The sequence below is a fragment of the Scyliorhinus canicula genome, chromosome 7, assembly GCF_902713615.1.
Source record: "Scyliorhinus canicula chromosome 7, sScyCan1.1, whole genome shotgun sequence".
NCBI classification, from domain to species: domain Eukaryota; kingdom Metazoa; phylum Chordata; class Chondrichthyes; order Carcharhiniformes; family Scyliorhinidae; genus Scyliorhinus; species Scyliorhinus canicula.
Window position 1 is genome coordinate 37,889,819 of NC_052152.1, and position 60,948 is coordinate 37,950,766.

General features: G+C 45.0%; 1 protein-coding gene across 2 annotated transcripts; it reads right to left on the reverse strand.

Annotated features, from left to right (window-relative positions):
• Positions 1–14,713: 14,713 nt before the first annotated feature.
• zbtb11 (zinc finger and BTB domain containing 11) lies at positions 14,714–60,324 on the reverse strand. Of its 2 annotated transcripts, none has more exons than XM_038801811.1 (11): positions 59,795–60,324; positions 43,625–43,863; positions 41,679–41,910; positions 39,052–39,965; positions 35,684–35,860; positions 34,555–34,761; positions 32,660–32,804; positions 29,840–29,957; positions 27,904–28,062; positions 18,878–19,053; positions 14,714–16,788 (listed from the first exon to the last, which is right to left on the reverse strand). In XM_038801811.1, the coding sequence occupies exons 1-11, from the start codon at positions 60,102–60,104 to the stop codon at positions 16,109–16,111; spliced, it is 3,357 nt and encodes a 1,118-aa protein (XP_038657739.1). In that variant the 5' UTR covers positions 60,105–60,324; the 3' UTR covers positions 14,714–16,108. The 2 variants fall into 2 exon arrangements, with proteins under 2 accessions (XP_038657739.1, XP_038657740.1); XM_038801812.1 differs by lacking the exon at positions 59,795–60,324 and adding an exon at positions 59,498–59,673.
• Between the last annotated feature and the right edge of the window lie 624 nt (positions 60,325–60,948).

The following is a 60,948-nucleotide window of genomic DNA, read 5'->3' on the forward strand; positions in this document are numbered from 1 at the left end:
CCTGGTTTTAGAGCAGATTCCATGCTTTACTTCGGCAGCTTCTTAAGTGTATTAAATTGATGGAACCATCAATTCAGCGAACACGTGTAGTTGGATCTGAACAGAGGCTTTAATACACTTACAATAGAGCCAGCCTATTCGTCGTTGAACTTCAGGTGAACTGGCAGGCTGGCTCTAAGGCACTGATCTTTATACATCGGTCCCAGGGGGAGGAGTCCTGGGCGGAGCCAAGGGAGGAGCCCAGTACAAACTCTCGCGTACTCCCAGAGCAACTCCCCCCCGGTGGTCGGATAGTGCAACTGCACTTACAATGGTTAGATAACGAACATATATACATGGTGTGATATTGGCAACTATATATTGTGTGAATCACATTCACCACATGCCGAGTACTCAGTATCCAACACCCCCGGTATTAGTGCCCTGCTCAGAACAAAAAAGTCAATGCGGGTGTATACCTTGTGGACATGTGAGAACAAAGAAAACTCCTTTGCCCTTGGCCATGGAAACCTCCATGGGTCTACTCCCCCATCTGTTCCATAAACCCCTTCAATTCCTTTGCCAAGGCTGACCTCCTCCCTGTCCTGGATTTTGACCGGTCCAATTTCTGATCAATGACTGTTAAAATCTCCTCCCATAATAAGGTTATGTGACTCTAAATCTGGGATCCTACCTAACACCGGCCTCATAAATTCCATATAGTCCCAATTCGGAGCATATATGTTCACGAGTACCACCCGCACCCCCTTCAGCTTCCCACTCACCATTATGTACCTACACCCCCTTGTCTGACACGATTCTCCCTGCCTTGAATGCCACTCGTTTGCTGATCAAGATCGCTACTCCCCTGGTCTTTGAGTCCAGCCCTGAGTGGAATACGTGGCCACCCTCCCCTTTCTCAATCTCGTCTGGTTTATAACCTTTAGGTGTGTCTCTTGTAGCATTGCCATGTCCGCCTTCAGCCCCCTCAAATGCGCAAACATGCGAGCCCCCTTGACTGGCCCATTCAGCCCTCTGATGTTCCATGTAATCAGCCTGGTTGGGGGTCTTTCCCTCCCCCACTTCGCCGACCAGCCATCACCCTTTTTAGGCCAGCCTCCAGCTCGTGCCCTCCGCCTCCTCGAGCACCTCCTCGGGCATTTGCCGTTCCCGACCTCCCATTTGTCTCCTAGTAACAGTTCCTCCCCTGTCAGCAAAGCAGCTCCCCCATCTCCCTCCCCCCCCTAGCAACAGCACTAGAAACCCAACGCCCCAAGTCAAGCTCTAGCTTAACACCTGCTCACCCCACACTGTGCTTCCGTGAGTCAGCTGACCCAAGCTAACTTGATAGCGCCCACCCATGGCACCAAGCATTCTGTCTCCCCATTGTTCTCTCCCCTCTCCCCCCACTTGGACAAACATATTCAAAGCATCACATTCCCCCAGTAAACAAACATCAGAAGAAACAGCCACTTTAGAAAAAAAGACCACCCCCCCAACCTGCTCCCTGCAAGACAAAGTTAACTTTTAGCCATCACAACAGTCCCTTATTACATATAACACTACTTATACTTATATTATCCAGCCCAGCACAACAAATCACCACCACAGTACTCTCCAAGGTTTCAGTGTCTTTTAGTTTGCCTCCAGCCTCTTTTCTTTAATAAAAGTCCATACTTCGTCTGGTGTTTCGAAGTAGAAGTCCCGTTCCTCCTGTGTGACCCACAGACGGGCTGGGTACAACATCCCGAACTTCACCCCCTTCTTAAAGAGGGCCGTTTTTGCCCAATTAAACCCAGCGCACCTCTTGGCCAAATCCGCGCCCAGGTCCTGATAAATGCGCAGCTCACAATTCTCCCACTTACTGCTCCGTTCCTTCTTGGCCTACCGCAGAATGTGTTCCTTGTCCAGGAATTGATGAAAGCGTACCACCATCACCCTCGACTGCTTGTTAGCTCAGGACTTCTTCGTGAGGGCTCTGTGCGCTTTATCCACTTCCAGGGGCAGAGGGAACGCCTCAGCCCCCATCTACTTCTCCAACATATCCGTCACATAAGCCCTCGCATCCGATCCCTCACTGCCTTCAGGGAAGCCGACAATTCTAAGATTCTGCCTCCTGGACCTGTTCGCCAGGTCCTCCAGCTTCTCCTGCATTCTTTCCTGGTAATTGTTCATTATCTCCACCTTGGTCTCCAGCACGGTTATGTATTCCTCGTTCTCGGACATCTTTTTCTCCACCTCCTGGATTGCTCTTCCATGGGTCTCTTGATTCTGCACAACTTGATCAATTGAAGCCTTAATGGGATCCAGCGTGTCCTTCTTCAGCTTGGCAAAGCAATCTTCGAAAAACTTCACCAGCTGCTCCGTTGACCACTGTGCCTTTTCCCACAGTCTTTGCTCTCTGCCATGCTGTCCCGTGTTACCAGATCTGCTCGCGTCTTCCTTATGGGCCTCTGTCTTCTCGCACGGCCACTTCTGATCAAATTCTCCATGCACCGGAGGGGGATTTCTCCTCACTGACACACTCTTCACCGATTTATCCCATAAAATCCAGGGAAAAACGGGGAAAAAGGTCCAAACGTCCGTCACAGAGGGGAGCTATCAAATGTGCGACCTACTCCTACATGGCCACCACTGGAAGTCGCCACCTGAGGCAATTTATAATCAAAAGGTGAAACATCTGCCGTTAAAACTGTCAAATGTGATCCTAAGTGCGGTGATATGCGTTCATGCATATCTGTATTTAACTGTACAAATGTATAAAGCCATTTATCCATGTATGTCATCATGGATATGACCTCCTGCAGGTGGGTGTCGCCAGATATGCATCATGTGACTGACACAACTAGGCAGTTGGTGGTGGCAAGGATAGTAGGCCATCTGCACTTAGAGTAGCTCCCTGGAGACTTCAATAACTTTGTACATAGATCTGTTAGTTATCTTCCCAGTTAACAATAAACAATTGTTTTAGTTAAACAAATTCATGTTCTGTATGTATTTTCATCATTGGGGGAATGTCATGTGAGAGTACCTTTAAGAAATGGAAGTTTAAGCAATGTATCTTTAAGAAATGGAGCAGTTCATATTACTGAAGTGATGTCAGAGGATGGGTGAGCTGAGCTGAACTCACTTCTGTTTTTTAGTTTTCAGTTTTGAGGAAAAGAGCTTGGGTGTGTCTGTTTGCAGTGAGCTGGATCTGCTGTGATCTCTGCCATGAAAGACTATCTCTGAATCATTTGGGTGATTTAAACTCATAATAGAAATGTCTTTAACCTGATGTGTTTCTGTTTAAAGGTGTTAAGTCTCTTGGATGTTTAAAGGAACAACTAAAGGATTATTTAGTGTTGTATTATTTTCGGGGTTATCTTTGAAGTAAGGAGTGTTAAGTGATCCAATGTTTATTTAAAAGGTTAAGTTGAGTTAATGGAATAAACATTGTTTTGTGTTTAAAAACCCACGTGTCCATAATTGTAATACCACACCTGAAGAACAAGCCGTGTGCTTCAAAAGCAACAATACATTAAAGGGGGAAGTTGGTTGAACTCCATGGTACATTTCGGGGTTCTGAAAACGCCTCTCTCATAACAACTGGGGGCTCGAGGGGGATAAAAGTCTTTCTATTGGATTGGCTTTTGTGAACTTAAAGACAGTGAAGGATAGTTGCTTTTCCGTTGTGGTGTTTTAGTTTAAGTGTGTTGTGGACAATGGCTCTTTCAGAGGCTCAGATGTTTTTGGGGGTGGAGAATGTTACACGCAGTACCTTACGGACAGAGACGAAAAGCAGACTGTTAGGTTTGGCAAAAACATTGCAGTTAACATTACCTGACAAAATGGGAAAAGATGAGGTAATTATGGTGGCGGTTAAGCATTTAAAGTTGCCTGAGATAGAGTCTGACTCATTGGAAATGGCAAAAATTCAGTTGCAAATTAAACAAATGGAACATGAGAAAGAATTAAAGCGGCTTGAATATGAAAGAGAGAGAGAGGAAAAAGAAAAGGAGAGAGAAGAAAGGAGAAAAGAAAGAATAGCCCTAGCTGAACAAAAAGAAAATGAAAGGGAGATACAGATCAGGGAAAAAGATAAAGTGAGGGAGTTTGAACTTCACAAAATGTCCATGAAACATGACAGTCAATTAAAATTGGCAGACGTAAAGGGAAACGTACAGTTGGATGATAGTGATGAGGATAGTGAGAAAGAGCGTCATAGTCGAAGGCTTGGTGGGAATCTATTTAAATATGTCCAAGCATTGCCAAAGTTTGGCAAGAAGGAGGTGGAAGCCTTTTTCATTTCATTTGAGAAGGTAGCTAAACAAATGAAATGGCCACAGGACATGTGGGTATTACTGATTCAAACAAAGCTGGTAGGTAGAGCTAGTGTAGTGTTTGCATCACTACCGGAGGAGGTATCTGGAACATATGAGGAGGTGAGGAAATCCATCTTCGGTGCATATGAGCTCGTGCCTGAAGCTTACAGACAAAGGTTTAGAACATTAAGGAAAGAATTTGGTCAAACATACATGGAGTTTGAAAGGCTCAAACAGAGTAATTTTGATAGGTGGATAAGGACTTTGAAAATAGACCAAACATATGAAGCTCTCAGAGAAATTATACTTTTGGAGGTGTTTAAAAATTCAATTCCTGATGTAGTGAGAACTCATGTGGAATAACATAGGGTTAAAACTGCAAGATTAGCAGCAGAAATGGAGATGATTATGAATTAGTTCATAAATCAAAGATTGGTTTCCGACATCAGTTTCAGCCGGTGAGGGATAAACACTGGGGACATGAGAAATACTCAAGTGGTAAAGGTAAAGGTGATCTGATGGGAGACAATAAAGAGAGTGTACCTCAGATTAAAAAAGAAATCCAGGAGGGTGGAAAAGAAATGAAAAGTTTCAAAAGTTTTCACTGTAATAAACTAGGCCATGTGAAGTCACAATGTTGGTGGTTGAAGAAAAGCACTGAAAAGGCTGATGTGGTAAAACAGGATAAGACAATGGGATTTGTTAGAGTGGTAAAGGAAAGCCCAAGGGAAGCGAAGGAGGTGCAAACGATTGCACAGCCTGTTCAAGAAGTAATTGTTAAGAAGGTGCCAGATGTCTTTAAAGAATTTACTTATGTGGGTAAAGTCTACTCATGTGCATCAGGAGGAGCAGGTAAAGAAGTCACAATTTTAAGAGATACGGCAGCTAGTCAATCTTTAATGGTAAGAGATGAGGAATTATGTAGTTTGGGAAGAATGTTGCCAGAAAAGGTGGTGATATGTGGAATTCAGGGTGAGAGGAGTAGCATTCCATTATATAAGGTAAGGTTGGAAAGTCCAGTGAAGACTGGTGAGGTGGTAGTAGGAGTAATAGATAAACTATCTTGTCCAGGAATACAGTTTATCTTGGGTAATGATATAGCTGGATCGCAGGTGGGAGTGATGTCTACTGTGGTTGATAAGCCAGTGGAAAATCAGACCACTGAAGTGTTGAAGGACGAATATCCTGGGATTTTTCCGGATTGTGTAGTAACCCGGTCGCAAAGTCACAGGTTAAGACAAGAGGAGAAATAAAAGAGTGAAGATGAAGTTGAAGTGCAATTATCAGAAATGATTTTTGATCAGATGGTTGAAAAAGAACAAGAACAGGTGGAGGATGAGGCGGATATTTTTAGTTCAGGAAAATTGGCAGAGTTACAACAGAAAGATGTAGAAATAAAACGGATATATCAGAAAGCATATACGAAAGAGGAATCTGAGGGTATACCAGAGTGTTATTACCGTAAAAGTGATGTCTTGATGAGAAAATGGAGACCTGTACATATGCAGGCAGATTAAAAGTGGGCAGAAGTTCATCAAGTAGTATTGCCGGTGGGGTATAGAAAGGAGGTGTTGTGAGTTGCACATGAGGTACAGTGGGTGGTCATTTGGGAATAAAGAAAACTCAAGCTAAAATCCAGAAACATTTTTATTGGCCTAGACTACATAAGGATGTAGTTAAATTTTGTCAATCATGTCACACATGTCAAGTGATAGGGAAACCTCAAGCAGTGATAAAACCAGAGCCCTTAATACCCATTCCAGCATTTGAAGAACCTTTTACGAGGGTCCTAATCGATTGTGAAGGACCGCTTCCTAAAACAAAAAGTGGGAATCAATATCTTTTGACTATAATGGATGTGTCTACTAGGTTTCCAGAGGCCATTCCAGTGCGTAATATTACTGCTAAACGGATTGTGGAGGAGTTACTTAAATTCTTTACTCGATATGGACTACCCACAGAAATTCAATCGGATCAAGGATCGAATTTAACTTCAAATTTATTCAAAGAAGTTATGGATAGCTTAGGAATAAAACAATTTAAATCAACTGCAAACCATCCAGAATCGCAGGGAGCGTTAGAAAGGTGGCATCAGACATTAAAGACAATGTTGAGGGCTTATTGTCAAGATTATCCAGAGGATTGGGATAAAGGAATTCCATTCGTATTGTTTGCAATTAGGGATGCACCTAATGAGTCTACCAAATTTAGTCCTTTTGAACTCATTTTTGGTCATGAGGTAAGAGGGACACTTAAATTGATTAAGGAAAAATTGGTGGGTGAGAAATCGGAAATTACACTATTGGATTACGTGTCAAATTTTAGGGAATGATTAAATAGAGCAGGTGAATTGGCTAGACAACATTTGAAAGTTGCCCAAAATGTGATGAAACGGGTAGCGGAGAAGAAATCCAAAGTACGTAGTTTTGTCAGTGGTAGGTGAGCCTTTAAAAGCTAGGTTTTGTGGACCGTATCAGGTTGAAAGGAAATTAAGTGAGGTGAATTATGTGGTAAAAACACCAGATAGAAGGAAGACTCACCGAGTGTGTCATGTGAATATGCTTAAAAGGTACTTTGAAAGGGAAGGAGAGAAAAAGGAGGTTTTAATGATTCTAACTCAAAGTGACGAACCAAATCCAGATGACTGTGAATTTCACATACCTCAAATTAAATTGGAAAATGAGGATGTTCTTAAAAATTGGGATGAATTGTTAAATTACCTTCCAGAAGAAGAAAAAATTGACCTGAAAGAGTTATTGATATCACGTGGGCAAGTTTGTAGAGATAAATTGGGAAGTACTAAAATGGCTATACATGATGTAGATGTGGGAAATGCTATTCCTATCAAACATCCATATAGACTTAATCCTTTAAAATTGGCACAGGTTAACAGAGAGATTGAGAGTATGCTGAAAAATGGCATAATTGAAGTGGGTTGCAGCCAATGGAGCTCACCCATAGTGATGGTAACTAAACCAGACGGTACCCAACGGTTGTGCGTGGACTATCGAAAGGTGAATACAGTTACAAGAATGGACTCTTACCCTATCCCACTTTTGAAGGATTGCATTGAGAAAGTGGGACAATCTGCTTTTATTTCCAACTTCCAGATGTGGAAAGAACATTTACAACATCGTATGGAGTTCTTCGATCGACTTCAGGAGGCGGGTTTGGCGATGAACCTAGCCAAAAGTGAATTTGGAAAAGCCCAAGTCACTTTCCTTGGCCATACAATTGGACAGGGTCGAATGGTCACACGGGATGTGAAACCAACAGTTATTGAGGAGTTTTCAATACCCTCGAGACAAAGGGAAATAATGTGATTTCTTGGCATGAGTGGATTTGATCGAACCTTTGTGCAAATGTTTTGTGGCGTGATTACTCCACTGATGGACTTGCTAAAGAAACGTCAAAAATTTCAATGGACAGCGGACTTTCAAAAGGCATGTGACTGCCTGAAAGCTGTGATAACCGATGCTCCTATATTGGAGAATTGCAAGGGACTCTCTGATCAAATTGAACTGAAGTATCTAACTTTAAAGAGAATTGCCGAGGCGTAGAGGAATGGATGGATCGTGCATTGACTGTCTTGTTCAAAGAGACTGTCAATCGAGAAGGATTTCGGTTGGAGGAAGAAGAACGGGAAAGATGGACTTTATTATTATGCCTGTTTGTGTGTGTTGTTTTTTTTTGTGAAATGAAAAAGTATATTTGCTGTGTACATTTCTTAGTGGATGGTGCAAAAGTGAAAAATGAAACCATCTTGAAGTTGATGGTTTATTTTGTTTTCTTGAGGGGAGGTGTCATGTGAGAGTACCTTTAAGAAATGGAAGTTTAAGCAATGTATCTTTAAGAAATGGAGCAGCTCACATTACTGAAGTGATGTCAGAGGATGGGGGGAGCTGAGCTGAACTCACTTCTGTTTTTTAGGTTTCAGTTTTGAGGAAAAGAGCTTGGGTGTGTCTGTTTGCAGTGAGCTGGATCTGCTGTGATCTCTGCTATGAAAGACTATCTCTGAATCATTTGGGTGATTTAAACTCATAATAGTAATGTCTTTAACTTGATGTGTTTCTGTTTAACGGTGTTAAGTTTCTTGGATGTTTAAAGGAACAACTGAAGGATTATTTCGTTTTGTATTATTTTCGGGGTTATCTTTGAAGTAAGGGGTGTTAAGTGATCCAATGTTTATTTAAAACAGTAAGTTGAGTTCATGTCTCAGAGTGGCTGCAGGGTATTCTGGAGGTGTGGGGTGAACAGCCAGAGGCACCAATGATATAGGTAAAAATGGGATGAGGTCCTTCAAGCTGAATGTAGGGAGTTATGAATTAAACCAAATATGGGAATTCAACATCCAGGGGTATTCAATATTCAGCTAAGATAGAAGGAAAGGAAAGAGAAGTGGACATAATCTTGGACGATGTGGAATCTGTATGGGTGGAGCTGCAGAACACCAAAGGGCAAAAATCGTTAGTGGGAGTTGTGTATAGACCACCTAACAGTAATTATGAGATTGGAGATGGCATCAAACAGGAAATTAGGGTGATGGGTGCAGTAAGGGTACAGCAGTTATTATGGGTGACTTCAATCTGCATATTGATTGGGCTAATCAAACTGGTAGCAATGCGATGGGGGAGGATTTCCTGGAATGTATAAGAGATGGTTTTCTCTACCAATATGTCAAGGAACCAACTAGGAACTAACTAGAGAGCAAGCCACCCTAGACTGGGTATTGTGCAATGAAAGAGGATCAATTAGCAACATTATGGTGCAAAATCCTTTAGGTAAGAATGACCATAATATGGTAGAATTCTTAATTAAGATGGAGAGTGACAGGGCAGCACGGTGGCGCAGTGATTAGTGCTGCTGCCTCATGGTGCCGAGGGCCTAGGTTCGATCCCGGCTCTGGGTCACTGTCCATGTGGGGTTTGCACATTCTCCCCGCGTTTGCGTGGGTTTCGCCCCCACAAACCAAAAGATGTGCATAGGTTAATTGGCCACGCTAAATTGCCCCTTAATTGTAAAAAATGAATTGGATAATCTAAATTTAAAAAAAACATTAACAAAGAAAAAAAAGAGATGGAGAGTGACACAGTTAGTTCCACAGTTAGGGTCCTGAATTTAAAGAAAGCTAACTTTGATGGTATGAGATGTGCATTGGCTTGGATAAGCTGGTAAAGGATACTTAAGGGGTTGACGTTGAATAGGCAATGGCAGCCATCTAGAGAACACATGGATGAACTTCAACAATTGTACATCTCGGTCTGGCACAAGAGTAAGATGGGGAAGGTGGCTCAACCATGGATAACAAGGGAAATCAGGAACAAGGGAACAAGGATAGAGTCCCCGCCGTTCTCACAAATCACCCCACCAGCCTCTGTATGGAAAGCATGATCTTCCGCCATTTTTGCCAACACCAGCGTGGTGCCACCACTAAACACATCTCCCTTCACTCCCAGAGACCGTTCCCTCCAAGATAGTCTAGTCCACTCCTCCACCATACCCAACATCTTCCCAAGCAATCGCAGAAGGTGTAACACCCACCTCTTTACCTCTTCCATGCTTAACATCCCAGGCCCAAAACACTCATTCCAGGGTAAGCAGCGTTTCATTTGCATCTCTTCCAATTTGGTCTATTGCATTCGCTGCTCCCAATGCGGTCTCCTCTATATCTGAGAGACCAAATGTAGACTGGGTGATTGCTTTGCTGAGCATCTTCGATCGGTGTGCATTCAGGGCCCTGATTTTCCCATTGCTTGCCATTTTAACACAAGACCCTACTCCTATGCCCACATGTCTGTCCTTGGCCTGCAAACTGGAGGAACAGTATCTCATCTTCCGGTTAGCATGCTCCAACCTTCCGGTTTCAACATCAAATTCAAGAGCTTCAGATGCTTATTCTACCCCTCAATCCCTTTGTTTTCTTTCCATTTCATTTTAACTGTCCAAAAATTAAAAAATGTAGTTTACCTTTTATTTATTGTCTTTCTTTATATATAAATATATATATATATACATTACCCCCCTATCTTATTCCCTTCTCCTTACCTTTTCTCCCTTTTGCTCCCCCCCCCCCCCAACATCTGTCACAACTACCCTCTGATTTTAGTTTCTCTGCTGTTTGGCCTTTCACACCTTTTATTCTCTTTGTGGACTGCCATGAACACTCTTTTCCCTTGGTTTATGTGGCTACAGTATTAGCACTCTTTTCATAGATTCATAGAATTTACAGTGCAGAAGGAGGCCATTCGGCCCATCGAGTCTGCACTGGCTTCTGGAAAGAGCACCCTACCCAAGCCCACAAACCCACCCTATCCCCATAACCCACTAACCCCACCCAACACTAAGGGCAATTTTGGACACTAAGGGCAATCAACCTAACCTGCACATCTTTGAACTGTGGGAGGAAACTGGAGCACCCAGAGGAAACCCACGCAGACACGGGGAGAACATGCAGACTCCACACAGTGACCCAAGCCGGGAATCGAACCTAGGACCCTGGAGCTGTGAAGCAATTGTGCTCACCACTATGCTACTGTGCTGCCCTGGTTTCTGTGGCCATAACTCATCATTCATTCCCTCACCCCACAGTATAAGTTTCTCCCACTTTCTGTGCCTTTTAGCTTTGTAAAAGGGCCACCTGGACTCGAAACGTTAGCCCTTTTCTCCCCCAACAGATGCTGCCAGACCTGCTGAGATTTTCCAGCATTTTCTCTTTTGGTTTCAGATTCCAGCATCTGCAGTAATTTTCTTTTATCAAGAGAAATCAGGGATAGTGTTAAAGCCAAGAGGAGGCATATAAATTGACCAGAAAATTAGCCAGCCTGAGGACTGGGAGAAATTAAAAATTCAGCAGAGGGGGTCAAAGGGTTTAACTCGAAAGGGAAAAATAGAATATGAAAGTAAGCTTGCGGAAAACATAAAAACTGACTGCAAATGCCTCTATGTATATGTGAAGAGAAAAAGACTGGTGAAGACAAATGTAGGTCCCTTACAGTTAGAATCAGGCTAATTCATAGTGGGTAACAAAGAGATGGCAGACCAATTGAACAATTACTTTGGATCTGTCTTCACTAAGGAGCACATAAGTAACCTTCCGTAAATACTAGGTCACAGAGGGTCTAGCATGAAGGAGGAACTGAAGGAAATCTTTATTAGTCAGGAAATTGTATTGGAGAAACTGATGGGATTAAAAGCCGGTGTCCCCAGCGCCTGATGCTCTGCGTCCCAGAGTAATTAAGGAAGTGGCCCTATAAATAGTGGACACATTGGTGATCATTTTCCAGCATTCTATAGACTCTGGAAGAGTTCCAATGGATCGGAGGGTAGCTAATGTAACCCCACTTTTTAAAAAAAGGAGGGAGAAAAAAAATGGGGAAATATAGACCGGTTAGCCTGACATCGGTGGAGGGGAAAATGCTGGAATCAATTATTCAGGATGAAATAACTGAGCGTTTGGAAAATGGGGACAGGATCGGTCCAAGTCAGCATGGATTCACTAAAGGGAACTCGTGCTTGACAAACCTTCTGGAATTTTTAAGGATGTGACCAGTAGAGTGGGCAGGGTGAACCAGTGAATTTTGTGTATCTGGACTTTCAAAAGGCTTTTGACAAGGTCCAACACAAGAGATTAGTGAGCTAAATTAAAGCTTGTGGTATTGTGGGTAATGTATTGACGTGGATAGAGGCAGGAAGCAGAGAGTGGGAATAAATGGGTCCTTTTCAGAGTGGCACGCAGTGACTAATGGGGTACCGCAGGGTTCAGTGATGGGACCCCAGCGCTTCACAATATTCATTCATGGTTTGGACGAAGGAATTGCATTCAATATCTCCAAACTTGCAGACTACACTAAGCTGGGTGGCAGTGTGTGCTGTGAGGAAGATGCAAAGAGGCTGCAGGGTGACTTGGACAGGCTGGCTGAGTGGGCAAATACTTGGCAAATGTAATATAATGTGGGTAAATATGAGGAAGGCAGATTATTATCTGAATAGTGACAGTTTAGGAAAAGGTGAAGTACAACGAGACCCGTGTGTCATGGTGGAACAGTCGCTGAAGGTTGGCATGCAGGTACAGCAGGTGGTGAGGAAATCTAATGGCATGCTGGCCTTCATAGCGAGAGGATTTGCGTATGGATGTCTTGCTGCAGTTATACGGGGCCTTGTTGAGGCCACACCTTGCGTATTGTGAACAGTTTTGGTCTGCTAGTTTGAAGGACATTCTTGCTATTGAGGGTGTCCAGCGAACGTTCACCAGACTAATTCCCAGGATGGCAGGAATGACATATGAAGATAGACTGGAGCGACTGGGCTTGTACTCACTGGAGTTTTGAAGAATGAGAGGGTATCTCATAGAAACAGAAAATCCTGATGGGAGTGGACAGGCTAGATATGGGAAGAGTGTTCCCGATGTTGAGGACGTCCAGAACTAGAGGTCATAGCCTAAGAATATGGGGTAAGCCATTCAGAACTGAGATGAGAAAGAACTTCTCTCAAGAGTTGTGACCTTGTGGAATTCTCTACCACAGAAAGCAGCTGGGGGCCAGTTTTTTGGATATATTCAAGAGGGAGCTGGACGTGGCCCTTAGGGTTAAAGAGATTAAGGAGTATGGGGAGAAAGCGTGAGTGGGATACTGAATTTGCATGATCAGCTATGATTATGTTGAATGGTGGTGTAGGCTCGAAGGGCCTACTCCTGCCATGGTCTTTTTTATAAATTCGGTGTCCCAGTTGGACGCGCACACTTTCACCAGGACTACTGGTGGCCACCTAGCACACCGCTGAGCATGACATACTGCTGCCTTTGGTCCGAAACCGTCCTCGTCGCAGTAAACACCATCCTCTTACTTATCAACATGGCTATCCCACCTATCCCTCGCCCCATAGCAGGAATGGTAGGTCTGTTCCACCCAGTCCTTCCTTACCTGCTGTTGGTCCTTCCCTTCCGGTGTGTATCGTGGAGGAAGACTATGGCAGCTTTCATACCTTTCAGGTGGGCGAAGACTTTGGATCTTTTCACTGGACTGTTAAGTCCCCTGACTTTTTAGGTGACCATCCTGACGGGGGTTCTATATTCCTCCCTCCTGTGGGATCAACCATACTTACCTTGTGGATATGTCCCTGCAATTCAGGGTTTCTCTTCATTAGGGGGCCATCCACAATGGCCGCAGTCATCATTCTCACCATGTGGCCAGGGCCCTGGGGTTTCCTTTTGTCCAGGGGCCAACCAACATGGCCACCAACTATGTGTACGCCCTGTTCAGATGATGGTTTGAACACACTTTTCTTCACAACAACCTTGCAGAGTACCCGGAGGAAACCTACGCAAATATGAGGAGTAAATACCATAGTCACCCGAGGTCAGAATTGATCCCGGGTCCCTGGCGCTGTGAGGCAGCAGTGCTAGCCACTGTGCCGGGTCAAATCTTTGTAAAATTCAAATTTTATTCCATAGGAATGAGACATTTAGATAATTGGTTTCACTGGGCCAAAGAGTTGTTTTGCAATCATTAAGACTTATCCTACTATTAAAAGTTCACTTACGTGTGAATACACCAGCCTGAATTGTTTGGTGTGTTTGGTGGTAATTGCCCTAACTTCACAAACTTTAATGCCAAACATTTTATCTAAATACTGGTGCAGCCAAACCTGTGGAGGAGCAGGGCAAATCAGACAGACTTTTGTAATTCACATTTATAAAGTAATAGGATTGCTAGACACTTACTGCTTGCACAATTTGGAGAAATGTCAGCTTTAAAATCACCATAAAAGGTAAATCCATGTTTAGCTCATGGACGATTAGTCCAACTACCATGTCTGAAACTTGCACGCAGAAGGCAGGGCTGAACGCTGAAGAATGTTCTTCAGCCATGATATTGTGGTGATTCCATGCTGCTCAGAACTGTGTTTTTCAATTTTCCTTAAAGAGTACCCAATTTTCTTTTCCTATTACGGAGCAATTTAGCGTGGCCAATTCACCTACCCGGCACTTCTTTTTGGGTTGTGGGGTGAGACAACATGAACAGTGACCCAGGGCCGGGACCAAACCCGGGTCCTCGGCGCTGTGAGGCAGCAATGTTAACTACTATGCTGGCCTTATCAGAGCTGTTGGTGTAATGTGAAGCTAAGGCGAATCTGCAACATCACTTACTCAATTCTTTGTCTAATTTTAGACCATTCTGACAATATACCCTAAATTTTGAGTACAGAACAGGCTCTGGTTTCATGAGCTGTGTTATCAAACAATGTCTTTCCTCCCCCCCCCTCCCCCGGATAAGTTTATAATACGGGGAAATCCTATTCGCTCGTCCAAAAATATAAAGCAATCTTGGTAACCAAGGCTTTTACTGACAGCAAAGCAACAATTCCAGTTTTACTGCATTATACAAAAGGGAAAAGTATTGTCTGATGCAAAGTTCAGTAATGAGACTGCATAGTTTTTTTCTTGTAATTTAATAATTCTGCATGAAAGCTTACAGCCAGACAAGACAGATATTTTACAAACCAAAACAAAAAAGCTCTTGATTGCACTTTAATTTTTTTCACCTAATAAACTTCTGGAATGCACCCGGAAACAGCCAGCACTCTTTCAGTGCTCTAATTACATGTGCGCCCTTTGCAAATACTCTTATTTTTAAAGTCACACATACATAGTATGATTAACAGAAGTGACTGGACTATGAAGGTATAGACGTGCATAAATCAATAAATGTATAAACCTATTTTGTATGCACATTTATTTACATAAATTACATTTCAGATTCATATGCCCAGTGAAGGCCTCCTATTTGACAGAAATGCAAACATTTCCTTACAACCTGGGATTAGTGTTTCCAGGTTTACAAAATGTTTCTTTTAACTTAAGTTTTCAGAATATCATAAAAGAAGGTACACAACATTTGGGTGCTTTCAAACATACTCAAGCTGAGCTTTCTCAAAATCACTTTAGTACAGCTGGCAATATGTAAAAATGACGACAGCATTTGGAGGTTTCTCGCTTTATTGATTTGACGGCGGATAATAATAACAGAATCCTCAGTGCTCTCAAAGCAATAAACTGAAGAAATACTTACCAAAAACTTTAGTAACCCTAACAAGGCCCCAAGTTAAACTTACTCTGAATTTGGAAATTCAGATTTTATTTCCCACTCCTTCAAAGAAATATTGTGCTTATTAAATTTCCTTTCCTCCCTCATTCCATGTTTTGTTGATTCCTTACAGAAGGATTTTGTGCCCATATATTTAGCCACACTCCCATGCTCCCAGTGGAGAGCCATGTTCACAGGTTAGATCGCCAGTCCATTCTTTCCACGAAGATTATATCAGAATTGGACCACAGTTTCCACCCATAAATCTGTGCAGTTTAAAAAAAAATGTACTCTTATATATTGCAATCTACAAAAGCTGATCTCCAACATAAAGTACTGATAGAAGACTGTTTCCATTGAAGTAATTTGTTTGCAAACTGCCACTGCTTGAAATAAGGAAAGACAAAAATGTTGCAATTTCTCCCAAAATGGGTGAAAGTATATGGTTTACAGCAGGATGCTATAAGCTAATTTCCTCTCATACAAAGATTAGTAAGTTCGAAATACTTTCAGATTCGTAACTCAAATCTCTCCCCTGTGTTCACTTTGAATATTATTCACTTTGAACATTATTCAGTGAAGAGACCAACCTATACTTGTAAAAGACTGCCAGTTATTTAGTTCCGACCACTGCAGGACCATTACTAGTTATTTGCCTGCAAGAATGCTTTAACACAAATACATTTCCATCTTACCCAATGCTGGGCAATGTGCACATTCTCAATGATTAGTAGGTCAGTTTTCTTATGCATTTTCTTCACCCTCGCCAGTTTGGGCAACCTCAACTTCCACAGTCTCACCAATTTCAGTAAGTTTCTGTCCTTGCTGGTGAAACAGTACATAGTTTACCACTTGCATAATTCCATGGTCCGTTAACGTGGGCAGTGCCTCATCTTGGCTTTCAACTCCTACAGCTTCAATGGATTCTACAGAAGTAACTGCTTCCACCGCCTCAACAGCCTCCACAGCCTCCACCGCCTCAACAGCCTCCACCGCCTCAACAGCCTCCACCGCCTCAACAGCCTCCACTGCCTCAACAGCCTCCACCGCCTCAACAGCCTCCACTGTCTCAACAGCCTCCACTGTTTCTCCAGACACTATGACGGTCTCAATTTCTTCACCAATTAAATCTGATTTGTCCAGTTCATCTTTCATATCAGCAGCTAAGATTCTGATTGCGTGCTCTACCTGAGTTCCCTGATTATGAAACTGAAGTGTGTCTTTCTCTAGCATTATTTTGCCAGGAACATTCTCTTTGTGAAACTTAGTCATATGCTTGCGCAAGCTACGAGCATCGATGTAGGCATCATTGCATAGTGGACAAACATAAGGCCGTTCTCCTGTGTGTGTTCGCACATGCCGCTTGAGAGAGCGTGCATCAGCCCAGGCTACACCGCAGGTCAAGCACTCAAATGGCTTCACTCCTAAATAAAAAGAGAAATCATTTATGCAAACACAATTAGCATTTAAAAAATATATACTTTATAACTTACATTTTGCCCATCAAGGTTGTTACAGCTTTGAAGCCGTCTCATCAACCGAGGTACAGTTTTTAAATTTTGAATGCTAAACGTCTTGACTTTGTGGGTTGCTCTTGCAAATTTGTCTACCTGGTTTTCTTGATAGTAAAAAGTCTTACAACACCAGGTTAAAGTTCAACAGGTTTGTTTCAAATCACTAGCTTTCGGAGAACTGCTCCTTCTTCAGGTGAATCATTCTGATTTTTCTTCCAAAGTGAATAACCTCACATTCATCCAAATTATACTGCATCTGCCATTGATTTGCCCACTCACCCAAACTGTCCAGATCACGCTGAAGGATCTCTGCATCCTCGTCACAATTCACCCTCCCACCCAACTTGGTATCATCTGCAAACTTTGAGATGTTACATTTTGTTCCCTCGTCCAAATAATTAATATATATTGTGAATAGCTGGGTCCCAGCACCGATCCCTGTGGCACCCCACTAGTTACTGCCTGCCAATTTGTAAAGGACCCGTTAATTCCCACTCTTTGTTTCCTTTCTGCCAACCAGTTTTCTATCCATCTCAATACACTTCCCCCAATCCCATGCGCTTTAATCTTGCACAATAGTCTCTTATGTGGGACTTTGTCAAACGCTTTCTGAAAGTTCAAATGTACCACATTGACTGGCTCCCCCTTGTTAACTCTACTAGTTACATTTTCAAAGAATTCCAATAGATTTGTCAAACATGATTTCCCCTTCATAAATCCATGCTCATTCGGTCTGATCCTGCCACCATTTTCTAAATGCTCCACTATAAAGTCCTTGATAATGGATTCGAAAATTTTCCCCACACCGACGTTAGATTTACTGCTCTATAATTCCGTTTTCTCTCTGCCTCCCTTTTTGAATATTGGAGTGACAATCTGCAGGGACTGATCCAGATTCTATAGAATCCTGGAAGATGACCACCAACTCATCCGCTATTTCTAGAGCCACTTCCTTTAGTACTTTGGGATGCAGATTATCAGGCCCGGGGAATTGATTTATCAGCCTCCAATCCCATCAATTTCCCCAGCTCCATTTCTCTACTAATATTGATCTCCCTCAATTCTTTCCTCGCACTAAATCTTGTATTCGCTAACATTTCTGGTGTCTGATTTGTGTCCTTTTTTTGAAGACAGAACCAAAGTATGTATTCAGTTGCTCAGCCATTTCTTTGTCCCCTATTATACATTCCCCTGTTTCTGTCTGTAGGGGACCTACATTCGTCTTCACCAATCTCTTTCTCTTCATGTTCTTATAGAAACTCTTAGTGTCGACTTCCAGTGGCAGCCATGGTGTGAGTGGTCGCACATTTGGTGGCTACTGCTCGTGGTGGAATTTTTAGACCTTTTCCCCAGCTAACGGGTGGATCTTTTGAGTATAAAAGGTGCAGGAGGGGTGGTGGGAGAATGTCCCACCGGTGGTTGGATTCGTGGCCAAAAAATCTCTGAAGTTAATTTGTGGCGGTTTTTTCAGGGAGTTTCCCTGTCGGTGAGTTCCCCACCGCTATTCAATGACACTTAGTCACCTTATTGAGCCCTGGGGAGTTTCTCACGGTTTAGCCCACATGTAGAATTTTTTTAGCACGGAGCTGAGGAGATCGGGCCAGCGTTTTGAAAGAGTGCCCCGATCCTGAAGTGAGCTTGTGGGCCCCACAACCCCCATCCTTATGTAATGTCACCTCCACACATGGACACTACCCCTAAACCCCCCCCAAGTGAGTACACCCCGCTATGGGGTTCCTCACTCTTCAGGCCCCCCAAGCCCACTTAGAGCAAAATAATACATGAAGATGAAAGGGGAATGCATAAATTGGATCATTTTCCTACACATTCAAGGTTTTTGATCATGTATTGCGTCACAGTATTTCAATTCTTCCACCACTGCAGCATCTGCAAACCACTATAAAAGTCAAGAATTTGACAATGTATACGAGCCCGAAAGGCAAGGTTTGAAATTAATATTTTAAAAAATCATTAAACCAAAGTGAAACTTAATACTTACCCTGATGATTGTTCATATGCCTCCTGTACTCTCTAAGTTGTGAAAACTTCTTTCCACAGTGTTCACAGGTACGGTCCAGCATCTGCTTTGCTCTGCCTTTCTTGCCATGAGTGGCTTTCTTTACATGTCGCCTGAAAAGAGCTTTCTCAAAGAATTCCTTTCCACAGACATTACATCTGAAAGTAGAAAACAACAACATTGGATATACTGTTTCCTTTGTCATACTGAAGTAAGCCACAATTTATATTTAAGATGAAAATCACATTCAAACCGCTGCATTCGATCTTCAATACACAGGAAGAAATAGAATAATTGCTTGGACAGTTGCTAAGGATCTTAAGTGAAATTTATTCAGTCACATTTTCAATTGATACAAATGAGAAAGATAACTATGATTAATAAGCAACAAGTGAAATGGTCATAGTGACCTAATACAAATGGTATTCTCATGCGGGGATCGAATCTATAGATTTGTCTCATATTTGTCTCGGGCAGCACAGTAGCACAAGTGGATAGCACTGTGGCTTCACAGCGCCAGGTTCGATTCCCCGCTGGGTCACTGTCTCTGTGGAGTCTGCACGTTCTCCCTGTGTCTGTGTGAGTTTCCTCCGAGTGCTCCGGTTTCCTCCCACAGTCCAATGACGTGCAGGTTAGTGGATTGGCCATGATAAATTGGCCTTAGTGACCAAAAAAGGTTGGAGGGGTTATTGGGTTACGAGGATAGGATGGAAGTGAGTCGGTGCAGACTTGATGGGCCGAATGGCCTCCTTCTGCACTGTATGTTCTATGTGTTAAGAGCAGTATAAACAATGTTTTTTTTAATTAAAACATTAAAAAGAAAACTCCAATTCATTTTTTTTTGCCCCATTAAGGGGCAATTTAGCATGGCCAATCCATCCACCCTGCACATCTTTGAGTTGTGGGGGCGGGACCACGCAGACACGGGGAGAATGTGCAAACTCCACACGGACAGTGACCTGGTCTGGGATCGAACCAAAGTCCTCGGCGTTATGAGGCAGCAGTGCTAACCACTGCGCATCTTACGCTCCAGTATAAACTATGTTGAACTGGTTCCCTGTTCAATTGATGGATGAGTTTTGCTTCATACAGGTGCACTGAAAGAAGAAAAGTCCAGTTCTGGATGCACAGATATAGTCATGTATCCAGCAATGACAGCCAGATGAGACAAATAAATGAACTGCACTGCAGTCCAGATTTTGCAAATTCACAACCTCAAATTGAAGAATTGCTGAAAAGAGACATGCTGTTGAAGCTTTTCATCTTGCACTCATCAGGACAGATACAAATGGTCAAATTTCAAAGGGAGCAACAATTTATATTGCACGGAAAAGGGTGCTGATTGGTTGGCAAGTCGACTGGTTGAGGCATTGCCATGGAGAATGCACCAGAGGACTTTGCCCTCCACACCTTTGTTTAATTCAAAAAGGTGCAATGCCTGATCATAGGATAAACTAGAACTTTATTGCCCACGCAAAAGTGGAAACTCGTCTTTGGCTTCACCTCCAATATAACATATAATCATACAGTCATTAGTTAAAAACATTAAATATTTCATGAATTAGTTCCTGCAGAGGACATGTCCATGTGTATGAAAATGTGCAGCTTCTAGCAAGTATTGAGCCACATTGCAAGCCCCACCAAAAATCTTAAATTGGTTGTTAGTGCAATTCTTAGTACAGTATATGCAGGACTGTTCAGCAAGTGCTGTCCAATCACGTAATTACTACTCAGGTTAGACATTATATTTTGAGTTTGGCAAGCTCGGGCGTGTTTGCTTTTATAGCAACAGGCACCGTAACTACATCTGAAGCCTACTTGTGACAATAAGCGATTTTCAATTCATTTCATTTCATTTGCCCTTCTCTGGTGTGATGTGGACTGCAGCTCACGATAGAACACAACTTTGGGAATTCTATAATCAGGCATGCAACTGGATCTTTTTGATTTTGTCTCATTTCCAGTTCCAGCATTTGAATGCCGCTTGAAGCTTCCATAGTGAGGACAAGCAAAAGTAATCCAGTTACTTGATGAGAACGCAGTAGCAGCTCCATGACCCCCAACCATAAAGTAATGTGGTGAGAACAATTTCTTAGTATGTACAGACGTTTGTTCACAAACCACCCTTTCATTCCTGCCAGACTCCAACTGGGTTCACCAAAGGCAGTCGGCCCTGCCAATCCTGAGAGAGATGCCATCTTCAGTTTTGGGAGAGAACACCACCCAATTAGCCGGTTATCCCCCTGACATGAAGTGGTTTGCTACTGATGATAACCATAGCAGATGTGAATGCATAACCCAAGTATACATTGGACGAGGAGCTCAGACTTTTTAAAGCTCATTATAGGGCCAGATATCATGCTATCTGAGCCATGTGGTCAGATAACAGATGAATGTCCTTATTTGTAGCTGAATAAGACATAATTAACAAACAAGCATGTGACATTGGCTATCTGTATTAGTTTTTTTTGCATGGAGTCAATAAAAGTTGAAGATGCCTTCAGCGTTATACAAATTATACATTCCCCTGCCACACTGCTCAAATACCCTAGCAGTACTGCAGCAAACAGTATGTGAAAGAACATGCATACAGTTAAGAACTACCACAGTTGCCTTGAGCTAACAAATAAGCTTGAGAAAGTACAAAAATGAAGTGAGTTATCAAATTTCACCTCCAAGTAGCAATTAGCTATAGCAAAAGCAAGCAGTTAAACTCCAGGGAAAGTTGTATTCAGCATCTTCGCAGCAGTATTTGGTTTTATTAAATGTAAAACGTTTGATGAGAACAATGAAAACCAATCAAATAGCTTCTTGCCTCTGTGCAGGTTCCTCACTTCTCCTGCAATAATGAAAAGAGTTGTTTGGTGCAGAATACTGCACCACAACGATTAAAGCAGCAAGCTTGAACTAAGCTTTACTTTATGAAGGAGGAATGGTGAACATGAATGTTGAGATGCTGCAACCATCCACTAATCCAAAGGGCATAAAGCACTTCAATGACAAACAAAAGGCTGCGAATGGATAAGTGGTATGTCCTCATTGTGAACCAAGATGGAATAATATTGCTAGCAGAAATCCTGGAATGCTGGGCTAGCCATTTCAACCAAGCCCTCAGCTTTCACTCTGCAGTGCCCGCTGATGCACTAAGTGATATATCGCACCAACCTCCGCAAGATTAGCTTTCCACCTGACCCAACTCAACACTGCTGAAACCCAACACATGTAAAGGCCAGAAGGCATCCCTGCACAGGTCTACATGCATGGTATTGTGGGGAGGGAACTGTGCCTCAAGATTCTAAAGATGGCAGCATTGAGCATCTCCACAGTGAAAAGGTTTCTTTTTAATCTCACAGAATTTGAGCATCGCTGGCTAAGCCAGCATTTATTGTCAACCCCTACTTGCCCTTGAGAAGATAGCGGTGAACCATCTTCTTGAACCACTGCAGTCCATGTGGTGCTGGTACAGCCACAGTGCTGTGAGGAAGGGTGTTCCAGGATTTGGACCCAGCAAGAGTGAAGGAACGGCAAGAAATTTCCAAGTTATGATTGCGAGTGGTTTGGAGGGGTCTTGCAGGTGGTGGTGCTCCCATGAGCCTGCTGCCCTTGTCCTCTCAGATGTTATTGGTTGTGGGTTTGGAAGGTGCTGTCTCTTGTAGATGATACACAGTGCTGCCACTGTTATTGGTAGTGGAGGGAGTGAATGATTGCGGTTTGGATGCTTTGTCCTGGATGGTGTTGAGGTTCTTGAGTGTTGTTGGCACTGCACTCATCCAGGCAAGGAAAGAGTATTGCATCACACTTTTGACTTGTGCCTTTTAGATTGTGGATAGGCTTTGAGGCGTCAGGAGGTGAATTACTCGCCGCAATATCCCTAGCCTCTGACCTGCTCTTGTAGCTGAAGTATTTGTCTGGCTAGCCGGTTGAGTTTCTGGTCAAAGGTAACCCTCAGTATGTTGATATTGGGGGTTTCAGCGATGATGGTAATACCACTAAGTGTCATGGGGACAATGGATAGATTCTCATTGCCTATCACAAATGTTACTTGTCACTTCTCAGCCCAAGCTTGGACATTGTCCAGTTTGTTGTATACATGGCCTTCAGTAAGGCATTTGATAAGGTTCCCCATGGTAGGGGGAAAGTGAAGTCTCATGGGGTCCAGGGTATACTAGCTAGGTGGATAAAGAACTGGCTGGGCAACAGTAGACAGAGTAGTAGTAGTGGAAGGCAGTTTCTCAAAATGGAGGACTGTGACCAGTGGTGTTCCACAGGGATCTGTGCTGGGACCACTGTTGTTTGTGATATACATAAATGATCTGGAGGAAGGTGGTCTGATTAGCAGGTTTGCAGATGACACTAAGATTGGTGGAGGAGCAGATAGTGAAGGGGACTGTCAGAGAATACAGCAGAATATAGATAGATTGGAGAGTTGGGCGGAAAAATGGCAGATGGAGTTCAATCCGGGCAAATGCGAGGTGATGCATTTTGGAAGATCCAATTCAAGAGCGAACTATACGGTAAATGAAAAAGCCCTGGGGAAAATTGATGTACAGAGATCTGGGTGTTCAGGTCCATTGTACCCTGAAGGTGGCTGCGCAGGTCGATAGAGTGGTCAAGAAGGCATACGGCATGCTTTCCTTCATCGGAAGGGGTATTGAGTACAAGAGTTGGCAGGTCATGTTACAGTTGTATAAGACTTTGGTTCGGCCACATTTGGAATACTGCGTACAGTTCTGGTCGCCACATTACCAAAAGGATGTGGCTGCTTTGGAGAAGGTGCAGAGGAAGTTCACCAGGATGTTGCCTGGTATGGAGGGCGTGAGCTATGAAGAGAAGTTGAGTAGATTAGGATTATTTTCATTAGAAAGACGGAGGTTGAGGGTGGACCTCATTGAGGTCTACAGAATCATGAGAGGTATAGACAGGGTGGATAGCAAGAAGCTTTTTCCCAGAGTGGGGGACTCAATTACTAGGGGTCACGAGTTCAAGATGAGAGGGGAAAAGTTTAAGGGAGATATGCTTGAAAGTTCTTTACGCAGAGGGTGGTGGGTGCCTGGAACACATTGCTGGCAGAGGTGGTAGAGGCGGGCACGATAGCGTCATTTAAGATGTATCTAGACAGATACATGAATGGGCAGGGAGCAGAGGGATACAGATCCTTAGAAAATAGGCGACAGTTTTAGATAGAGGATCTAGATCGGCACAGGCTTGGAGGGCCGAAGGGCCTGTTCCTGTGCTGGAATTTTTCTTTGTTCTTTGCTGCATTTGGACATGGACTGCTTCAGTGTCTGAGAAGTTGTGAATGTGCTGAATATTCTGCAGTCATCAGCATACCCACTTCTGACCCCATGGTGGGAGGAAAGTCATTAATGAAGCAGCTGAGGATGGTTGGGCCTAGGATATTCTTCTGAGGAACTCCTGTAGTGATGTGCTGGAACTGAGATAACTGACCTCCAACAGACACACCAATCTTCTTTGTGCTCGGTGTGAGTCCAACCAGCAGAGAGTTTCCCCCCGATTCCAAGTCAGTCCAGTTTTGCTGGGGCTTTTTGCTGCCACACTTGGTCAAATGCAGCCTTGATACCAAGGGCAGTCACCCTCACCTCACCTTTGGAGAGCAGCTCTTTTGTCCACATTAGAACCAAGGTTGCAATGAGGTCAGGAGCGGAGTAGCCCTGGTGGGCCCAAACTGAGCATGGTAGCACAGTGGATAGTACCACTGCTTCACAGCACCAGGGTCCCAGGCTCAATTCCTGACATGGGTCACTGTCTGCGCCGAGTCCCGAAAGACGTACTATTAGGTAATTTGGACATTCTGAATTTTCCCTCTGTGTACCCGAACAGGCGTCGGAGTGTGGCGACTAGGGGTTTTTCACAGTAATTTCATTGCAGTGTTAATGTGACAATAAAGATTGTTAAATTAGTGAGCAGGTTATTGCTAAGCAAGTGCAACTTGAGTGCATTGTTGCTGACTGTGGTGACTCGAGACATACACTGGAGGCTTCCAGTAATAAACAAAGGGGTTTATTGATGAAATGCTAAAGTCAGTTAGATAATAGGTATACAAGACTGTATAACAGGTTTTTACACTTCAGCTCCCTTGTCCGCACTGCCTGGGATCCTGCTCCAAGGCCGTGCAAACTCCCCATTGGCTGGGATTTGCACGCCCATGTGTGATTGGCCCTGAGACAGTCATGTGGTCCATGGAGCCTGCTCCCTTAAAGGGGCCATGCTACCACAAGACCCATTCCATCACTTTAAATGAAATGAAATGAAAATCGCTTATTGTAGGCTTCATATGAAGTTACTGTGAAAAGCCTCTAGTCGCCACATTCCGGTGCCTGTTCGGGGAGGCTGGCACGGGAATTGAACCGTGCTGCTGGCCTGCCTGGGTCTGCTTTAAAAGCCAGCTCTTTAGCCCTGTGCTACTGATGATCATAGAATTTACAGTGCAGGAGGCCATTCGGCCCATCGAGTCTGCACCGGCTCTTTGAAAGAGAACTCTAGCAAAGCCCACACCTCCACCCTATCCCCATAACCCAGTAACCCGACCCAACACCAAGGGCAATTTTGGACACTAAGGGCAATTTAACATGACCAATCCACCTAACCTGCACATCTTTGGACTGTGGGAGGAAACCGGAGCATCCGGAGGAAACCACGCACACAAGGGGAAAATGTGCAAACGCCGCACAGACAGTGAACCAAGCCGGGAATCGAACCTGGGACCCTGGAGCTGTGAAGCAATTGCGCTAACTAACATGCTACCGTGCTGCCCATGATCAAGTGAAATGATGGGCAGTAATTGGCTGGTTTGGATTTGTCCTGCTCTTTGTATACAGGACATACCTGGGCAGCTTTTCACATTGTTGGGTAGATGCCAGTGTTGTAGCTGTACCGGAGCAGCTTAGGGGTGTGGCAAGTCCTGAAGCACAGATCTTCAATACTATTGCCAGAATATTGTCAGGGCCCATAGCTGTTGCGGTATCCAATGACTTCAGCCATTTTGTGATATCATGTGGAGTGAATCAAATAGGGTGAAGACCGGCAACTATGATTCTGGGAAGATGGATCATCCACCTGGCATCTTTGACTTAAGATTGTTATGAACGTTTAAACCTTATCTTTTGCACTAATATGCTGCGCTCTGAAGTTAGTGATTCGAAACAAACCTGTTGGACTTTAACCAGGTGTTGTAAGAGTTCTTACTGTGCTCACCCCAGTCCAACGCCGGCATCTCTACATCATGGCTTACAGACAATGTCAGGCTTGACTAGTCTATGGGACAGCTCTCCCTATTTTGGCAAAAGTCCCCAAACGTTAGTAAGGAGAACTTGGCAGTTTCGATAGGGCTGAATGTGTCATTGCTGTTTATGGCTCCTAGATTGATGTGTGTGGTCCATCCGATTTCATTCCTCCAGCATCTCTGCCCTAGCAGATACATGAATATTGTTTGGCAATACTTGGCGGCATGGTAGTACAGTGGTTAGCACTGTCGCTTCACAGCTCCAGGGTCCCAGGTTCGATTCCCGGCTTGGGTCACTGCCTGTGCGGAGTCTGCACATTCTCCCCATGTCTGCGTGGGTTTCCTCCGGGTGCTCCGGTTTCGTCCCACAGTCCAAAGATGTGCAGGTTAGGTGGGGTTACTGGGATAGGGTGGAGGCGTGGGCTTAGGTAGGGTGCACTTTTCGAGGGCTGAATGGCGTCCTTCTGCACTGTAAATTCTATGATTTTATGAATTGAAAATTAGTTTGATGGCCTGAATAATAGAATCAAAATTGTGATCAAGGAAAACAAGAAAGTAAGCTGTGCTGTACCTGTTATATGGACGCACAATGCTATTGCTTTATACAAAAGGATGGAGAAAGCATATTGCTGCCCTCTTTTGCAATCCTTTCTTAACTTAGGAAAAAAATCTTCTTAAATGGGTGCTAAATTGAAAGTTAAATTAAATCCAGCAGTTAATTCATGTTTGTAGGAAGTTGGACAGCTAGAATCTACAGGACAACTAGAATATAAACTGATTTCTCCTTTGAAGATCATTTTGGTTTTCCAAATAAAAGTTGTTTGTCCCAATTGTCTCCAAATTACTTGACAGAAGCAGGAGTAGAATGTACACAGAAGTACTACATTACTAGAAATAGCAGCTGTATTTTGGTTGCAAAAAAACAGACTAGCATTCAAATTAAAAATAAATTCAAATAACAGGCTGGATCGATGGCAAGGGGATTTTTAAAGGCTGCATCACGCAAATAATTTAGGATGACTTGAGAATTGTTGAATATCAAAATCCTTTTCCTTGAATTCAATTGTAAGAATTATGTTTATAAGTACATTTTAATTAACACACAGTTCAATTCCCTACAAATGATTAGTAGGTGATTTCAACCATGATGTGTTATTAAACTTTACACGGTCAGGGAGGATCCAGGTTAGGTGATCTCAACAATAGCAATAGTGATACAGGCAGTGTCACAAAACTGGCAACCTTGGAACCAAGTCTGTGCCAGATTTCGGATCTTACTAGTTTTCAGGTCAGGTGGTTTGGGCTAGGTTGGGCCAAGGATCACACGGTGAAAGACGGTGCAAAAGCAAATAAATTGTGCCAATACAGCACCTAGCCGAACAAGCTAGTCAGTTATTTTACTCATATAATAATGAAAAAATGTCCAGTTTTTGGAAAGTTGGATTTCAGACACTGTACCTGGAGTGCAAAAGTTGGCCCCAGCATCCTTGGCAAACGCAAATCTCACCATGAATCAAGCGTTCAGAAGAGTAAGACAGAAAACTGGAAAAAGTATAAACTACTCTTCCAGCCAGCAATCCAAACATTTGTGACTTCTCAGATGAAATAATGAACATGCTTTAAAGTATTCTTTTGACAGTTAAACCAACTCACAATTTATTTATCACTTTAATATACCACGATTTTAAACGGGAGCTTAAAATTGTGATGGAACTTACTTATCACATAAAAAATATTTTTCCTGGGCATGAATAACTGTACTCACTTATATGGCTCTGTAACAGAATGCGCTTTCACATGAGAATACCAGTCTTTCTTCCAGCTGTAGCACTTTCCACAGATCTGGCACTGAAATGGTTTCACCCCGAGGTGCTTGTACAAGTGCTGCTGCAGGTCCCGTGCTTCATAAAAACTTCGTTCACATCTGAATAAAACAAAGATACCTTGTTAGAAGGCATTCCTTTCAAATTTTATATCTATTAACACTGACAGTAGACAGTATTAACCTGATAGTACGAGAACTTAATTCTAGTAATTTTACAAAATATTTCAACTTTTTAGAATAAATTTAGTGCACCCAATTTATTTTTATCCAATTAAGTGGCAATTTAGCGTGGCCAATCCACCTACCCTGCACATCTTTGGGTTGTGGGGGTGAAACCCACGCCAACATGGGGAGAATGTGCAAACTCCACACAGACGGTGACCCAGATGGTGAGGCAGCATGGTTAACCCACTGCGCCACCGTGCTGTCTAAAATATTTCAAAGTTAAGATATTCAATCAGATTTGCAGAACCCACAATCTGATTATATGACTAGACTGTGAAGTTAAACAGCAAACGTACAAAATAAAACATAATCTACAAATAAAACTGCACGGCAGGGCCAGCTTGATGTTGGTGGCCACAGAAGCAAAAACAATAGAAATCATTAATGATAAATGAAGGAGTTCAAGAACTCTAGTGAAAGTGCATTTAAATTGGATTTTTTAACATTCAAAACCTCTCAATCTAAAATTGGATTAGAACAAAAGAACAAAGAAAATTACAGCACAGGAACAGCCCTCCCAGCCTGCGCCGATCCAGATCCTTTATCTAAATCTTTCGCCTATTTTCCAAGCATCTACTTCCCTCTGTTGCCCGCCCATTCACATATCTGTCTGGATGCATCTTAAATGATGCTATCGTGCCCGCCTCTACCACCTCCGCTGGTAGAGCGTTCCAGGCACCCACCACCCTCTGCGTAAAAAAATATCCACGCACATCTCCCTTAAACTTTCCCCCTCTCACCTTGAAATCGTGACCCCTTGTAATTGACACCCCCACTCTTGGAAAAAGCTTGTTGCTATCCACCCTGTCCATATCTCTTATAATTTTGTAGGATTATCCCTGTTTAATTTCCAGTGAAACAATGAAATCTGACCTATCATTTTGCAGGACATGTTCACCTCCAGACTTGCAGGAATCCTTTTTTAAAAATAAATTCAGAGTACCCAATTAATTTTTTCCTATTAAGGGGCAATTTAGCGTGGCCAATTCACCTACCCTGCACATCTTTGGGTTGTGGGGGCGAAACCCACGCCAACAGGGGGAGAATCTGCAAACTCCACATGGACAGTGACCCGGGGCCAGAATCGAATCTGGGACCTCAGCGTCGTGAGGCAGCAGTGCTAACCACTGCGCCACCGTGCTGCCCTGGGAATCCTTTTCTGTCTGTACCTCTTGGATGGTAATTTGGAGGAGCAGATCATCTGCTCTTTATAGAACCTGTAAAATTTTTATTCCACTGAAATCAACAGAATTAAAATGGACAGTTTCTGTACATGGGAAGTGAGCAATTGCTCTGCCAAATTATCACATGGCGTGAAGACAAAGATTGGTCCTGTAGAAATGATCCGAGATAAATAAATAGCTACACTATATAACCCTGTAAAGTAATGGAAGTTGCAAGTGGGTGGTGATTGTGGTCAGCCATAATTTAGAAAAGAATGAAGCCCAATACATCCTTATCGTACAAGATGGTTTTGAAGAATTTACTTCAAATTGTAAATATCATATAGTGAGTATCCATGCCACGTCTTCTACATTCTAGTCTTCAGGCATCTTATCTTCTTCAATGTGGAATCTCGAATTGTTTTGCTACTATACCTTCTATTGGTCACAAGACATAAATATAAAATCAATTAATTCTGCCAACTTACTGAGTGCACTGAAAGCTTCTGACTTCAGGCTTTGGCAAATGTCTCTTTAAGTGCTTGCTAAGACCAGAGGCCCGTTTGAAACATTTTCCACAAGTTGAGCAGAGGTACTTAGATTCACCTGAAACAATTAAAATCAACATCCCAAGCAACATTTAATGAATGCCTTTTGAACACATCTGTACAAATACTACGGCATGATTTAACCAATGGAAACAAAGTCCCACAACGAGCGTGTTTAGCTACTTGTTCCCCAGCGCTCGCAGACCCGAGAAGCACAATGCCATAAAACGACACTCGCGTGAGATAGGGGACCTCAGCGGGGAACGCACAGCTGAGGTCGCACATAGCCATATTTTGTGTACTGAGGAGCTCTGTTCGCTGGAACTCTTCAGTGTCGTGATAAATCGGGACGCCATTTTTCAATGGCATTCCGATCTCTGGAACCCCTGAAGCGACCCCTCCCTCAGCCCCAATGCAAAATGGGAGGTTCATGGCACCCCCACACACCCATGCAGGGCACCCCAGGCCAGCCTGGCACCTTGGCAGTGGCCCTGTCAGCTGGCAGTACCACTTGGGCACCTTGGCAGTGCCAAGGCAGCAGTACCAGGCTACCACCCTACCCAAATGGCATGCACCCAGGGCCCCCGAGAGACCCTGATGAGCGTTCTCCCGTTTGCGGAGACCAGTACTGAATGGTGCTCACCCGAGTTCTCTGAGGCGAGGGAGATTGATCCCATGCCTCGGGTACCTCAGGAATTAGCTGTCTCGCTTTAATATGCAGATTTGCTAAAAAATGATCCTGTCCAAAATGGGCAGAATTTACATTGCAACATGATCACTCGAGGCATTGCATGGCAGCCGATCCCGACAGCAGGGTCTCCCAGCTTTGATCGGCCACGCTGCGCCATGGCGATTTGCCTTTCAGGCACAGCGTGACCATAAAATCTTTAACGTATTTAGATCAGATGTTATGATACACTTTGCAGTTTCATAGGAAAGCTTTTAAATAGAAATGTACGGCAAGGGTAAATACATTTTATCCAAAGTTTTTCATCCTCCATTTCTACAGTGCCTTAAAGGAAATGTCCCAAAAGTGGAAAATAAAAATATCAAGCTATGGAAGACTGAGGTAGGATAGAAGCAGACAGAAGTAGGAAATCCTTGTGATGGAGAGGAAATAAGGTTGAAAATTCAGATTGCGGTTGCGAAAAAATCTGGTTTAATCTGAGACAGTTCCCACAGAAAGGGGTAGAGTGAATGGTGATGTGTGTGGAATTGACTCTTACCAACTTTTATAGGTGCACCATAGAAAGCATCCTATCTGGCTGAATCACAGCCTGGTATGGCAACTGCTCAGCCCAAGACTGCAAGAAACTTCAGAGAGTCGTGAACACCGCCCAGTCCATCACACAAACCCGCCTCACAACTATTGACTCCATCTACACCTCCTGCTGCCTGGGGAAAGTGGGCAGCATAATCAAAGACCCTTCCCACCCGGCTTACTCACTATTGCAACTTCTTCCATCGGGCAGGAGATACAAAAGACTGAGAACACGCACGAACAGATTCAAAAACAGCTTCTTCTCTGCTGTTACCAGAGTCCCAAACGACCCTCTTATGGACTGATCTGATTAACACTACACTCCTGTATCTTCACCCAATGCCAGTGTCTATGTATTTACATTGTGTACCTGGTGTTGCCCTATTATGTATTTTCCTTTCATATACCAAATGATCTGTTTGAGCTGTACGCAGGAAAATACTTTTCACTGTATCTCAGTACATGTGACAATAAACAAATCAAAATCAAAATTTTTACATGGAGCAAAGGCTTTGATTTGGGTCTTTCCAATCCATAAACCTTTCCACCTCCTTCTCTCTCCTGCAACATCTCCTTAAAATCCATCTTTTAGGCCATGGATGCCACATTCAACACAGGACAAGCAACGGAGAGTTCATGAAGTACAGTTTGCATAAGTGACTTAATAATGCTGACCACCTGTCTCAGGAAGCTGTTGTCAAGGGCAACTAAAAAGGTGAGCAAGAGGAGGGGCCAAGAGTGGATCTCTGAATGACTTGAAAGGCAATTATGCAAGGATGGGAAGGGAAACCACCTTTCCACAGAGCTGAATGGTAGAATCAACTCCATTGAAAGCTAGCTAAAGTTTGAGAAGGATAATACACTACCGGTAAACATCACCAGCAGCATATATTTATAGAGTGCCTTCAACGCATTAAAAATGGTGCTTCACAGGAATAGTATTAAATAAAACCTGGCACAGAGCCACAGAAGTGGATACTAGGCAAGATGGCCAACAGTTTGGTGTGATAGGTAGGTTTTAAGGAACTTCTTAAAGAAAGGAAGAGAGGAAGTGAGGTTTAATAAGGGAATTCCAGATCTCTGTCCCAAATGGCTCCCTTCTATGCCATGTTTCTAGTTTTGACATCTGACCGTTATTGCAGAAATTACACTGGAGCAGAAGTAAGGAAGTCATACATTTCCCATCAACTATCTTTTTTATTTATTTATTTTTTAAATTTAGAATACCCAATTCTTTTTTTTTTTTCCAATTAAGGGGTAATTTAGCGTGGCCAATTTCACCCTGCACAACCTTTTGGATTGTGTGGGGGGGGGGGGTGAGACCCACACAGACACGGGGGGAATATGCAAACTCCACACGGACAGTGACCTGGGGCCGGGATTGAACACGGGTTCTCGGCGACTTGAGGCAGCAGTGCTAACGGCTGCACCACCGTGCTGCCCACCCCATCAACCATGGACCATCTACTATGTTTTCTGTCACACATTTATTTCCTTACCTGTGTGAACACTATTGTGTTCCTGAAGACTACGTTTTGTAGCAAATGATTTTTCACATATTTCACAACTGAATTCCCTTTTACCCTCATGATGAGCCATGTGCAGTCTTAAACTATGTTTATAGCCAAAGGTCTTTCCACATATCTAAAAAATTGAGAAAATAAAGTTAAAACACTGGAACATTCTTTATGTTTCACAATAAACAATCTAAAGTCATCCAATCCTGTGACGAATGTGTTGACTCTCTCGCTGGTAAGAAGAATAAAGGCACAGACTATTTTCTAACTGGGGAAAGGCTTTGGAAATCTGAAGCACAAAGGGACTGATTCAGGATTCCCTTAAGGTTAACATGCAGGTTCAGTTGGCAGTTAGGAAGGCAAATGCAAGGTTAGCATTCATTTCGAGAGGGCTAGAATACATGAGCAGGGATGTACTTCTGAGGCTATATAAGGCTTTGCTCAGACCTCTTTGGAATATTGGCCCGTTTTGGGCCCCGTATCTAAGGAAGGATGTGCTGGTCTTGGAAAGGGTCCAGAGGAGGTTCAGAAGAATGAGCCCTGGAATGAAAGCTTGCCATATGATGAGCGGGTGAGGACTCTGGGTCTGTACTCGATGGAGTTTAGATGGATTGGGGGGGGGGGGAGATTTCATTGAAACTTATAGAATACCGAGAGGCCGAAATAGGGTGGACGTGGAAAAGATGTTTCCACTGGTAGGAAAGACTAGAACTAGAGGACACAGCCTCTTACTGAAGGGACAATCCTTTAAAACTGGGGAGGAGGAGCAATTTCTTCAGCCAAGAGGGTGGTGAATCTGTGGAATTCATTGCCGCAGAAGGGCTTATGGGGAGAAGGCAGTAAAATGGGGATGAAAAATATATCAGCCGTGATCAAATGGCAGAGCAGACTTGATGGGCCAAATGGCCGAATTCTGCTCCTATATCTTATAGTCTATTGAATCGCAAACTGTGCCATTATTCAAACCCAAGTCAAACCTGTTCCAGTCATCAACCAGTTTCTGCATTCGTCACTGTACAGAAATAAGAGGGAATTCTGCCAATTTTCTCTTTGTTGACACAATAGTGCAGTGGACAACTGTAGCATCACTATCAGCTCCACAGCGGAAACCAGCTAACCAGTACAGACCTGAAATCAAGCTTGGAGACTTAATGATTTGTTTAAAGATGGAAGCTATAACTCTTGGAACATTGGGTTGATTGTATTAATTTGAAGAAACGGAACAATTTTACACAATTTTTTATGTTGATACGATTTAGAAGCAGCAGCAGGCCATTCAGCCCCTCGAGCCTGCTCCAGCATTCAATAAGATCATGGCTGGTCTGATTGTGGCCTCAACTTCACATTCCACGTACCCCCATAACCTGTGACTCCAACTTAGTTGAGAATTTATCTACCTACGCCTTAAAAACTCATTGACCCTGCCGCCAGCATTCTCTGGGGAAGAGGATACCAAAAGTTCATTGATCTCAAAGGAAAGATTCTCATCTCTGCCTTAAATGGGGGATCCCTTATTTTTATTTGAAGTTCTAGTCTCTCCTAACTGTAGTAAAGTATCCCTATTTCAATATTACATTCCTCTTACATTAAACAACAACATTCCATTTGTCTTCCTAATCACTTGCAGTACCCTGCATATTAATTTACTGTGATTCATGTACCAGGAAACCCAGATCCCTCTGTACACTGAGCATGTCAAGTGTCTGCAATGTAAAAAATACTGCTGGTCTTAGCTTTATTTTTCACTTAATTCTTCCATCACTATAACAATGTACACTTATATAGTATTTTTTAAACATAGAAAAATATCTCTCGTCACTATTACTGAAAAGTTGTCTTTAAAATATGAACTGAAATCTATCATAATAGATTCTCACCTTGCAAACATGTGGCTTGACACCTGTGTGTTTAAGCATATGAAGTCGTAGATTATATGGTTTGGGCAATGTTTTTCCGCAGATATCACAGATGAACTGTCGCTTTGTCCTTCCTCCAGGACTCTCATCTATTTGCTCGTTGTTCCGTTTGTGCCGTAGAAGATGAGATAGGAGTGACGCTTTATAGAGGAATTCCTTCTCACAGAGCTAAAGCAATAGGGAAATAGTTAACTAAGATTGCTGTCATAGTAGAAAAAGTCTTGACACAAGAGTGCAAGCTTCAAAGATTGCATGAATTTTAATTACCAAGTTTGTTTTCTTCTAGGGTGGCACAGTGGTTAGCACTGCTGCCTTACAGCGCCAAAGACCCGGGTCCGATCCTGGTCACGGTTAATGTGAAGTTTGCACATTCTCCCCGTGATTGCGTGGGTCTCACCCCCACAACCCAAAGATGTGCAGGGTAGATGGATTGGTCATGCTAAATTGCCCCTGAATTGGAAATTTAAAAAGTTTGTTTTCTTCCGCCGATACTTCCTCCTTTCAGGAAAGTACATCTCCAGAGGCATCAATTGCCATTTGATACCTAGCTCAAGAAGCCACTCGTCATTTGTGGACACCCAGAATGTGTGTTGTTGCATCATAGGAAGTCATCAGAGACAAGTTCGATCATAGATGTTAGCATATATGCACAACGGAGTTAAGATGAATTAATTCAGTACAAAATAGATGTAGATCTATATGGACCAGTACCATATAATGCCTAAAGATTTAATTTTGAAGCCATAAATAAAATTAGTCGCCGATTTTAGGAAAAAATCCGATATGTCTTGTTCTTCCTCACCATCCTTACTACAGATCTGAAGTATCAGGACATAAGTCATTCGCTAATAGGTGCAAAAAACACCTTTATTGCAGGTAACAATAATATACATTAGCAAATGAGCAGCTTTATTGGAATGAAGACAGTAAAAGTATTACACAAGTAATTTTGCTCTGAGTCTAAAATTTGGATTCTGTGGACATTTACAGAAACTACACAGAACCAAAATAATTAGCTCCATCAGCGACCCAAGGCAATACTAGAGTAATTATTGAATTAGATTTTGTTTTTAATCCTCAGAATTCTTACCGGACATTTAAATTCTTTGGTTCTGTTGTGGGTCATGATATGCATCATCAAGGTGTAACGTTTTGGGAAGGTCTTTCCACATTCATTACATTTGTGCTCCATCTCTACATCATCTCCCTCTATGGCTGTTCGTTTTGGTTGCATCTTTCTACCCCTCTTCACCAATTTCTGGGCAACCTGGGGAAGAAATACTTTCACACGTTAGTGGGTTAAGAAGTACAAGGCTTAAGTAATGCAACCTCACAGCTCATTTTATAGGCTTTCAGAGCACCGTACAGTTCTATTTTGTGATGACACATCAGGATTGTCCAACATCTTTTTGCTCAGGCGGCCACATTTGCATGTTTTTCTTACTAGAGGGCCAACGAGCAAATTTTAGAAAGATTAACACATTTCGGAAAGATAACGTTTGCTAAAACAATTAAATGAATTTTCAGTTTAAAATAATGTCATAGCAAGAAATTGCTGTGTTAAAAAAAGAGTAAGCAATAAAAGATTGTCAGAATGTTGGAGGGTCAGTGTACGTGGATGCGAGTGCGTGCATATGTGTTGGTGTGTGGCGGTCAGAGTGAGTGAGAAAAGGGAAAACTAGCATAAGGCAGACTCACACAGCCCCACCCACACTCCCACCCGGTCAGTCAGAAATTTCACCCAGGAGATGTGGGAGACAAGCCAGGAATAATCAGGTCTGGAGGTAACAAATGCATGGATGAGGGTTTCAGCAGTAGACAAGATGAGTTAGGGGTGGAGACAGGGAGATGTAATCGAGGTTGGAACAGGCAGTCTTAGTGACAGCATGGATGTGGTTGAAAGCTCATTATGTCTGTGAACACTCTGACTCAACCTCAGATAGTTTCCAGAACGCTTTTCTCTTTTTCAAATAGCATCATAGGATTTTTCTAAACATCATAGGTGGTTTAATGCCTCCTGAAAGGCAGAACCTGTGATAATACTGCACTCCTTCAGTACTATTAAAATGTCAGCCAAGATTATGTGCTAAGTCCAGGAGGATGGCTTCAACTACAAGCTTTTGACTCAGGGCTACAAAGTTGTCACGGAATCAAGCACATTGTATTATACATTTTCATTTCAACTAAAATGAAAAAATAGTTTCCCCACAAGTCAATCTATACTGGAATTTATACATGAAGATTGTTTCATACTTCACATATCCTTGTAAGAAGTCTTACAACACCAGGTTAAAGTCCAACAGGTTTGTTTCAAACACGAGCTTTCGGAGCACGGCTCCTTCTTCACCTGAAGAAGGAGCCGTGCTCCGAAAGCTCGTGTTTGAAACAAACCTGTTGGACTTTAACCTGGTGTTGTAAGACTTCTTACTGTGCTCACCCCAGTCCAACGCCGGCATCTCCACATCATCACATATCCTTGACTTTAAATAATTTCACTTGCTCAAAGGAATATTATGCACATTATTTAAAGTACTGCCTGTTTATACCCCAAACTACATGTGTATGAGCACAAAAACTGTCAAAAAGCCGCAGTGCTTCAGTAGTTTCACTGCCTTTGAAAAAAAATCACACTGAGCCTATTAAAGCTCAGAGCGAAAACCTTGTTAAATAATCTCTTAACCGAGCCTATTTTTGAAACCAATTGACAGTTGAAAGACTGTGTAACTCGTGAAAACAAAAGGTTAAAAAAATGTTGACAAATAAATAGGCCCAGAGCACAAGTTTTCCTCTGCCCTTTCAATCAATCCAGAATATGCATTTCAATCACTGGCCTCCCAGGTTGAAGGGGGTACAACACTCTCTCTGTAAAACACTTATATTGTTTCTATTTTTCTTTTATATCCCCTAAATCTAACATTGCCTAAGGAACTGGATCAGCTGCAAGAATCTTGTTTCGATCATGATAGGTCAAGCCAATTGTGACACCCACTCACTATCAGTAAACTTAGTTTGTCCCTGTGGCTCAACTACTCACTGAAGCACTGATGGAGAAACCATCTTTTTTACTTGTTTTAGATAACAGCTCACTTTATTGAAATTGTAAGAACAAAAATAATTCTTCCAAAATATTAGTATATTGGCCATTTAATCAGTGCTGAAAATCTAGAGCTCGCTCATAAAGGGCAAAGTGGAGGGCAGCAGAAAGAGAAGTTGACTACGGCTTAGTTGGACCTCGCAGACTGCTTGTAGACAAGCCACAGTGTTGTGCGACGGTGGCGCAAGACAGATGAGCTTGACACACAAAGACAGCAGATCTCTAGTAGCAGCAGTATTCTTAATTATTTTGTGCCATTTATAATGCAAATAAACCCCAACCATTTCTAATTATACAGAAAATTATTGCTAAGTCGCTCCACTTAAAATTATTTTGCTTTAATGTTTTTCATTGTGTAGGATCTTTTTAAAATCAATTTGCTTCACCATTTTCGGTTTTATGCCGTTTGCATCCTGGCCCTGGACCTCGCCCCCACTGGCTCAGTTGCTGCCACATTCTGTTGCTGGAGCCGCTGCTGCAGTCAGGCCCAGGCTGCAGGGAGAATGTGAGGTCTGACATCCAGGAATAGGAGCGCAAGGCAGTGTTGGGACGGTGCCAGCCACTGATCAGGTGATTAAATGTGAGTAACCCAGAGTTGGGGCTTGGTAAGGTTTCCCTGTATACTGTCAGAAAGGAGACCACACTCTGGGCAGACAGAAAGTGGCAGAGGTAGAGAGAGAGGTGGAGAGAGAGAGGGGGGAAAGAGAGAGACTGAGAGAGAGAGAAGGGAGAGAAAAAGAGAGAGGGGTAGAGAGAGAGGGGAAGAAGAGGGGGGGGGGAAGAGAGGGGAAGAAGAGAGGGGGAAGAGAGGGGGGAAAGAGAGAGGGGCAGAGAGAGAGAGAGAGGAGAGAGGGAAGTAAGCAAAAGTTGAGTGGAGGTTGAGGAGTGCGGTGGGGATGAGGCACAGATGCTGAGCTACTCCTGGCTTGTTTGGGTGATTCAGTGTTACCTAATTTGAATGCATATAGCATTTCTGTTATATTCAGTAATTTATTCTATTTTGCAAATTATTCCTATTAGGAATGCACTGTGCTGAACAATAGATATATCAACATCTACATTGGACATTTCTTGCCTAGTAAAATCAAAGGAACCTAACTCTTGCTACAGTATTAATTCCGATGGGAACCCATGATTCACTGAAAGTCACAATTTCAGGAATACAGCCACACCCGAGGGCTTCCTGTAGCTTTGTATTCAGGGTCTTAATATTGCTTAACCCAATATTCTGCAAAAATCAGACAAGGAGTGTATGTAGTAAACTACAAACATTAGGCAACATGATAATAGACTAGGATTATTATATCTGCAAAATACCCATTACCCAAAACTTCCTTAACAGTCCACAGTTTAAAATTTCATACCTGTTGTGTTGCAGATTTCAGGTTAGTTTTCCTGGCCCTCAGCTTCTTCTCAGTACCTTTGTGCAATCGAATGTATCCACCTTCAGCCAGTGTACGCTGTCGTAATCTGCTTTTGTAAGTATCATCTAAGAGGCATTTGGAAGAAGAAGCAACAGCAACTTTCGGAATTTTCTGTTTGTCATGCAGTTTTGGTGGCCTACCACGCTTTCGTTTTGGCACATCTGACACATTGCTATTCAGGGTGTCCACAGACTCCTCTTTGACTTGATTTTCATTCTCATTACCATTAACAACAGGTGTGTCCAGCTGTACATCATCAGTGGGAGTTTCTGTCACTTCCTTGACATTAATCTCTGTGCTTTCCAGATCTGGCACACTTCTAGTGGACTCCACAGGTTCAGTTTGGTCATTAGCCTGGCTGTTTTCATCATTATTACCTTCTGCAGGACACTCCAGACTATCTTGACTTGGCTGAACTGTCAGTTCTTCAGCTGCCGGTGTCTCTTCTGATTCATGCACTACAGCTTCATTCAGGATCTCATCTTCCATATTGGATGGAGGGGCTTCAGCGGGTACAGGAATTTGTACAGACTTCTGAAGTACCACGGTTATGGAGCCATCTGCAGCATTTTCATTAGTTTCAGGCTCCTGATGTTCCAAAGTATTAACATCCATAGGCACCTCCGCATCTGGGGTGTTAATTCTAGAATTAAGAGTTTTCACATCTCCTTTTTGGTACACTGTAATTTTCCTTTCTTCCAGTTGCTTGTGTACATGCTCGCACATCTCCAGAACCTCATGCATCAATAGGTGTCGTGCCAGTGTGGCAACATCAGCCATGTGGCAGAAATCAAATGCCAACACAGATGTGTAGGCAAATTCCAACAATGGCAGAAAACTTGTCTTATTAAACCCTAGGAAAGAATTAAAAGTGCAGTATTTTACATAACATCTCAATTAATTTTTTAAATCAGAGTGATCATCCGTTTCTTTCAGTTTTTGGGAGGGAAATGTGAGGTAGGTTCACTGCAGTATGCCAAAAGCCAAATGTGAAAACCTGATGACAACAAAATTAAGGAGGAGTCAAATCAGAGGAGAAAATAGTTCCACATAAGCAAGTTTATCAAATCTATTATCATTCAATTCAAAATGTTAAGAAAGAAAAGCTTTTAAAAATAAATTTAGAGTTCCCAATTAATTTTTTCCAATTAAGGGGCAATTTAGCGGGGCCAATCCACCTACCCTGCACATCTTTGGGTTGTGGGGGCGAAACCCACGCAAACACGGAGAGAATGTGCAAACTCCACACGGACAGTGACCCAGAGCCGGGATCGAACCTGAGACCTTGGCGCCGAACCTGCTACCCACTGCGCCACTGTGCTGCCCACTTAAGAAAGAAAAGCTAATTTATTTTGATATAACATGAAATAATAACATGGAATCCATCATGCCAAAGTGAAAATAATTATGAATATACCAATTCCAAATAGATGGCAGCTTACTGTGTTCAAGCACCAACATGAAATGCTGGTTTGATTCCAAAATCTCAGTTTCAGCTCTGTCACTGCAGGTATCACTGACCAAGAAACCATGAAATGGGGAACAAATGAGAATACAGCACCTTTCACATTTAATGGGGGCTGCTACAACACATTGCTGGTGATATCTCGGACTGAATTGCCTGGCCTCTTATCGTGTGCATGCACCAAGATAATTAAACAGGTTGTAATACAGAAATAAAGCAGGATATAATTCAAATTGCAACTACAGCATTTCTGCAATTAAACTGCAAGGTTACAAGACTATTCAATGAACTTCATGACTTCCCTCACACCTAATTTCTGATCATTATTACCATTTATCACGGAAATGTAAACGTGAACAAAAGCGGGAGGACGATGAACTTCAAACTATTTGCAATCATTTTAAAAATCAAAGTGATTACCAAGTTCTTTCCGGTCTTGTAGGACCAACTGAGGAACGTCCACTGCAGTATATTTGAAGCCCGCTGACAACAAAATTAATGAGCAAAATTCACCAATGGGGAAAAATAAGTTGCACATAAGCTGTCAGAAACCACCTCATTCAATTCAGGATAAGAAAGTAAAGTTAAATATATTAGATTTTGATTCATTACTTGGAGTCGACTGTCTCTGACTTGGCGGCAGGTAGCAGAGGATGGTTCAGTTTATAATTAAATAACTGGGCTGTCATTGGAGCTATCAAGGTACAGCACATAAGGGTGATCATCAGCCCCTGTGGAATTGTACTGCAGCTGGGTCATGTGGGGACGATATGCCTTCAGGTCTTGAAGGTAACAAAAATAGGCCCAAGAAGAGAGAGGAGTGTCAGAGTGAAAGAAAAGAAAAACAAACATATCTTAATTACATTCTGGCACTGGCTACATTAAATCCATCAGAATTAACATGCTTTAATTAACACTGACCATGGCCAAATAGGATTTAATAGTCTCGTACTTCTGATGGAACAAAGCATGCACATTCTACTCAGCAAGAATAAACCCTCACTCCTTAGCAAACGTGAAACCACTTACTGTTGTACCGATAATAATTACTACAATTCATAGCCATAATGATCACCTACAAAATTATTTAATTATTCCATACCTGAAAGATCGACAACAGCTTCATGACTGGAGACTGCCCCTTTTTCAATGAAGAGTTCTCGAAAATATTCGCTGCTTGCTGCCAGAATGGACTTGTGTGCTTTGTACTCCTCTCCCTCAATCAGGAGTGTGACATCACAGAACTGGTTGAATAGCCTCTGAACATTCAATTGCTCTAACACTAATTGACAGTGCTTTTCAGATTCCTGCTTCACAAGGCCTTTGCTATCCACCTGAATAAATTGATTTAATACATTTGTATATTTCAAAATGTGCTACAACAATTTAAGTCAATTAGTAACTAGGTAGTTATCAACTAATTGAAGAACTGCAAAATACTGCCATCTATCTAGCTCCCTTTGAGATCTTTAAAATTATTAATGGATTTTATGGGGCAGATATAAAGAATATGTCTCCACTTATAAAGGAGTGCAAATCTGGGAATGATAAATACACTCCTGTCACTACAAATCCAGTGAATAACTTGGGAAGTTTCTTTACTCAGAGCTTGGTGAGAACATGGAACGTGCTACAACATGGAGCGTTTGAAGGCAGTAGCATGGATGTAACTTTGGGGATACAAGCTAAGTACATGAGAGAGAAAGGCATAGGTATGCTGATACCACGACATATTGAGCATGCCGTACATAGACATTGTCAAAAGAAATGTTTAACAGCTCAAGAAAAGTCAGTCTGGGCAGCACGGTGGTGTAGTGGGTTAGCCCTGCTGCCTCACGGCGCCAAGGTCCCAGGTTCGTTCCCGCCTCTGGGTCACTGTCTGTGTGGCTTTTGCACATTTTCCACGTATCTGTGTGGGTTTCGCCCCCACAACTCAAAGGTGTTCAGAGTTGGTGGATTGGCCAAGCTAAATTGCCCCTTAATTGGAAAAAATTAATTGGGTACTCTCAATTTATTTAAAAAAAAGAATAGTCAGTCGACAGAATGGTTTAGCACAGGGCTAAAGAGCTGGCTTTGAAAGCAGACCAAGGCAGGCCAGCAGCACGGTTCAATTCCCGTACCAACCTCCCCGAACAGGTGCTGGAATGTGGCGATTAGAGGCTTTTCACAGTAACTTCATTTGAAGCCTACTTGTGACACTAAGCGATTTTCATTTCATTTCCTCTATTAAGTTATCTTGATTGCAAATGCTTTATATTATTTACTATATTACACTTCAAACAAATGAACTTTACTGGTGAGCATTTTTTTTCTCATCGTTAATTGAACTTGCATTGTGTGGCACGTACATAGAACATACATGCAGAAGGAGGCCATTCGGCCCAGCGAGTCTTCACTTCCACCCTACTCCGTAACCCAATAGCCCCATCTAACCGTTTTGGTCACTAAGGGCAATTTATCATGGCAAATCCACCTAACCAGCACGTCTTTGGACTGTGGGAAGCACCTGGAGGAAACCCACGCAGACACGGGGAGAACGTGCAGACTCCACACAGACAGTGACCCAGCGGGGATTCGAGCCTGGGACCCAAGCGCTGTGAAGCCACAGTGCTATCCACTTGTGCTACCGTAATAGAATTCTTTTTTATATCTCATCTACTGGTTCCCCTTTATCTACTCTACTAGTTACATCCTCATAAATCTCTAATAAACTTGTCAAGCACTATTTCTCTTTCATAAAACCATGATGGACTTTGTCTGATCATACTTGGAAAAGAGAGAGGATGGAAATTGGGGTCAAAAGAAAAACTCTACATGTGTCGTTTCTCAAAGGTATTTTTACAGCTCCCATTTTTAGTTAACAAATTGGGTTAGATTCTCTGTGGTTGCCATTGTAAATGAATCAAAGAGAACATAACACTTTTTCCTCTCATTAAAAGTTTGTTACTTTACTTTGTATTGGGCAGGTATGGAGCTATTTTGCCTCCAACCTTTCCTAAAGGAAACTTTAAAAGATCAATCTACGGGTTATAACAAAATATTACTTACAAATACCAATTCTTGCTTTGGGACGGTTTTTTTCCTGGTAGGTCGTGGAGGAACATTGGATCTTCCCTCAGAATTACTCAATTCATCATCAGTTTCATTGCTATCCTCCAGCATCGGGGTATCTATTCCCAGCTGCTCCAGGATTTCCATTGTATCGGCAGACACCAACTTGTTTCGATCGACTTTCTCCTTGCATGGAATACATTCTCGGATATAATCTTTCACTTGCTTAAAAATACCTGAAAATAAAACAAAATGTCATCAGAAATATAGAAGATTTGCAGGTGCACAGTCAGTTCTCCCAATTCCATGAAAAAAACCTAAAGTGCAGAGAAAATAAATCCAAAGTTGGGACCATAAAATTTAACATTTATGATTCACTGACAATTAGTCTTTGAAAGGTAAACTTAACTCAGTTTGAAACAAGTTTGAAAAAGGTGACTTAAAAAGTACTAAATTGCACTTTTAAAAAATCTTTTCCAAAACCCACCGTCACGAATAGAATGAGATATTTTCTGTGTAGTTTTCCTTATCTAGTGGAAAACTGAAAAACAAACCAGATTTCAAATATTTTACATTGAAAATAACATTGTGTAGGGTTGGTGCCACTTTAATAACCTAATCACAATTGTACAAAATATTATTTTTTCTATCTCAACTCCCACACACTTTTCTGTAGGTCCTTTCAAAACACAAAACAACAAAAAAATAAACACACTATACAATATTCTGTATATGTCACACCTCAAGAGTTATATAATGCCCTTGGATGAAACATTTAAACTTAAAATATCATCTAAGTGAATCCTTTACGCAATGAAATTCTGCTCTGTTCACGATATAACAGTCCCTTCTCTAATTTGCTGCACCTTGATCAAAATATGGGAAAGAATATTCATTCTGGTGCTTCTGGGAATGTTATTAGAAACTGAGCATAAGCAACAAAAGTTGAACTATGTCACAATTGTTTCCTGCTCCCTGGAAAATAATTTTTGCTCACCATCTCATCTGGACAGCCAACAAAGAGATTGAAATGCCTACACATAAATAGTTTGCAGGGCATGCAATTCCTGTCCACAAACCTTCTGACCTCATCCTGATTTTAGGCATACATTTTGTAATTAGCTATGTCAGAAATGTTAAACTAGTCGCTATGTCTTTTTTTTAAAAATAATTTTTATTGGAATTTTTTGAAAAATATAAATCAACAAAACAATAATAACAATAATAGTAATAAACACCCCCCCCCCCCCGGCACCCGTAACAACGCAAATAACAACCCCCTCCCCACCCCAATAAACAATATAAATAAGCAAATTAACTTAAACACCATCCCCCTAAACCACCCCCCTCTCCTTGCCCCCCTCCTCGCCCCCCTCCTCTCCCCCCTCCTCCTCTCTCTTCCCTCTCCCCCCCGGGCTGCTACCTTATCGCTGAGCCAGAAAGCCGAGGAAAGGCTGCCACCTCCTAAAGAACCCTTGTACCGACCCCCTCAGGGCGAATTTGACCCTCTCCAGCTGAATGAATCCCGCCATGTCATTAATCCAGGTCTCCACGCTCGGAGGTCTCGCATCTTTCCACTGCAGCAAGATCCTCTGCCGGGCTACTAGGGACGCAAAGGCCAAGACATCAGCCTCTTTCGCCTCCTGCACTCCCGGCTCCACCCCAACCCCAAATATCGCGAATCCCCAGCCTGGCTTGTCCCTGGATCCCACCACCCTCGCCACCGTCCTCGCCACCCCCTTCCAGAACTCCTCCAGTGCCTGGCATGTCCAGAACATATGGGCATGGTTCGCTGGACTCCCCGAACTGACGCACCTGTCTTCGCCCCCAAAGAACCAACTCATCCGAGATCCGGACATGTGGGCCCGGTGCAGCACCTTGAACTGGATGAGACTAAGCCTCGCACATGAAGAGGAGGAGTTCACCCTCTCCAGGGCGTCCGCCCATGTCCCCCTCTCAATCTGCTTCCCCAGCTCCACCTCCCACTTAGCCTTCAGCTCCCCACCGACGCCTCTCCCACCTCCTGCATTACCTGGTAGATGTCAGACACCTTCCCATCCCCTACCCACACCCCCGAAAGCACCCTATCCCTTACCCCCCCGCGGGAGCAGCAAAGGGAACCCCTCCACCTGTCGCCTAGCAAACGCCTTGACTTGAAAGTACCTGAACATATTCCCCGGGGGGAGCTCAAATTCTCCTCCAGTTCACCAAGGGGCTGTTTAGGGGCTGGTTTAGCTCACCAGGCTAAATCGCTGGCTTTTAAAGCAGACCAGCACGGTTCGATTCCCGTACCAGCCTCCCCGGACAGGCGCCGGAATGTGGCGACTAGGGGCTTTTCACAGTAACTTCATTGAAGCCTACTCGTGACAATAAGCGATTTTCATCTTTTTTTTCATTTTCAAGGCTCGCGAACCTCCCGTCGATAAACAGGTCTCCCAACTTCTTAATGCCTGCCCTGTGCCACCCCAGGAACCCGCCATCCATGTTCCCTGGGACAAACCGGTGGTTCCCCCGCAGCGGGGCCTCCACCGAGCCCACCACTTCCTTCCTGTGTCGCCTCCACTGCCCCCAAATTTTGAGGGTAGCCACCACCACCGGGTTCGTAGTGTACCTCGTTGGAGGGAGCGGCATTGTTACCAGTGCCTTCAGGCTCGTGCCTTCACAGGACGCCATCTCCATCCGTTTCCATGCTGCCCCCTCCCCATCCATTACCCACTTACGTACCATTGAGACGTTAGCCGCCCAATAGTACCCAGAGAGGTTGGGCAGCGCCAGCCCATCTCTATCCCTGCCCCGCTGCAAAAAGACCCTCCTTACCCTCGGAGTCCCGTGCCCCAAACAAATCCCAGAATGCTGCTGTTCACCCTCCTAAAAAAGGCCCTCGGAACGAAAATGGGGAGGCACTGAAATAAAAACAAAAACCTCAGGAGCACCGTCATTTTAACTGACTGTACTCTACCCGCCAACGACAACGGCAGCATGTCCCACCTTTTAAATTCCTCCTCCATCTGCTCCACCAACCTAGTAAAATTGAGCTTGTGCAGAGTCCCCCAGCTCCTAGCCACCTGAACCCCCAGGTACCTAAAACTCCTCACTGCCCTCTTTAGCGGAAGCCTACCAATCCCTTCCTCCTGATCTCCCGGGTGTACGGGAGCTCACTCTTGCCCAGGTTCAATTTATATCCCGAGAAACTCCCGAACTCAGCAAGAATGTCCATCACCTCCGGCATTCCCCCCACCGGGTCTGCTACATACAACAGCAAGTCGTCCGCATACAGCGACACTCGGTGCTCCTCCCCACCTCACACCAAACCCCTCCACCTCCTCGACTCCCTGAGAGCCATAGCAAGAGGCTCAATTGCCAGCGCAAAAAGCAAGGGGGACAGGGGGCACCCCTGCCTCGTCCCACAGTGGAGCCTGAAGTACTCGGATCTCCTCCCATTTGTCGCTACACTCACCATCGGGGCCTCGTACAGCAACCTCACCCATTTAATAAACCCCACCCCAAACCCGAACCTCTCCAACACCTCCCACAAGTACCCCCACTCAACCCTGTCAAAGGCCTTCTCCGCATCCAATGCCACCACAATCTCCGCCTCTCCTTCTGCTGCCAGCATCATTATCACATTTAGCAGCCTTCGCACGTTAGTGTTCAGCTGCCTCCCCTTCACAAAACCCGTCTGATCTTCATGTATCACCCCTGGCAACCAGTCCTCTATTCTAGTGGCCAAGGTCTTGGCCAGCAACTTGGCGTCTACATTCAGCAGTGAAATCGGCCTGTATGATCCGCACTGCAAGGGGTCCTTATCACGCTTCAGGATCAGGGAGATTAGCGCCCGAGACATCGTCGGGGGCAGAACACCCCCCTCCCATGCCTCGTTGAAGGTCCTAACCAACAGGGGGCCCAGCATGTCCGCATATTTCTTATAAAATTCAACCGGGAACCCATCCGGTCCCGGCGCCTTCCCCGACTGCATGTGGCCAATCCCACTGACCAGCTCCTCCAACTCGATCGGCGCCCCCAGTCCCTCCACCTGGTCCTCCTGCACCCTTGGAAATCGGAGCCTGTCCAAAAAACTCTCCATTCCCCCTCCCACCGCCGGCGGCTCCGACCGGTACAGTTCCCTATAGAAGTCCCTAAAGACCTCATTGACCTCTGCCCCCTGCCGCACCACATTCCCAACTCTATCCTTCACTCTGAGAATGTGAAGCAAGGGTTAATAGCTAGAACCATCCAGAATTAATGGGACACATTAGTGGAAATTTACTAAGGAGGGAGTTATTATTGAATTTGTGAGCCGATTCATGACTGTAAGCCAAATAGCCTTGAGAAACAAGGAAGATGGCTGGATGACGGAATATGAAATGTAAGAGCCATTGATAAATCATGGCTGGACACCTGGTGTTTTGCTAAAATTGCTATACGCTCCTGTGCCAATAGATAACCTCAATGTCTGTAAAATTATGTATTGAAAATATGACAATAAAAAAATTAATCATGTACTAAACATTTGGTAAAAACAAGCTGTAATCTGTACTGGAGGCAAGCTCAAGTGAATGTAAGGGACAGCCCCTTTAAAAAACCATATAAAGATAGGATGCTTTGGGCAAAACTTTGGCACACTCAGAGGTGTTTCTTTGGAATACCTAGAGGGCTGCCCAATAAAGAATATTCTAAGTACGAGCGTGTTCGAGACTGTTTATAGAACAGTACAGCACAGAACAGGCCCTTCGGCCCTCGATGTTGTGCCGAGCAATGATCACCCTACTTAAACCCACGTAACCCGTATACCCGCAACCCAACATTAACCTTACACTACGGGCAATTTAGCATGGCCAATCCACCTAACCCGCACATCTTTGGACTGTGGGAGGAAACCGGAGCACCCGGAGGAAACCCACGCACACACGGGGTGGATGTGCAGACTCCACACAGACAGTGACCCAGCCGGGAATCGAACCTGGGACCCTGGAGCTGTGAAGCATTGATGCTAACCACCATGCTACCGTGAGGCCCCTCCTGTTTCTTCCGGACAGATAGACAAGTGAATTAAAGAGACGTTCACAACTCCACCAATCTCCCTAGCCGCGTCCCGCTTACGAAGCTGATGCGCCAGCATCCTGCTCACCTTCTCTCCGTACTCATAGACTGCTCCCTGCGCCTTCCTCCACTGTGTCTCCACCTTTCTGGTGGTCAATAAATCAAACTTGGCCTGCAGGCTACGCCGCTCCCCCAGCAATCCCTCCTCCGGGGCCTCCACGTACCTCCTATCCACACTCAACAGCTCCTCCACCAGTCTCTCCCTCTCCCCCCTCTCCCTATGGGCTAGGATGGAGATCAGCTCCCCCCTAATCACTGCCTTCAGAGCCTCCCACACCATCCCCACCTGGACCTCCCCAGTATCATTGACCTCAAGGTAACTCTCGATACATCCCCGAACCCTCCCACACGCCTCCTCACCAGCCAACAACCCCACGTCCAGACGCCAAAGTGGGCGCTGGTCCCGCACCTCCCCCATCTCCAGATCCACCCAATGCGGATCATGGTCCGAAATTGCAATAGTCGAATACTCGGCCTCCCCCACCCTCGGGACCGGTCCCCTACTCAAAACAAAGAAATCAATGCGGGAATAAACCCTGTGCACATGGGAGAAAAAAAAGAGAACTCCCGAGCCCTCGGCCTCCCGAACCTCCAGGGATCCACTCCTCCCATCTGGTCCATAAACCCCCTCAACACCTTGCCCGCCGCCGGCCTCCTGCCTGTCCTTGAACTAGAACGATCCAGTACGGGATCCAGCACCGTATTGAAGTCCCCCAACCCCATGATCAAGTCCCCCACCTCCAGGCCAGGAATGTGGCCCAACATACGCCTCATGAAACCAGCATCATCCCAATTTGGGGAGTACACGTTAACCAACACTACCCTCTCCCCCTGCAGCTTATCGCTCACCATCACATATCTGCCGCCACTATCAGCCACAACCTCAGACGCCTCAAACACCACCCTCTTCCCCACCAGGATCGCCACCCCCCGGTTCTTCAAATCGAGCCCTGAGTGGAAAACCTGCCCCACCCACCCCTTCCTCAGACGGACCTGGTCCGCCACCTTCAGGTGGGTCTCCTGGAGCATGGCCACGTCTGCCTTCAGCCCCTTCAGATGCGAAAACACCCGGGCCCGCTTAACCGGCCCATTCAACCCCCTCACGTTTCACGTAATCAGCCGGATCAGGGGGCACCCTGCCCCCCCTCCCCCGTCGACTAGCCATAGCCCATCGACTGCTCGCCCCTGGCCAGCACCCACTCGGCCCGTTTCCCATGGCGCTAGAACCTCACCCCGACCCCCACCAACTCCTCCCTGGCCAATCCAGCAGCAACCCGGTATTCCCCCCCCCCAAAGGCTAGGGCCCCTCCTAGCCGCGACCCTCCCTCCATAGTACTCCCGTGAGCCAGCTGACGTCTGCTGACCCCGGCAGCTCCCGCTCTAACTCCGACCCCTCCCAATATGAGGTCCCCCTCCTCCCCTGCATCATCTCCTTGGCACCGCTTCAACGCGGGAAACCCTGACTAATAACCACGCCCCTCGCCCCCAGCTCCACCCCCTCATCCCACAGCACAGGAAACCAGAGAAAAGCCCGCGCTTTCACACTGCCCCACCCACGCAGCTCCCAAACCGCAGTCCCAACCCAACCACCAACTCCGTACAAAGACACAGATCAACCACAAACCCCAGTACCCCACTTAGAACACAAAACCATAACCCACATCGTCTGAAAGCGAGAGAAAAAACAGAAACAAACAGAATAACACGCTACAGCATAAACAATGATACAGAAATAGAAAATCTCCCACAGCCCCCAATCTCTAGTTTGAGTCCAGCTTTTCAGCCTGCACAAAGGCCCACGCTTCCTCCGGGGACTCAAAGTAGTGATGCCGGTCCTTGTAGGTGACCCACAGGCGGAAACATGCCGAACTTCACCTGCTTTCCATGGAGCACCACCTTCGTCCGGTTAAATCCGGCTCTCCACTTGGCCACCTCCACACTCCAGTCCTGGTAGATACGCACTACCGAATTCTCCCACTTACTACTCCTCACCTTCTTGGCCCATCGGAGAACACCCTCCCGGTCACTGAACCGATGGAACCGCACCAGCACCGCCCGCAGGGGTTTATTCGCCTTAGGCCGCCTGGCCAGTACTCTGTGGGCCCCCTCCAGCTCCGGGGGCAGATGGAAGGATCCTGCCCCCACCAGCGAGTTCAACATCACAGCCACATAGGCCGGCAGGTCCGACCCCTCCAGCCCCTCCTTGAGGCCCAGAATCCGCAGGTTCTTCCTCCGTGACCGAAGCTCCATCTCCTCGAACCGATCTTGTCACTTTTTATGAAGCGCCTCGTGTATCGCCGCCTTCCCCACGAGGGCCGAAACCTCCTCCTCGCGCTCAGAGGCCTGCTGCTGCAACTCAAGTATCGCTGCACCCTGGGTTGTCTGGGTCTCCAGCAGCTTACTAGTCGTCACCTTCAGGGATTCCAACAACTCCCCTTTCAGCTCTGTAAAATAGCGCAGAAGAGCCACCTGCTGCTCCTCAGCCCACTGCCTCCACTCCTCAGGGGCTCCACCGGCCGCCATTTTATCCACCTTCCCCCGCTTTTCCAGGGGAGCTGCTGCCGTTTTTCTCCTCGTCCCACTTCGAGTCCGCACCATAAATCATGGGGGGTTTTGCTCCAGACCCCTTTATCTACCGGGAATCGTCGAATCAGCGCCGTTTGGGGCCCTTAAAAGAGCCCACAAGTCCTATTAACGCGGGAGCTGCCGAACGTGCAGCTTAGCTCCGCATAGCCGCAACCGGAAGCCTCAACTAGTCGCTATGTCACCTGTCACAACAAATTCAAGCTTCCAGCCACTACATGGCCCTGTGGAATTATTTTCTTAAATCTCTTTTATATCAAATTTATATACATCAAGTGAACCTGGGCAACCTACTGTTCAGAAATAAAAAACAGTATTGCAAAATTGCATTGTTCTACTATTGCAAGACTAATGTCGTCAATGTCACTCCACAATCTGCTGAAACTGAGCTGATCATGATGGATTGCTTCAACTTACAAAAGGGCCACCTTCTCACTGTTATGCAGTTTCCTCCTCAAAAACTGACAAAGTTTGGTTATGGTTGACAGTACTGATCTGAATGCAACATAAATATCCAGTTGGAAGACAACTTCTGTTGCCCTCTCCTCCTCTACAACTTTCAGGAAATATTTTAGGCAGTAGTATGAGAAATTTGAAACATAACATGTGAGGAATGCAGAAACCTTCGGAGAAACAAGTTACCGAAGTTATGGTCTCCAAAGCTGCCATTAATATGAGTTTCAATTCGCGTCTTTCTGTATCTGTTATGAATTAATTGATAGAGTTTGAGAGATGTGATTGGTCAATACTTCGTATTTATATAGAGCTCTCAATGCAAGAAACATCCTAAAACACTTCACACACACTTAGGGCAGCACGATAGCATTGTGGATAGCACAATTGCTTCACGGCTCCAGAGTCCCAGGTTCAATTCCAGCTTGGGTCACTGTCTGCGCGGAGTCTGCACATCCTCCCCGTGTGTGCGTGGGTTTCCTCCGGGTGCTCCGGTTTCCTCCCACAGTCCAAAGATGTGCAGGTTAGGTGGATTGGCCATGATAAATTGCCCTTAGTGTCCAAAAATGCCCTTAGTGTTGGGTGGGGTTACTGGGATAGGGTGGAGGTGTTGACCTTGGGTAGGGTGCTCTTTCCAAGAGCCGGTGCAGACTCGATGGGCCGAATGGCCTCCTTCTGCACTGTAAATTCTATGATATCAGTGTTATAATGAAAGTTTTGATGCCAAGCAGGGCTGGTTTAGCACAGGGCTAAATCGCTGGCTTTTAAAGCAGACCAAGGCAGGCCAGCAGCACGGTTCAATTCCGGTACCAGCCTCCCCGAACAGGCGCCGGAATGTGGCGACTCGGGGCTTTTCACAGTAACTTCATTGAAGCCTACTCGTGACAATAAGCGATTTTCATTTCATTTCATGTAAGGCAGATGGCCTTGGTCACAGGTAAATTTTAAGGAGTACCTTAAAGGACGAAGGACGGTTGGGTACATTTACAGAGGGAACCCCAGAGCTTGGTGCCTTGGCTATTGAAGACATGGTCACCGATGGTGCAGTGATGAAAAGTAGAGATGGTCAAGAGTACAAAATAGAGAATAAGAAAATAGAGAAGTACACAGCCAGGGGCCCAGGCTCAATTTCAGCCTTGGCTCACTGTCTGTCTTGAATTTTTATGTTCTCTACATGTTGGTGTGGGTTACCCCTGGGTGCTCGGGTTTCCTCCCACAATCCAAAGATGTACAGGTTAGATGGATTCGTCATGCTAAATTATCCCTTTGTGTTCAAAAGGTTAGGTGGGGTTACAGGGGTGGGGGCATGGGCTAAGACAGAGTGCTCTTTGGGAGGGTTGGTGCAGACTCAATGGATCAACGTACAGACTCAATGTACTGTAGGGATTCTATGGGCGCGATTCTCCGCCCCCCCATGCCGGGTGGGAGAATAGCGGGAGGGCCTCCTGACATTTTTCACACCCTTCCGCTATTCTCCCCCCACCCACGCCACGAATCGCTGCTCGCCGTGATTCTCCGAGGCCGATGGGCCGAGCGGCCGGGCCGTTTGGGGCATCTGGGGGCCCGATTGGCACGGCAGTATCACGGCCGTGCCAAGGGGGGCATAGGCCTGCGATCGGTGCCCACATCATGCCGCCACGTCTTGCGGGGCAGCTGAGGGAAAAGACGGCAACTGCGCAGGTTGCCGTTGTCCAACCTGCGCATGCGCTGCCGACGTCATCGGCCGTGACAGCCGGCGTGACGCGCGGCCTTAATGACTGTCGTCAAGGCCGCGCCGCCGTGACGCACGGGGCCGCACTCCTAGCCCCGCCGGGGGGGGGGGGGGGGGGGAAAATCGGCCCCGGAAGTGGGCATGAAGGCTGCCGTGGGTCACGGCCTGTCCCACGGCAGCCTTTACGATTCTCTGCATTTGCGGAGAATCGCACCCAATGATTCAATCTGAGGACTCCCCGTACCAGCCTCCCCGAACAGGTGTCGGAATGTGGTGACTAGGGGCTTTTCACAGTAACTTCATTTGAAGCCCACTTGTGACAATAAGCGATTTTCATTTTCATTTTATTTCAGGAATGTGCGAGAAGTTACAAAGATAGGGAGGGGTGTGGCCATAGAGGGATTTGAAAACAAGGATGAGAATTTTCAAAGTAAAGCATTATATAACTGGGAAACAATGTAGAACAGTGAGCAAAAATATGATGGATACATTGGACTTGGGAGGTTAGGGCACAGAAAGGTGTGTCTTGGATGCTTCACATTTAATGATAGTAGTACATGCGAGGGGAACCAACAGTGCATTGGAATAGTCATGTCTAGAGGAGTTAAGATGTGGAGATGCCGGCGTTGGACTGGGGTGAGCACAGAAAGAAGTCTTACAACACCAGGTTAAAGTCCCACAGGTTTGTTTCAAACACGAGCTTTCGGAGCGCAGCTCCTTCCTCAGGTGAATGGAGAGGTATGTTCCAGAAACATTTATATAGACAAAGTCAGAGATGCTGGCCAATGCTTGGAATGCGAACATTTGCAGGTAATCAAATCATTACAGATCCAGAGAGAGGGGTAATCACAGGTTAAAGAGGTGAGAATTGTCTCAAGCCAGAACAGTTGGTAGGATTTCGCAAGTCCAGGCCAGATGGTGGGGGGGTGGATGTAATGTGACATGAATCCAAGATCCCTGAGGAAGGAGCTGCGCTCCGAAAGCTCGTGTTTGAAACAAACCTGTGGGACTTTAACCTGGTGTTGTAAGACTTCTTACTGTAGAGGAGTTAAATGCATGAATTACGGGTTTCAGTAAACAAACTGTGGCAGGATGGAGCTGGGTAATATTACAGAGATGGAAATAGGCTGTTTTAGTGATGGTGTGAATATGTGGTCATATGACATCAAGGTCATGACCAATATGGTTCAGCCAAAGACATTTGTCACTGACAAGTAGGAGCAGCAGTGTGTACCATCTACAAGGTCCACTGCAGTAATACATCAAAGTTCTTTAGACAGCACCTTCCAAACCCATGACCACTACCTTCAAGAAGGACAAGAGCAGCAGATACCTGGGAATCCCACCATCTGGAATTTCTCCACCAAGTCACTCACCATCCCGACTTGGAAATATATCGCCGTTCCTTCATTGTTGCTGGTTCAAAACCTTGAAACTCCCTACCTAACAGCACGGTGGGTGTACCTACATCTCAGGGTGTGCAGCGCTTCAAGAAGACAGCTCACCACCACCTTCTGAAGGCCAACTAAGGATGGGTAAATAATGTTGGTCTCCCAAGTGAAGCCCACATCCCGTAAATGATTTTTAAAAATTTGGTTACGTAACAAAGTTGGAGCAGGATGAAAGACAATTGTTGAAATTGTCCGTTTGAGTGATGACGCTGGGACTGAATCGTGAGTGTTCTACGTTGACAAAAGTGGTGCTGGTCCCGGTGTAATTCAGGACCCATTAATTGGGTATCACCGGCGCCACGTGGAACTAGTGCAATTCCAATACATGCCATCTGATTCGCCGGGGTCGAAGTGGCACTAGAGAGGCTGACAAGCTGCAGCCGCATAAAAGCACTCCACTCCACACACACACTCATTCCAGCCAACATGATGGCACCCCGAAGAGCGGCACCCCATTTTAATGATGCAGAGCTCGAGACCCTGCTGGATTCCATGTGGGAGAGCCAGGCATTTTGTTCCCGGGGTGGAAAGGCGACGGCCACCCACGGATGCCAACCGAGCCTGGGCGCAGATGGCAGAGGCCATGAACCCCACCGCCATTATCGGCCAGCAGTGTTGCAAGAAGCTGCACAACCTTCTCAGGGCGGCCAGGGTGACCAGATCAGCGCCGCTGGCATCACTCGCGTCCCACACCCATAGCAACTCCCCATGTGGTCCCCACCAGGCAGACCGGACATGGAGGACAACACCCCCAGGCCAGCCAGGGTGGCCACCACCATGTCCCTGGCATCAATCCCCCCCCCCCACAAGACGATCGAACCCCATCCTCCAGCAGGCTGCCCACACCCCACCCCAACAACCATGCCGCTGGCCAGGGACTCTGGACACAGGTCACGGACCCCCTGTGCTGCCAGCATCCACGTGTCTCACATTGTGCATTATCTGCATCATGGGAGAAGGCGGCCCACAACTGCAGAGAGAGTGACCAGAGGAGGCCCGCCGGATCTAATCATACATCTTGTCTTATGCTTTTCAGGCTCATCTGGCGATGAGGTGGGCCTAACTGCCATTTCCAACCCCAGCGACGAGGTGGAATCTGCTGATGTCGCAAGCCCCCAGTTGCAGCCCGGGACACAGCCGGTGATGTCACCAACACCCTCCACCATCGCAGAAACATTCACTTCAGTTGGGCATGTTAGTGAAGAGGCTTCTGGAGCACTATCTGGTGCACACCACACATGCTGCGGTACATCAGGTGGAGGTGGAAATCACCGAGGGGCGAATGGTCAGAGGGCGGCAGCCCCTAGCTGCCGTTCATTTGGGTCTTGGGCTTCTGGAAACGGCGGTCCCATCAACGCTGGAGATGGAAGAGCAGAGCCAGGGACTACTTGAGGGGTTGTCCGCAACCATCCATTGGAGGAGTCCAACCGCCTGCAGGGGAAGGAGGTGGTGCTGATAATGCATGCCACCCAGGCCAACACGGCATGGATGGCGCCCGCAGTGGAGACCTTCGGTGCGAAGATATCAGCCATGGGTCACAGTCGTGTGCTCCATGGTAGCGAGAACTGTGACCCTGGTCGAGACGAGCGCAGGCCTCCAGGACTGGCAGCGGCAAGGAGCCCCTGGAGCTCGCTCAAACTGCACCCCTGCCCCTAGGAGTAGCCCGGAATAGACCTTTAAAATCTTACTGATAACCAAAGTCAGGCCAACCGGCCTATAATTTCCTGTCTGCTGCCTCTGTCCCTTCTTAAACAGGGGTGTTACATTAGCCATTTTCCAATCCTCTGGGACCCTCCCTGCCTCCAGTGATTTCTGAAAGATCACCAATGCCTCCACAAACTCCTCAGCCACCCCCTTCAGGACCCTGGGGTGTAGTCCATCCGGTCCGGGCAATTTATCCAGCTTCAGACCATTTTGTTTCCCCAGCACCTTCTCCTTAGTGATGGCCACTTCACTTACCTCTGCCCCCTGACTCTCATGAAGTTCTGGTATCCCACTGGTGTCTTCCACTGTGAAGATAGATGCAAAGGGCCTCTGCCATTTGATTGTTCCCTATTACTACTTCTCCAGCCTCATTTATCAATGGTCCATTGTCCATCCTTGCCTCTCTCTTACCTTTTATATATCAGGGAAAAAACATTTAGAGCCTTCTTTTATATTACTAGCTAGCTTGCACTCATGTTTCATCTTCTCCCCCCTTATTGCTTTTTTAGTTCTGGTTTGCTCGCTTTGAAAGGCTTCCCAATCCTCTGGCTTCCCACTAATCCTCCACATAGTATGCATTTTCCTTTGCTTTTATGCTGTCCTTGACTTCCCTTGTCAGCCATGTTCTCCCATTAGCATGTTTCCTCCTTGGGATGAATTTCTGTGTGCCTCCGAATAACTTCCCGAAACTCCTGTCATTGCTGTTCCACTGTTTCCTGCTTGTCTCCCCTTCCAATCAACTCTGGCCAGCTCCTCGTGTTTTTGTAGTTACCTTTATTTAATTGTAATACCATTACATCTGATTCCAGCTTCTCCCTCTCAAAGTTCAGTGTGAATTCTATCATATTATGGTCACTGCCCCCCCCAGGGTTCCTTCACCTTAAGTTCCCTAATCAAGTCTGCCTCATCACACATCACAAAATCCAGAATTGCTTGTTCCCTAGTGGGCTCTGTCACAAGCTGCTCCAAAAAAATCATCATGTCGACAGTCCACAAATTCCTTCTCTTGGGATCTGCTACCTATCTGATTTTCCCAGTTCACCTGCATATTGAATTCCCCCATGATTATTATAATATTGCCTTTCTTAAATGCCTTTTTTTATCTCCCGATTTATTTTCTCCCCACATCCTGACTACTGCTTGGGAGCCTGTACATAACTCCCATCAGAGCCCTTTTTACTTTGCGATTCCTCAACTCTACCCACACAGATTCTACGCCTTCCGACTCTAAATCGCTTCTTGCTATCGATTTAAGTTAATTTCTGACTAAAAATTTCAACCTCGCCCCCTCTGTCCATTCTTTCGACAGGCATATATCCATGGATATTTAGATCCCTGCCCCAATCCCCTTGTAGCCATGTCTCTGTGACGCCCACATTATACCCACCTATTTCAATGTGCGCAACAAGCTCATTTACATTGTTTTGTATACTGCGTGCATTTAGGTACACCACCCTCAGTTGTTTTCTCCCCCCCCCCATTCTTTCGACAGGCATATATCCATGGATATTTAGATCCCTGCCCCAATCCCCTTGTAGCCATGTCTCTGTGACGCCCACATTATACCCACCTATTTCAATGTGCGCAACAAGCTCATTTACATTGTTTTGTATACTGCGTGCATTTAGGTACACCACCCTCAGTTGTTTTCTCCCCCCCCCCATTCTTTCGACAGGCATATATCCATGGATATTTAGATCCCTGCCCCAATCCCCTTGTAGCCATGTCTCTGTGACGCCCACATTATACCCACCTATTTCAATGTGCGCAACAAGCTCATTTACATTGTTTTGTATACTGCGTGCATTTAGGTACACCACCCTCAGTTGTTTTCTCCCCCCCCCCATTCTTTCGACAGGCATATATCCATGGATATTTAGATCCCTGCCCCAATCCCCTTGTAGCCATGTCTCTGTGACGCCCACATTATACCCACCTATTTCAATGTGCGCAACAAGCTCATTTACATTGTTTTGTATACTGCGTGCATTTAGGTACACCGCCCTCAGTTGTTTTCTCCCCCCCCCCCCTCCCCCCCTCCCTTCTCATAGCTGTCTCCTTTTTTTGTTGTGCCTGAAGTTGGGTTCCTGCCACTTTCTACTTTATTACACGTTCTGGTAACTTTATTAGCCTCTCCAGACTCTCGATCCTGGTCACAGAGAACAGTGTCACAATACATGCAAGTTCTGCATCATCTGTAAATTTTGAAAGTATGCCTTGCACACGTAAGTCAAGGTCATCAATATAGATCAAGAAAAGCAGTGATTCTACACCTACTGATCAATGGGGAATTCAATACCTTCCTCCAGTCTGAAAAAACGTTTACTACTGTGGTTTCCTGTTACTGTTAGCAGTTGGAGAAGAGAGTTTAGGAAGAGGTTTAAGAAGGTTCAAAGTAGGGAAAATAAATCTGAGGTTACCTTTTGCATTCCAGGATAATCCTACAATGGTCAATAGCTGAATTATTATTACATTATGTGAGTACCGGGATGGTAGTTGACTAACTAGGTGGACCTTAGATTGTTTTCACCTGGTGATCTGTTCCAAGCAGGCTAATAAGCATTTTTCCAGAAGTATCATCGTTAAAAAGCAACAATAGAAGTGGAGCAAACTAAAATAACTAGACAGATCATAATCATATTTAAAAATGGATATTAAAAAATTACATCAAAACAAGTTAAATCAGGAGGAATGAAAATTGCCATCTAATTATATAAACTAGCAACATACAAGAATGGCTCTAATTTATTAAAACAATTTCCACCCAAATCAAGACGGCTGCAGTTTTGTACAAAAACACAATGGGGGAGTGTTACATAATCAAAATGCCAGTTGTACATTTGAGTATCACGCAAAGCGGCGACTTACAGTTTATCTTTAATCCTGATGAAGGACGTGGGGCAAAAACGAAAGGATTTTTTTGGGGGGGGAATGGGGTTGCAGTTCCCGACAGCGGCTGTGTTGAGGGATCGGTGTGTGCGGCAGGGCTTGTGCATTAATTATCCGGCCTGTCAGTTGATTAATGGTGCCTGTTCTCCGTCTGCTCTCCCCGCCCCTAGTGTCCTGGCTGCAACTTCCCCACTGCCCCCCCGCTTAGGGAGTGTGTGCGTGCGTGCATGGTGCCGGTCTCGCCTCTCCCCTCCCACCCTCTCTCCGGCCCCTCACCTCGCCACCAGTAGCTCTGAGAGATGTTCCTCCAGGTCTGCTCCCGGGTGAAGTGGAAGCCCTCGGCGCTCTGGTGGAAGGAGGCGATCAGGTCCCGCCGGGTCTTGGCCTCCAACACCACCTCGAGCTCGTCGAACTCGTCGCGGTCCTTGCGCTTCTTCTGGTAGTACAGGGTGCCCCGCCGCACCACGTAGCAGGCGGCGGCCTTGCGGATCTTCCTCTTGACGTTGCCCTCGGTCCCCGGCGCATAAGGTTCCTTCTCGTTGGTCAGGTAGCGGATGATAGCTTTGTAACTCTCCTCGCTCGACATGTCACAGCCCCCGCTGTGGCTGCAGCCGAGGCCTCGCTGGGACGGTCGGGAGACTAAAAGGAAAAGAAAATGAGAGCGGAAAGATTTTTGACGCAAAGCTGGTTCCAGTATTGCTTTTATTTATTTTTTTATTGTAGGTGGGCCGCTTTCGGACGGAGGGAGCGGGAAAGGTTTCCTCGGATTGACAAAATGGCTGCTGCACAACCGGAGATGACATCACGGACCCTGACCTCCCCCCTCCCCGAACCGGCTGTACTTGCTCTGTCACCCAGTCATCAAACCCCCCCCCCCCCAGCCACGATCGCCTTAATCCCCAGTGGCTTGGCTATCAGGTCCTTGTGGACGTGCTCAATCTTTGTGATTCGTGGAGGGGGAATTCTGCCCCAAGAAGCGCCTCCTTCGTTACCCCTCAATAGGGGAGGGATAAACTGGATTAAAAGTGAAAAAGAAGGCCCGTCGGCCCATCGAGTCTGCACCTATCCCCCAACCCTCCCCATTTCCATAACCCCATCGAACCTTTTTGACACTAAGGGTCAATTTATCATGGCCAGTCCACCTAACCTGCACATTTTGAACAGTGGGAGGAAACCGGGGCACCCACGCAGACACGGGAAGAAAGTGCAAACTACGCACGGTGACCCAAGACTGAAATTGAACTTGGGTCGCTGGTGCTGTAAGGTGTATTGCAGCCTTTAAAAGTGATTGGATGAGGGCCTCTTCTGCACTGTATTCTGTGATACTTGAAGGAGAAAGATTGTACGGAAAGAGTGGGAGTGGGACTCCATGGGTTGCTCTTTGAAGGGTGCTGGTGCAGGTGCAGATTCTGTGGAACAAATAGTTTCCT

Bases quoted from the DNA above. Each gene is read 5' to 3' on its own strand.
- zbtb11 (XM_038801811.1), bottom strand. From the start codon at position 60,104: ATGTCGAGCGAGGAGAGTTACAAAGCTATCATCCGCTACCTGACCAAC. The intron at 28,063-29,839 runs GTAAGTTGGCAG...TGTTTTATTCAG, and splicing joins AGAAGCTTTCAGTGCACTCA to ATGTGAACGAAGTTTTTATG. The intron at 16,789-18,877 runs GTAAGTATTAAG...CTTTTTATTTAG, and splicing joins GCATATGAACAATCATCAGG to GAGTGAAGCCATTTGAGTGC.